Source organism: Lagenorhynchus albirostris, chromosome 10 (assembly GCF_949774975.1).
Source record: "Lagenorhynchus albirostris chromosome 10, mLagAlb1.1, whole genome shotgun sequence".
In the NCBI taxonomy this organism is placed as follows: domain Eukaryota; kingdom Metazoa; phylum Chordata; class Mammalia; order Artiodactyla; family Delphinidae; genus Lagenorhynchus; species Lagenorhynchus albirostris.
Window position 1 is genome coordinate 35794672 of NC_083104.1, and position 70994 is coordinate 35865665.

The window sequence follows — 70994 nt, forward strand, 5'->3', positions numbered from 1 at the left end:
TTGTGATGTCATACTATCATTTCACAAAATGTTACTACTGGGTAAAGGTGGGCAAAATGTACAAGGGATCTCTCTGTATTATTTCTTACAACTGCATGTGAATCTATAATTACCTCAATTTTTTAAAAGGATATGATAGATTATTAATGTTTCTGCTGGGTTTAGGAGAAAGAAGGGGCTGCCCTTGTGTTTCCACTGCAGAATTCCAAAGAGGAAGATTAAAAAATATTACTCTCAAAAAAAAAGAATTGGACTAGGGGAGTGGTCGAGGCTTCCTGGACAGTGGCACTTGTGACAGCTCCACCTGCCCCTAGAAGGTCACTTAGAAAATAGGTCTGGAGACCCAGCTGTGAGGAGCTGGCTCCGCTACCCTGGTCTCAGCTCCGATGTCACTCTGCAGAGGCCCTCCCTGACCACTCTGTTGAAGTAGGCCTCGGGATCGCATCACCCTACTTTTCTGACTTCAAAGCACTTTTCAGGATGTGGAATTATCTTATCAACTTGGCTATTGGTTTACAGTCTACCTTTCCACCCCTGGAGGAAAGCTTCTTGCAGCAGGGTCCTGGTCTGTATCTTAGAGACCAGTTTGATGTGTAGCTCTCAACAGGTACACAGTAAACATTTGCTGGATGAATGGACCACAGAGGCAGAAGGTGTGTCTTGGTGGAGGCACAAGAAGACCACTGGACAGAGAGGTGAAGGCCTGAGTCACAAGCCCAGCTCTGCCCCCACCAGCTGTGTGACCCTGGGCTCCAGTCTCCCCATATGTACCATGAAGTCTTTGGGGAGAGGGGCTCCAAGTCCCTTTGGTTTCTGACATTCTGTGCCTCTGAGAGGTCCACAGAGCAGCAACTCTAGGAAGTCTTATTGGCCCCCAGGTAACAGGGAGTCCCCATGACAAATGCAGCCGGGTCTATTCTGAAATATGTTCTTGAACTGTCTGTGTCTGGGCTTTGAGTGACTAAGCCCAGAGAATTCTACCTTCCCTTGGGGCCACCACCATTAGTAAGTGACCTGGGGCACCGACCACAAGCATGTGCATATGCACAAACCGGTCTGCAAGGCAGAAATAGAGACACAGATGTAGAGAACAAACGTATGGACACCAAGGGGGGAAAGTGGCGGGGGTGGTGGTGGTGGTGGGATGAATTGGGAGATTGGGATTGACGTGTATATGCTAATATGTATAAAATGGATAACTAATAAAAACCTGCTGTATAAAAAATAAATAAACAAAAACCCCATACACACAGACACCCTATCACACCTGCTTGTACACACTCACATATACTTGCTCACATGTTCACACCACACGACACAGGTGAACACTCATGCACGTGTACTCACATTTTCTCAGACACACTCACACACACAGATGCTTACACAATCACACATACACTCTGGTATGAACACATACAGGCAGTCACACACATTTGCACTCCTACACGCTCACACTCATTTGTACACTGTCATATGCACTCACTTGTACTCGCTCACACTTGCACGTAGACTTGCAATGCTAACATACTCACATATGTGCTTGCACGTGCTCACAGACTTCGCCTGAGACACAGATGCACTCAGACACTCAACCTGCATCCACACACTCACACACATTCACACATACCCACTCCCATACCCACGTTTACTATCACACATGCTCAGTCATGCTTAAAGTCAGTCACGCACACATGTACACACACACGCACACACACACGCGCACACACTCACACTCACGCACACACTCACACACATGCACACATACCATTCTGTTGTACAAGCCCAACCCCCACCCATCTGCAGCTTGCTCCTCCAGAACCGCCCAGGCCTGGCCCCATCTGATGGCTGCTCTTTGCTCTCTTTTCCCTCTTGGTTCGATTTATTTTCCTTAGCCACAATGAGCATATTTGGAGAAGGATCTATTTTCACCCTATCTGGAAACGTACTTCCTTTCAGCCATGAGCTCGGCAGACCAGTGAAAAGGCGCCTGGCTGCCGTGGCACGGGCTGGGAGGGGTGAGGCGAAGCCGGGATGGAGACCAGAAAGTCCCAGAGGCCAGACAGCTTCCTAGGATGGTCTGGCTGCCCCTCCTGGGGCTGCTGCCTCTGAAATTCTTTTTTGGGTACCCCTGAAATCAGGACAGCTCCTTCCCATAGAGGTAGCTGTGACTGGGAGAGTCTGGCCCGCCTCTTTGATCCTTTCATATGATGTGGGGGTTCCACTGGCTCCTTATCACCTCTCTTTTCTAGGAGGGAGTTGAGCATTTGTAGATCATCTCGTCCCTCTCAGTTTTCAGATGACAAAAAAGTAACATGAGTTATATCGCGTGAACATTTCCTCTGTCCCAACCTGTGTAAACCCCTTTGCATGCATTATTTCATTTCAGCTTCAGAAGCACCTCAAGAGATTGTGTTGTTAGTCTCCCATTTCACAGATGAGAAAACTGAGGTTCAGAGACATCAAGGGACATGCCTAAAGCACACAGCCGTGTGGGGCAGAGTAGGCTCCTTCTGTCTTCCTATTGCTCAGGCTCCAGCAGCCTCACTATCCCTACCACTCACCCTGCAGAGCTGCCTGGAGATGACCAGGGATTGCGTGGGGGCCCTGGCTGGGTGGCCATGGGTTTAAACTGGGATTCCCTGAGGGTGCTTACCCAGAGGGTACCTCCTCTGTTGGTGACCTGGGTGGCTGCCACGTATCAGTAACACCGGTGTCAGGTGTGGCAGGGCAGCCTGTGGGCAAGGCAGGCCCCTGGGAGGGTGCATGGCACAGCCTCTGAAACCCGAGGCTCCTGTCCAGTCTGTGCCTCCTCCCCTCTTGGATCAGAGTCCCTTCTATCACACACATGCTCCAGTGTGACAGCCCTGGGAGGCAGAGCAAGGCAAGCCTTCATGCCCCAAGCAGAGTCCATGGCTCTGTGTGCCCCTTCCCATCCCAGTAAGTCAGCACACAGGAGGTGCTCAGTAAATGTTAGCTAAAATAAAAAGAATTTTTAAATGGCAAAGGATTTGAAGAGACATGTTTCCAAAAAAGATATACAAATAACCAATAAGCACATGAAAAGATGCTCAACATCATTGGTCATTACGGAAATGCAAATCAAAACCACAATGAGATATCACTTCACACCCATGAGGATGGCTGTGATCAAAAACATGGACAATAATATGTATTGGTGAGGATGTGAAGAAATTGGAACCCTCATACACTGCCAGTGGGAATGTAAAATACTACAGCCACCGTGGAAAACAGGGTTGCCACAAGACCCCAGCAATCCCGCTCCTAGCTACATAACCAAGAGAACTGAAAACATGTCCACACAAATATCTGTACACAAATGTTCATAGCAGCATTACTCATAATAACCAAAAAGTGGAAACAACTCAAATGTTCATCAGCTAATGAATGGATAAACAAAATGTGATATACCCATAAAATGGAATATTATTCAGCCATAAAAAGGAATGAAGCAATGATACCTGCAACAACATAGATGACTCTACAAAACATTAATGTTAAGTGAAAGATTCTGGATGCAAAATACCCCATTCTGTATGATTCCATTTATAGGAAACGTCCAGAATAGGCAAATACAAAGAGACACAAAGTAGATTCGTCATTGCCAGGAGCTGAGGAGAAGGGGAAAAGGGGATTGTCTGCTAATGAGTATGGAGTTTCTTTTGGGAGTGATGAAAATGTTCTGGAATTAGATAGTGGTGATGGTTGGAGAACGCCATCCAAGCGTGAATATGCTAACACCCACTGAACTGTTCACCTTATTTTTAAATTTTTTAATATTATGATGTTTTATTTTGTTATTATTTTTAAAATTTGTATTGAAATAGAGTTCATTTACAATTAAATTGTACACTTTAAAAGGGGTGAATTTTATGGTACAGAATTATGAAAATAAGTTATATATTTTAAAACATTTAAATGAGCCTGGGACTTCCCTGGCAGTTCAGTGGTCAAGACTCCATGCTTCCACTGAAGGGGGCATGGGTTCAATCCCTGGTTGGGGAACTGAGATCTCACATGCTGTGCGACATGGGCCCCCCAAAAAATTAATTTAAAAAATGAGTGTAAGAAAAAAAGAGTCAAAATAATTTCTATGGGGGTGGAGGATGGAGGTCCAAATATTAAATGGTTTTCCAAGGTCACAGGGAGAAACGATGTCAGCTCTATTGATGCAAATACAATGAAAATAACACTAATAGCTCCTATTTGTTGAGCATGCTCAGTCTATGTGCCTGGCAGTATGGAAGCCTCTGCATGCATTATCTCATTTAACTCTCACCGTAACCCATGTGGCAGGTATTATTATTATCCCCATTTTACAGATGAGGAAACAGAGGCTTGGAGAAACGAAGTGTGTTACCTAAAAGACATTTGAACTTAGATCAGTCCATCTCCAAATGGTTGAGGAAAATGATTCTGTGAGACCTATTTTTTAAAAAATTGTTATTGCCTGTTTTGGTTTTTACATGACACTTGCGTCCTCAATGCAAGAAAAAACACACAAATGCAAGTTGGTGGTGCTGCTGCTGCTGACAGGCTGTCAGGTCCAGGAAGGACCTGCCCTGGTACCCGACTCTACTCTGGTCCCTAGGCTCGATCCCCACCTTCTTCAGGAGCAGGTGCTGGCAAGTAGCCTTCGAGAAAACAGGCCCGGGAAAGCCTGGGGGCAACTCTCCATGCTGGACTGTTTTTCCATAGGGCAGCAAACACACCATGTGCTCAGGCTTGTGGCCTCCACTGGCTCTGGCCCAAATTCTTTGGGGTTTTGGATAAACAAAGTCTGCCCCATTTCACCTCTATGTGACCTTTCTATGTGTGTAGCCCTGGGTCCCAAGAGCCAGGCCCCAGGGACAGCCCCTTCCTACCTCGCATGTGAGAAGAAGCCCTGGGTGTTTATGCCAGGTCCAGGCCAGGGGTGGGAATGTGCCAGGAGCAGGAATGTGCCAGGGGCGTTTCCTCCCTGGGAGCGTTGTGAATTGCTGAGAAGAAGCTTGCAGAAAATGGAAAAGGGGGGCCTTTGAGGTCTGACAGTCTGAGCTCAATCCCAGCTCTGCTACCTATTGGCTGGGTAACCCTGAGCAAGTCACTTTACTTTTCTAAGCTTCAGTTTCTTCATATGTAAAATAGGGATAACAACTCAGATGATTATTATATAACTATTATAAGCCCACCATGTAAAATTTTGTTTTAAAGAGATTTATTTACTTATTTATTTACTTTCGGTTGCGTTAGGTCTTCATTGCTGCATGCGGGCTTTCTCTAGTTGCGGCGAGTGGGGGCTACTCTCCACTGCAGTGCGTGGGCTTCTCATTGCAGTGGCTTCTCTTGTTGGGGAGCATGGGCTCTAGGCGTGCAGGCTTCAGTAGTTGTGGCGCACAGGCTTAGCTGCTCCGCGGCATGTGGGATCTCCCCAGACCAGGGCTGGAACCCATGTCCCCTGCATTGGCAGGCAGATTCTTAACCACTGCACCACCAGGGAAGTCCCCTCGCCATGTAAGATTGATGAGAGGATTAACTGAGGTGATGCATGAAAAGTGGAGGCCTGACTCACAATGTTAACCATTTTTACACTTATGGGGGCCATGGACCCAGAATCAGAAAGTCCAAAGGCTGACTCCCTGAAGTAGCCTACATATGTGTATACCTGCGTGCACACACACCTTCATGTCCCCACACGTTCACTGGCTGCGTGCACTGCACGTGACCTTACATTCACATTTTCACATCCGTGCTCATACATAAACTCACAAGCACGTATGCATTCACGTGCATGCTCACACACTCCCACACACAGACTTTGTCTGTCTGAAGGCAGATCCTCGCAAATAGACTGGCACACACATACAGATGCACGCTCACCTCCCCCATGCATGTGAACACATGTGCCTGAATTTGTATTCATTCACACATGCATGTCCACATCCATGAACTTGCTGTTCTTCTCAGGGCTGCCAGCCCGGCACTGGCCACAGACCAGTGAGGGAGGACCTCCTGCACTCCAGGGCAGTCAAAGGCACTTCCTGGGTCCTCCAATGGGCTCGGCAAGTTTCCTCCTCTGTGTTCTCTCTGCCTGCATGTTCCTGTGTCTGACCAAGCCTTCTTTCCCTTCAAGGTGCAGCTCAAAAACAGCCCCTGAGGGAAAGCTTCCCTGCTGCCCCCGCCAGAGAGCTCTGACCCCAGCCCTGAGCTTCCCTTGTCTGTTTTTTTCCACCTCAGCCTGCCTGGTATAACAGTCGTGTTCTCATGGAGAGGGACCCTGAGCTCTGAGAGGGCAGCGATTGTGACTCGTTCACCCTTATGTTCCTTCCTAATGCCCAGCACAGGGTGGTGGCTCTGGAATAGACATTGTGTTGATACGAACCAGGCTGATGAGTGGACATTGCAGTTTACTCTCTTATCTCTGCACAAATCAAAGCCCACAGGAGCCAACAAGGCCAGGGCCCTGTGGCTGCTCACCCCCAACCCCTGGGCAGACCCTGGGACCCAGGGGCTGCACTGTGCACCCTTCCTGATACGAAATTTCCCCAAGGCCCTCCCGCAGGCACCGCCTCCAGTCCCCGCTGCCCTGACCACTGAACTGTAGCCCAATCCTGAGAGCAAGACCCCTTGATGGGTGGATGGGCCTGGGGGCAGATCTCAGGACTCAGTTTGCTTGCTTTAAGCAGACAGAATTTTCCAGCCCACCGAAGGAGGCAGATTTTCCAAGGTGCCTGAAGATCTGCCCTCAGGCTGTGCTTCTCAGAGCTTGGTCCACTGTATCAGAACCACCCAGAGTGCAGGTTAATGCATATTCCTAGGCCCACCCCAGCCTTCCTGAATCAGAACTGCTGAAGTGGAGCCAAAAAATCAGCACTAACAATAAACAACCTGGTTTAGTCCTAGTTAAGGGTCTGAGAGTCACACCGCCCGGTGCAAATTCTGGCACCGTCATTTGCTAGCCCTTAGGCAAGTCCCTTAACCCCACTAAGCCTCAGTCTCCTGGTCTGTAAAATGGGGATAATAATGGTACCTACGTTGTGGGGCTGCTGTGGGAGTAAAATGAGATCATGAAAGTGAAGTGTGCAGCATAGTGCCTACACGGGCTCAGCAAATGTGGACTACTAATAGCACAGCCAAATTCTCATGCCCGGGGACTTCTGAGTAAGGGACAGAGTCTTGAGTTTCTCTTGCAGGGAAGGCATTGGTGGAGGTACTCTGGGCACCAGGAAGCCTTGGCAGGGCAGAGCTAGTGGCTGGTGTATAGGACCATGCCCAGTTCTTCTGCCTCCACCCAGCTGAGGTCCAACGTCCTGCTTCCCATATCTTCCATCCTGCCTCCCCACCCACCAGCCACCTCCCTCCCTGCCCTGATGCCCCAGGAGTCTAACTGTCTTGGCAACAGCCCTGGCACTCCCTCCAGCTTTGTAATAAAATAGCCAGCTCAGGTCAGCTTTCCCTGGCAGGGAGGCTACCTGCCATGAAGAGCAGGGGGCAGAGGGGGTGAAGCCCAGAGAAGCAGCTCCTTCAGTGACCACCAGTGATAGTCTAGTGTTCTCCCAGGGGTCACTTGCTCTCCAAACCAGGCAACCACCAGGAAAGAACTCTCTTATCATCATTATCATCATTAATCATTTTGTATCTTGCCATGGGCTAATAAAACTCTTCCACCCTTAAAAAATTTTTTAAACTGAACTTAAAATTTCATTTATGTATGCATTCATTCATTCAATATTGAAATGTCCACTGCTTGTCAGGCACCGGGGCTCAATGGTGATCACCAGGATTGGCAAACTTTTTCTTTAAAAGGCCAGACAGTAAATATTTTCAGTTTTCCAGGCTAAACTACTCTGCTGTTCTAGTAAGACAGTAGCTATAGACAACAAGTAAACAAATGGATGGATGTGGTTGTGTTCCAATAAAACTTTATTTGTGGGGAGGGGCAAGATAGGGGTAGAGATTAAGAGGTATAAACTACTATGTATAAAATAAATAAGCTACAAGGATATATTAGAAAACAGGGAATATAGCCAATATTTTTTAATAATTGTAAGTGGAATATAACTTTTAAAAATTGTGAATCTGGGCTTCCCTGGTGGCACAGTGGTTGTGGGTCCGCCTGCTGATGCAGGGGACGCGGGTTTGTGACCTGGTCCGGGAGGATCCCACATGCCGCGGAGCGGCTGGGCCCGTGAGCCATGGCCGCTGAGGCTGCGCGTCCGGAGCCTGTGCTCCGCGGCGGGAGAGGCCACGGCAGTGAGAGGCCCGCGTACCGCAAAAAAAAATAATAATAAAAAAAAATGGTGAATCACTATGTTGTACACCTGAAACTTACATAATATTGTACATCAACTGTACTTCAATTTAAAAAAATAATAATTTGAAAATACAGTGGAAATGTACAATATGATTCCAATTATCTTTTATAAAATCTATTTATTTAATTTATTTATTTTTGGCTGTGTTGGGTCTTTGCTGCGTGCAGGCTTTCTCTAGTTATGGTGAGCGGGGGCTACTCTCCACTGCAGTGCACGGGCTTCTCAGTGCGGTGGCTTCTCTTGTTGTGGACCGTGGGCTCTAGGCGCGTGGTCCTCCGTAGTTGTGGCATGCGGGCTCAGTAGTTGTGGCTCGCGGGCTCAGTTGCTCCACGACATGTGGGATCTTCCCAGACCAGGGCTCAAACCCATGTCCCCTGTATTGGCAGGTGGATTCTTAATCACTGCATCACCAGGGAAGCCGCGATTCCAATTTTCTAATTAAAAAAAGCCTTTACTGTGGACCCTGAAATCTGAATTTCATGTAATTTTCATGTGTCATGAAATAGACTTCTTTTGATTTTTTCCCCAACCTTTTAAAATTATAAAAATTATCCTTAGGGTTTCCCTGGTGGCGCAGTGGTTGAGGGTCCGCCTGCCGATGCGGGGGGCGCGGGTTCGTGCCCCGGTCTGGGGAGATCCCCCATGCCGCGGAGCAGCTGGGCCCGTGGGCCATGGCCGCTGGACCTGCAAGTCCGGAGCCTGTGCTCCGCAGCGGGAGAGGCCACAGCAGTGAGAGGCCCGCGTACAGCAAAAAAAAAAAAAAAAAAAAAAAAAATTATCCTTAGCTTGCAGGTGGTTTAAAACAAGCAATAGCCAATGGGTCACAGCTCACCAGCCCTGTGCTTAGCCCTCCACACAGGAGTGTGGCACACAGGAGTGTGCCAGGCCCTGTTGGTGTCAATACCTCTAACAGAGGCAAGGCCTTTGGAGAGGCTCAGCACAGAGGCGGGGGACAACTTCAAGCCCACTGCAGCTCAATCTCTGCAGCTCTCCTGGAGTCCTCATCTGTAATACCTACCTCATGAGTTGTTGAGAGGATGAAGAGGTTAGTACATGCATGTGCAGTGCTCACACGAGCACCTAACATGGAGTCAGTGGTCGGTGCTCACTGATTCTCATTACAGTTCCTTCTCTCCCACACACCCCTGCACCCAGCACGGCTCTGGGCACAAAGTGTCTGCTCAATCTCTCCTTGCTAAATCCTACCCTCCAGAATGAGAGAAAAGGGCCCCTGACTCCCTGCCCAGAAGCCCCTTAGGGTCTGTACCCTGGACTCCTGGGAGGCTTTGCACTTTGGACTTAGCTTGGAGCATTTCCCTTTGGCTTCTTTGCCCCCAGTGAAACGATTCCCTAGTCGCTCCCAGACCAGCTCACCTGGATGCCTAGGGTTAGAGTATGTTGACGTGAATAGCTCTTGGGGACTTCCCTGGTGGTCCAGTGGTTAAGACCCTGTGATTCCAATGCGGGAGCATGGGTTCGATCCCTGGTCAGGAAACTAAGACCCCACATGTCATGCAGAGCGGACAAAAAAAAAAAAAAGCTCTTGGTTGGTTGCGCTCCAAGGAGTAGCTGTGGAGGAGGCAGCTGCTTGGCTGGGATAAAGGGAGCCAGAGCCCACCTCACCTGCCAGCCCAAGGTCCATGGGGGCAGGCAGGCAGCCCAGGTCAAGGCCTTGGGCATCTCGGCCCACAGGCTGAATACCTCGACCCTCCAGCATTTTGCTCTCCTCTCCAAGTGGTTGCCTAATTTGCTCTGCCTTCTGGAACAGCACCCCTCCCTCCCCATCTAAAAGTCTCTATTACCTTATCTTATTTCATTCTTTCATAGCACTTATCCCTATGTAAAATTTTATTATTTATTTACTAGGGTTTTTTTTTTCAATCTTCCTCCCACTAGAATTTAAGCTCCTGAAGGGCCAGACTTTTGTCTACTATATTCCTTACGATTGCCATCACAGGGCAGATAATATCCCCTATTTAATAGCTGAGCGTATAGAGGTCACCTGGTTAGTGAGTAGCAGAATGAGGATTCAGGGCCAGGTCTGTCTGACAGTCAAAAGCTTACATTCTGAGCCCCTGCCATAAGACAGAGCTTGATTAATCTGGCAAGATGGGAGTGGGGGACGTGCATAGGCCTTGAACCCCATAGTCTGTTTTCAGCAGTAATAGCAGCAATAACAAGTCAGGAAGCATCCATGGGTGTCCTGGGGACTTTCTCTGCCACTGCTGCAGGAGGCAAAGCCAATGGACTTCATTCCTGCCTTATCAGAACTCATGGGATGTTTAGACATAGCCTAGTCTCTTCACTGCAAAGCAGACTGTGCTAAGAGCTATAAAGGGTTACAAAGTGCTTTACAGGTGCTGTCTTTTTTTTTAAAATAAATTTATTTATTTGTTTTTATTTTTGGCTCTGTTGGGTCTTCGTTGCTATGTGCAGGCTTTCTCCAGTTGCAGCGAGCAGGGGCTACTCTTCACTGCAGTGCGCAGGTCGCTCACTGTCATGGCTTCTCTTGTTGCAGAGCACAGGTTCTAGGCACATGGGCTTCAGTAGTTGTGGCAGGCGGGCTCAGTAGTTGTGGCTTAGTTGCTCCACGGCATGTGAGATCCTCCCAGGCCAGGGATCGAACCCGTGTCCCCTGCATTGGCAGGTGGATTCCTAACCACTGCACCACCAGGGAAGCCCTACAGGTGCTGCCTTAATTTGCTTAGGCTGCTGTAATAGAATACCATACGCTGGGTGGCTTAAACAACAGGAATTTATTTCTTGCAGTCCTGAAGGCTGGGAAGTCCAAGATAAAGTGGCCGATTCAGTTCTTGTTGAGAGCCTTCTTCCTGGTTTGCAGCCAGCTGCCTTCTTACTGTATCCTCACATGGCAGGGAGAGAGTTCATCTCTCTCGTCTCTTCTTGTAAGGTCACTAACCCCATTCTTGAGGGCTCCACTCTCGTGACCTAATTACCTCCCAAAGGTCCCAATTACCTCCAATTACCACCACATTGGAAATTAGGGCTTCAACATATGAATTTGGGGAGGACACAAACATTCAGTCCATAGCAGGTGCTGTTATACTCACAAGTCAGAACACTGGGGCCTGGGAGGGTAGGCAGTGCCATTTGGAAAGGAAGGCACTTTGGGCAGAGATGGCAGCAGAGCAAAGGCCAGTTTGGGCCTGTTTGAGGAAATGTAAGGGATCCAAATGGCGAGGGCCTAGAATGTGCTGTGAAAGGGCAGTGAGAGTGTGAAAGGTGGTTGAAAGGTAGGTTGGGGTCAAATCACCGAGTGCCTAAAAGAGACAGATGGGGCTTCCTATGGCCCGCATAGCAGATGATAGGAGCATGGACAGAACAACAGCTGACTGTGTTGGGCACTTTACATTTTATGAAGCTCTTTCCTACCATTCTTCTGCTCTGTCCTCACAATTGGTGGCATGCAGACAAGGGAGGCAAGTTTAGGATCAGGAGCCTGGGGTCCACTCCACCCAGGTACAAGTTATGTATACATGAACAAGTCACTTCACGTCTCCACGTCTCACTTTACTCATCTCTGACAACAGGTCCCAATTTTCAACGCTTGAGAAAGGATTACACAAAACCACACATATGAAGATGCTGTATTTAACTTCTGGTCCTCAGTTCTTTCGTTGTAAAATTGGGACAATCCTGTCTAGTCTAATTCTGGGGACCGTGTCCGTGATTTTGTAAGCGAAGGCCAAATGGCAAAAATCTTATTACGGAGGTCAGTGAATAGTTTGTTCCTTTAGACAGATGAGGCCAGGGAAGTGAGTGTTTCTTGGTTGGTGGCCTGGGTGCCTCAGAGAAGGGGCTTTGGCTACTTTAATAGAGCCTCTTAGTATGGTCGCAGTATTTAACTCATTTGGAACAGGGAGGCATAGGCACACAAACCACGCGTTCTCTCAAACGGGAAAGGCGATGCGGCGCAACCACGCTGACTCATCCGAACCCGGTCCACTTAAAGGGCCAGATCTTCCCGTGTCCCGCCTCCGCCCTACAAAATCGCCAATCAGCGAACGAGCCGCTCCGTGACGCTATCTTCTTGCGACAAAGCCGGCCATCTGAGGCGTTTACTGGAGACGGTCCCCGGGCGCTGAGGCTATGAGCCCCCGGGAGGTGCTGGGCCAGGCGGCTCGGCTGGCCTCCTCTGGTCTCCTCCTGCAGGTACTCTGCCGGGCCGTTCCCCAGCCGGGACTCACGGGGAGGTGGCCCTGGGGCCCTTGAGAGCCCATCCCGGGGCAGACCCAGCCCTGGCGTGGACCCCGCTACTTCTGAGGGCTTCCGCGAGAGGCGGTGGCGGCGGCGGCGGCCGAGAGGGGACACCTGGGCCCGGAGCTGGGAGCCTGCGTCCAGAATCCTGGCTGGAAGACTGCAAACAAACCACTTTCCTTTTGAGCATTATTTATCCCATATGGCAGTAGGGGAAGGTTAGATCAGGTGGCAGGGGTGCCTCTGGTGCTCTAGAATCTCACGTATTTTTAAGGCAAGGGTTTATTTTTTCCATGTCCCACTCCTTACCCTCAAACACTTTTTTCAAACTCTGACTCCCACTGAGTTCAGAGAGACAATATGGCATGGCGAAGAACAGGGACCTGGGCTCAGGCAGGCCTGGACTGGAATCTTGGTTCTACCATGTCCTTGTTGCATGACCCAGGACAAGTGACTTCACCTGCTAAGCCTCAGCTCCTCCTCAGAAAATGGGGGTAATAAGAGTACCTAGCTCATAAGGTTGCTGTGAAGCTAGGTTGGGGTTATTCGGATAATTGCACTTAACAGTAGTATGCTCTGGCTCTTAGTATGCACTCTTCCTTAAGGCAGTGTGACCTCGGACAAGTCACTTCCCTTCTTGGCCCAAATTTTCACGTCAGATATGGTGCATGCCAGTTGATCCAAATGGTATTGTAAAGATTCTTTTAACCCTAGAACCTGGTCATTCTAAGTCATGTGGCTCAGTTTCTCTGTGTCCCGCTCTTGACGCGTTCAACCTTTCCTCACAAAAGTCCTGAATCTACCTTTCCCCTTGTTTTAGAGAGGCAGCATTTCACATAGAGGTTAGGAGAAAGCACCAGGCAGACTAGGGCTCAAGTTTAGGCCTTGCCACTTGCTAGATGCCTGCACTTGGGGAAAATCTCTTGACTTCTACAATCATCAGTTTCCTCATCTTAAATGAGAACAATAATGCAATCTCATAATGTCATTAGGGAGATTAGGTGAAATGCCTAAGTGCCTGGCATAAGTACTTAATAAATGTTAGCTAGTTTTATTATGGTAATATGAATTTTGAAAATGGTCACTGTAGGGGTGAAATGAGCCAATCTATGTAAGGCATGTAGAAGAATTCCTTGCACAAGATATGCACTTAATAAACATTAGCTAGTCATCTAACGCTAAATTAGGTGAACCCTAAGTTACTTAATTGTGTTTTTTTTTCTATTTCACAACATTAATAACTTTGAATTTAGTGCTTTAGCCACAGTGTTGATTGTTCAACCTTTGATGATACCTTACTACTGAGATTAGCTTCATTAAAAGAAAACAAGTCATAGCAGAAAACACACTAGACTAGGAGTCGGGTGGCCTTACCCATAAGGTCATGCTGGGTCATTTGCTTGCCATGTGGGCAAATCCCTTTGCTCCGAGTTTACTTGCTTCCCATGCATTCACCAGGTTGCTTTTAGGGGTCAGGTAATTAACAGATGTGAAAGGGCTTTTTTTTTTTTAAACTGTTAAGTCCTTTACAAAGTTAAATGAAGACTGTGTTGCTAATAAGGGCCACTATACGGAGCAAATACTGGGGGGTGTGAGCAACCTCATAGCTTCATTAGCTCAAACCGTTATTCAAACCAATTAGGAGATATGGATATAGCCTAAGACATTAAGTTTCTTATTGATAACTTGGAAGTTAACATAAATGTGTGCATGTGGTTTTTTTTTTAAATAGCTATAATCTTTAGGTTTCTTGGAGTGTTTTAATTCAGTCTTGTGTGCTTTCTCAAATTACAATGCAGACACTTGAGGTAGCTTTGCAATTACATTGTGTTCTGAAAGAATTTAAGAGCTTATTCTCTGTAACTCTGAGCCAGCCATAGTGTATTAATGCCTTTCATTTGTATGCATTTTTCAAAAATGCTTTCACTTCCACGATGTTTTTTGATCCTTGTCATCAACTCTCTGTGATAGGTAGCCTCACTTGACAGGGATGAAAACTGAGGCTTACAGAATTTAGAAGATGATGGGTTTAGCTAAATGGTGAGTTGAGACTCTCAGCTGAGTACTTTTTCCGTTAAGAGCTGCATGAATTGGCTTCAAATCTCTAAAATTGAATACAGAATTTGGTGTCTACGTACCCGCATGTTTCTAAGGAGAGGCTACCAAGCTTTCATCAGACTTTGAAAAGATCACCTTTGACTCCATAAAGGTTAACACTGTGATACCTTGGCTTTGGAGACCTTGCTGCTCTGTGACACTTCAGGGACAGTGTTAGACTGCAATCTCCCTTTTTGGTCATACCTTCCCCCGGAAATTTTCAGACCACTGTGGTCCATTGGCATAGTTTGATTGAATTTTCCAGATTGCAACTGTTCACGTGTAACTCTGAGAGTGCTTGACACAGAAGTGATCTGTCATTTGCTCTGGAGTGCCCTTGAGTTACATCTGTGTTGCTGCCAGGATGCCGAGGGGGTGTCACTTAGTGAGGCTTGCACCCCAGCCATCATCCCCATTTGGCAGCCTCATTTAATTGCAACCTGTTTTTCTCTGTCTCATGGGAAGAATTCTTTGTTCAGGTGGTTTTCTTGAATTCACAGGCTTGAAAGTCTCAGGATATATCCTTTTCAAAAGGTGATAGCTGGACTCTGTTTTCCTTTCCCCTCTATTTTATAGTATCTTATTGCAGTTGTTTGAAAGGTATTTCAGTTCCTCTCTGGAAAGTGGCAAATATTCAGTAAATAAACATAGCCTTTTCTGTTTTCTAATTGAGAAACCGAAGTTCAAAGAGATTAAATGTCATTGTCGGATCCTTAGATATAACTAGGCAAAGAAGGAGAAGTTAGATTCCGTGATTCCTGGTAAATCTGCTATATTCTGCAGACTCCCACTTGCTAAGTGTGTGCTCTTTCTAAACAGGCTTGAGGGAGGGCCAGTGTGAAGCACTAACTAGAATTCCCTTTCTGCTCCCTAGAATTCCATTTCTGCTTTCTGCCTGACTGAACTTGAAGAAATTCAGTGAATCTGTCAGGGCCTCCCTCTTCTAATCAGTAAATTAGGGAGACTTCCACATGCCTTCTTGGGCTCTTTGACCATTGCATGAGAGTGCCGAGAGACCCCAAGGAATGAGATTTCAGAAGCAGTTAAAGAGAAACTCTCTGGCGAAGCTGCTGTGTGTCGTTACATTAAGAAGAGCAGCCATCTTGTGTTCTTTTCAGCAAAGTAAACCTTCCCAATATAATTTATTCTTATCTATTTTTTTTCTTTTTCTGTAGGTGTTGTTTCGATTGATCACCTTTGTCTTAAATGCATTTATTCTTCGCTTCCTGTCAAAGGAAATCGTTGGCATAGTGAATGTCAGGTAAGAAGGGGTGTACCCTGGCATTGTCCACAACGCACATCCCTAGTCGGGTTTTCTTCAAATTCTGTACCTGTGTGTCACCCTTGGATTTTAGAAGCATGGACCTTTACCAGAAGCAGAGTGTTTCAGCAGTGGGCTGAAGAGAAGCATTAGGCGATGTTGCTTTTAATGGACCCATGGTGTGTTTTCCATTAGCAGCCTCCAAATACACATTTCTCTGCCCGCTCTTCCGCTGTGCCTTAGAACCCAGGAGAGGAGTGGGAGTAATTCACTGCAAACTCCAACTCAGGTATAATCCTGTGTTCTCGTCCTGCTGACAGCAAAGGAAGCAGGAATTCTGCACATCGTGAGGATGTGCTTTGTAATTGCAGGGCTGGAACAGCCCCTTCCTTCCCTCCTCGGTGAATTTTATAATTGGAAAGTGGCAGTGGGATGAGAGCTGTGTCCTTGTCATTAGTTCCTTGGAAGCTCTTAGAAAGCCAACTTGCTTTGTCTTTTAGATTCTGTTTCTTCTACTCTCCTCCTGTCTGTTGAAGGACACCCACACATATTCTGTCTTCACAAATGACACAAAAGTATATGAAGTGATGTGAGTGCTCCGTATAGCTCAGCTTCCCAGGTGTGTCTTCATGTCCTAGTAAACAAGACATTATGTTCCAGACAGCATTTCACATCTAATATTTACCGAACATACGCTCTTGGCTCTGTTCTCAGAGCTTAGAGAAGGGTCTCAAACTTTGATGGGCAAAGGAATCATCTGGAGAGCTTTGCAATTGGTAGGACTGAGGAGGTGCCCGGGAATCTGCACTTTGACAAGTTTTTCAGGTGATTTTGAAATAGGGACCATACTTTAAGAAATGCTCTTTTTGGAACTTCCCCGGTGGCGCAGTGGTTAAGAATTCGCCTGCCAATGCAGGGGACACGGGTTCGATCCCTGGTCTGGGAAGATCCCACGTGCCACGGAGCAACAAAGCCCATGTGCCACAACTACTGAGCCTGCACTCTAGAGCCTGCAAGCCACAAGTACTGAGCCCACGTGCCACAACTACTGAAGCCCACCCGCCCTGGAGCCTGTGCTCCACAGCAAGAGAAGCCCCTGCAATGAGAAGCCTGCGCACCACAACGAAGAGTAGCCCCAGCTGCCGCAATTAGAGAAAGCCTGCACGCAGCAACGGAGACCCAACACAGCCAAAAATAAATAAATAAATAAATTTATTAAAAAAAAAAAAGAAACGTTCTTGTAAAAGCAGGAAGGAAGAGGGCCAAGGCCTCTTAGGTACTCAGACTTTAAAGCAGTTTGGGCCTCTCCCCACTGGCCTCTCCCAGATTTGCAGATCCCTGCATTGACAGCCCTTGTCTGGCCTGTCCACCTGCTTAACATATAGTTCAGTCTCATTGGGACAGAAGCACTGGGTCACAGAATGGTCCCTGGACAACCTCAGGTACCTTAGCCCTGGGCCATCCTCATTCTAGCTTCATCCAATCAACTGCCTGTTGAGGAAGGGGAACTGTAGCTACTCTTTGCTAAGGTGCAGGAGGGTCCACCTAGGTAAGCCCACAAGGAGGAATGTGGGCAAGTCTTGCCCATCTAGGTTGCAGCGGCCCCAGTAGTGGTTGCCAGCCTCATTGCCTGTGTTGAGATTCTCAATAGAGCCTCAGCTTCTTTCATAGGGGTCATTAGGTCACCAGTCTCAGGGTGGCCAAGAGGCCCTCTTGCTGTATGTGGTCATATCTTGTCCTTTTTTCCTCCTTATGGTCAGAGCCACACCTCTGTATAGGCACAAAGGCTGCAGTCTTTGGGGGCCTCTGTGGCAGTTTCTCTCCTAGGCATAACTCTTATAGGCACACACTCATATGTCCCTTGTTTGGTTCCTAACTCTCCTATTTGTATGGATCAGATTAGCTGGGGAGGGGGCTTCTGTAAGAAACCATTGCCCCCCACCAATCACCACCAGTGATTTATGACCAAGACTTTTCCTCCTCCCGATTGCTAGCAAAATCCCAGAAGTTGTCTCTGTGAAAAAACTAGACATCATGTTGATTGCTGCTTTTCCTTTACAGGCTAACACTGCTTTACTCTACCACCATCTTCCTGGCCAGAGAGGCCTTCCGCAGAGCATGTCTGAGTGGCAGCACCCAGCGGGACTGGAGCCAGACCCTCAACCTCCTGTGGCTAACGTGAGTTGTGCTTTGGCCAGAGACGGTTTCATGGAGGCAAGCGTGATAAGTGTGAGAAATTAAACAGCAACACTTGCCTAAAGCTGAATAGTTTCCAGCTTGGGTTTTGCAGTGGGCTTCTGGGCCCTTGGCATGGGACAGGAAGGGGAGAACATCTGTGTGAAGTAGCATCCCTGGCTGTTTTCTCTCCGGATGGCCAGGAGCCAGGAGGAAGCTCCGGGTAGGGGTTTCTGTGCCACGTTTCTAACCCCACTCCTACCCTCTTTGGAGGCTGTTTCTGCTATTTTGATTCCCACTGGGCCTGTGCCATCTTTTTTATTCCTAACCTTTTTCCTTAGAGTGTTTTCCGCACTTTTAACAGCCACTTATTATTTTTTGAAAGCCTTTTAAGGGTTTCTTTGTATCTCTCCTCAATTTTGTTATGTTGATTTCAGTTCTGAGCCTTTTAGAATATTCTTGAGGACCAAGTACATCAGCTAAAAATTGTAATGGCTTTTCTGCAGTTCGATCCCTGCCAGGAGGGCTAGTGATTAAAATGCTTTCCCAGTCCTGCCCTTGCATAACTCCTTATTACCTCATGGAGATGACTGTCATAAGGGGCGGTAGGTGTTTATTTTATTAGAGGAATGACTGTTAGCGACCCAGTCATATTGAAGTGCTCTCTGGTCACACCTAAAGGGATACTGTGCACTGGACTACCAGTTATTTGAGGTACAAGGACCAGCTGTATACCGTCCTTCAGTTATTCTAGTGCAAACAGCAGGCACTTCTGGGAGTTTTACTTACGAGTCATTGTAACACAGTGGATAGGAGTGCAGGCTTTGGAGTTAGATCAGGATTGGGTCCTACTTCTGCCCTGAATAGCTGTCTGTGACCTTGGCCAAATTACCCAATGCTTGTCAGCCTTAGTTTCCTCATCTTTTAAATGGGAGTAATGACAGAGTATCATTGTGAGGAGTCAGTGAGATAAAGGGGGTGAATCATATGCCTGGCATGTAGTAAGTGCCTGAATAAGTGGTAGCTATTTTTTTTTTTTGGTAGCTATTTTTATTATGACTATATTTCTTTTCTGTTCAATGTTACTATTTTAATATATTTTTATTTTTATATTTAGCATATTAAGAGACATTTTTTCCATTTTCTAGAGTCCCTTTGGGTGTGTTTTGGTCCGTGTTCCTGGGGTGGGCCTGGCTACAATTGCTCGCAGTGCCCGATCCTGACGTCATCCCCCACTATGGAACTGGAGTGGTGTTGTTTGGGTTCTCGGCAGTGGTGGAACTTCTGGGAGAGCCCTTCTGGGTCTTGGCACAAGCACATATGTTTGTCAAGCTTAAGGTCAGTGTGCCTTCTGCTGTGAATGAGAAATGAGAAGAATAGGAGAAAGAGTGGTGTTTAAAAAATGCTTTTATAGGAGAGAATGGTCTTTTCAGATTTGCATCTAAAAAAATATTTGGAAAAAGGTAACATGATCAGTTCAGTTCATTCACTTGAGATTTGTCAGATGAGTTTGGTTGAAGTTTACCTCTGCTACACTATTAATGAAGAACAGGTTTTGTTAATAGCGAAGTTATTAGTGTAAATAAGAATTTAAAAGGACGTTTTTCAGATTTTTCTAGTGATTCTATTTAGTTGTATACGGATATTAGCTTTTCATCTTTTAAAATATATTATTTGATACATACAAAAGAATGTAGTGTGTAACATATATGTAAATCTTAAAGCATGATAATATACTGAAGGTCCATGAACCTACCACCCAACCTAAGAAGTAGAATATTATTAATACTGTGTCCAACCATATGCCCCACCCCTACCACCAGGGTAACCACTATCCCAGATTTTCTGGGATTCCTTTGCATCTTTAGTTTTTAATAATGTTTGTAAAGTGTACCCTTTACCATGAGTTTGCAGGTGATTGCTGAGAGCCTGTCAGTAATCCTCAAGAGCGTCCTGACAGCTTTTCTCGTGGTGTGTTTGCCTCACTGGGGACTGTATATTTTCTCTTTGGCCCAGGTAAGAGTTATGACTTTTAACTTTTGTATAATCTGTTTCTCCATCTGTTTTTTATTTCTTGTTTCTGTTACTCAGTGATTTACATTTACAGTATTCATGCATGTGGAGAAGGCTGGAAGCTCTAGAAAGGTGGTCTTGGCACTGCTTCTCCTCTGGCTGCCATGTCCATCCTGCTGCATACACTGACACCACTGGTGTTTGTGGGGACCTGGTGAGGGCCACATCCGGCCTTGTTGTCAGACATAAAAACTCCTTTAGACATTCTGTGGGCAAGCCCAGCCCGTATCCAACTGATCTTTGATTGTCTGACAATCCTATGGAGGAGAGAAAAAGCAGTAAGGGGGTGGAGTGGGAATCAAATTACATGTGTGTTATTTTCCCTGGATTTCAATCAATTGTTTTCAGAATAGCAGGAAACTCTGCCAAGCCTGTTTTAAACTTAGATTGAAATCTCTCATAATTCAGAGGGTGTGAATCTAGTCATAGGAGGTACGTTTTCATTTTTAGCAATTTTGGCTTCAATTCCATCTCATTTTCTAGTTCTAGTTCATATTTCTAGTTCTATTAAAAATGTAACTACAGTACTAATGCTAATTTAAAAACTGAAAAAGATCATATAGTTATCAGACCATCTCATAGTACAAACTACTTTGTAATTTTTCTTAATGTATTGGAAGACAAGTTAAAATTCTTAGTAATGATTTATGTGAAAATGTTTCCCATGTCCTAGGCAAAAAGTACAAATATTTCTGCGAAACATAGAAGAGCTAGATTTAAAATTATAGATTAAGAATGAGGGGCTTCCCTGGTGGCGCAGTGGTTGAGAGTCCGCCTGCCAATGCAGGGGACACGGGTTCATGCCCCGGTCCGGGAAGATCCCACATGCCGTGGAGCGGCTGGGCCCGTGAGCCATGGCCGCTGAGCCCGCACGTCCGGAGCCTGTGCTCCGCAACGGGAGAGGCCACAACAGTGAGAGGCCCGCGTACCGCAAAAAAAAAAAAAAAAAGAATGAGAATTGCTTCCTAAAAGTTGCTTGCTACAATTGCATATTTTAGAGAAGTTATCTCTGATTATTTTTGCCATGTTTTATTAGATCTAGAACTACAGTTCTCAACATTCATCATTGTTTGTGATGGACTCTCCCTAATAGGATAGGAGGGCAGTAGAGATGCCCAGTTATTGGTTGACTCTTCTTGGGAAAGTTACTTGCATTATGACTTTCTCATTGTCATAGTTCCCACCCAGGATACGTCATAGATCATAGGTCAGCTAGGCCAATTCTGAGTTTATTGACATCCTTATTATAAGATTTCTGAGAGCACTTCTCTGGTATATTCTCTGTCAGTCTCTGTGGGAGAGGTCTAAGAGCCAACAGCACCTCATATCAGCAGGTGAGCCCCACCTATGGTGCTGGGATTCCCCTTTCTCCAACCTGCCTCCAGGTTCCTCCTTGAACTGGCCCCTCTCCCCATGGCATCATAGCTTAAATAAAAGAGTCACTGTAGAATATATAAAGAAATCTTACAACTCAACAACAAAAAGACAAACCATCCCAAAAGTGGGTCAAGGACTTGAATAGACATTTTTCCAAAGAAGATACACAAATAAATAGCCAATAAGCACATGAAAAGATGCTCAACATCATTAGTCATTAGGCAAATGTAAATCAAAACCGCAATGAAATACCACCTTACAGCAGTTAGGATGGCAAGTATCAAAAAGATAGAAAATAACAAACACTGGTGAAGATATGGAGAAATTGGAACACTCATACATTGCTGGTGGGAATGTAATATGGTGCAGCTGCTGTGGAAAACAATTTGGCAGTTCCTCAAAAAGTTAAATGTAGAAGTGCCATATGATCCAGCAATTCCACTCCTAGGTATATACCCAAAAGAACTGAAGATGGGTGTTCAAACAAAATTTTGTACATGGATGTTCATAGTAATACTATTCACAATAGCCAAAAGGTGGAAACAACCCAAATGTTCATCAGTTGATGAATGGATAAACACAATGTGGTATATCTATACAATAGAATATTATTCAGCATAAAAATGAAATACTGATACATGCTGCAACATGGATGAACCTTGAAAACATGATACTAAGTGAAAGAAGCCAGACACAAAAGGCCGCCTATTATATGTTTCCATTAATATGTAATGTCCAGAATAGGTGAGTCTGTAGAGACAGAAAGCAGATTAGTGGTTGCCAGGGGCTGGGGGAATGGAGAGGGACTGCTTAATGGGTCCAGAATTGCCTTTTGGAGTAATGAAAAATGTTCTGGAATTAGATAATGGTGGTTATTGTACAACATTGTGAATGTAGTAAAAACCACTGCCATTATATGCTTTAAAATGGTTAAAATGGTCAATTTATGTGAATATTTCCTCAATTAGAAAAAGGGGAAGGGATCATGTAGTTAGGATACTCTGTAAAGAAGTTGTTGCTCTTCCCCAGGCTCTGGTCAGCAGGAAGATGGAGAGAGGCAGGGAAGGGGGCTAGAAAAGGGTGCTTGTTACAGAGGATGTTGGCATCAGGTGGTGTGGCTCCCCACAGCGCTGCTTGTGTCTTAAAGGGTTTGAGGCGTGAAAGAAGGAGAGTAGATGGCGAGTCTGTCCTCAGGCATGGATGGGCGTGGAGAGCAGAGGAGCCTACACCTGCTAAACCCAGACTCCTCTTAATGCGTTTACTAAAGGAGCAGCCTTGGTGTTTCCAAATTGAAAGTGGGGCCTGGAGGTCCCAGTACTTCTTAAGCTAGTGTGCACTGTTCTCAGGGGCAGAGGGGATAAGGGAGCTTACGAAAAGGGGCTCTTTCATTTTTTTTTTTTTCCCTGCGATGCCACGCAGCTTGTGGCATCTTATTGTAGTTCCCTGACCAGGGGTCGAACCTGGGTGCCCGGCATTGGAAGTGCAGAGTCCTGACCACTGGACTGCTAGGGAATTCCTGAAAAGGGTCTCTTTGGATACTCCTCCCCAACCTGCAGACAAAACCCCAGGCTGCTGCTCATGGCCAGAAGACATCTTTTTGTCCTAGATGGGAAGAGGAAGGGGTGGAGCCTCTTAGCACCCTGTCCCTCCCCATCCTGTAGTAGCTCTTGCCCTACCCATGCACTAGGCAGAAAGGAGAGCCAGCAGCTCAATTCTGCTTTTTAATCATGGTGTCACAGGTTTCTGGGGTTCATGGAAAACCCCCAGCCCTAGATGATGGACAAGTCCCTGGATACTAGCACAGCCGGAACACATGGATTCTCAAGGTGTACTGTCTAGTTGGGAGAGCCATCCCTTTGTCCAAATACGAATCTTCGGAGAACGTATCTGACGTTGCTGTGGTGGTTGTCCTAGTGGATGTCTGTCACGGAACTTATGTTCTGCCTGCCTGGAAGAACTTCTGTTCTCCCAGTCAGGTGAAGTGTGACACTTTCCCTAGAGATGCTGCAGTGGAGCTGGGTCATACTCAGTAGTGCTGTTTTCCAGAGGGTGAGACATTGCTCCATAGAAAGTACAGTTAATTAAGACAGTTCTATTTCTTGACTGGCCTTTGAGGTCAGATCTATAGTTGTATCTTAATTATGCTTACATTAAAACAGTGTAATTTAAACCCATTATTTTCTTTTTTCAGCTTTTCTATACTGCAGTTCTGGTGCTCTGCTATGTTATTTATTTCACAAAGTTACTGGGCTCCCCAGAATCAGCCAAGCAACAAGTTCTTCCTGTCTCCAGAATGACAGATCTGTTACCCACTATTACGAGAAGTAGAGTAAGTAATGTATTTTGTCTGTTATCATTTTAATCACAGATGCTAGTTATCCTTGAGGGAAAGAAATGACAACTTTATTGCTTATTGTTAAAATAATAAAGATAATTTGATAACTCATGTCTATGGAGTGCTTGTTATGTGCTCAGCCAGGGTTTCTAAATCTTGTCACTATTGACAGTTTGGGCCAGATAATTTTTGTTGTGGGAGCTGTCCTTTGCATTGTAGGATGTTTAGCAGCGTTCTTGATCTTTACCCACTAGATACCAGGAGGTACCACCCCCAAGTTGTAACAACGAAAAATATCTCCAGACACTGTGGAGTGTCCCCTGGGGGACAGAATTGCCCCCAGTTGAAAATCACTCTGCCAGCCCCTGTGCTGGATGATTTACATACCTTATTTAATGCTTATAACAACTCTTTGGGGATGACATTATTACTTCTATTTTAGCGTTGAGGAACTGAGGCTTAGCAACTAAATTACCTGCCCAAGGTGAGGGTCAGAGTGAGGACAGGAGCTGGAGTGGCATGAATCCCAGCAGAGCACAGGGCTCTCACCACTGTGCTCACTCTCTCTGTTCTGCTGCGTCTCTTGGTTTTTCCCGGGACTGACCTCCAGCACAGATAGTCTGGAGGGTGCTGACAAAGCAGGGAGGGGCCCTGCAGAGTTCCTTCGCCTAGTGTCAGGCTGCTCTCTCAGGTGATCCGCTTCCCCACGTAGACCACTGAGGATTCCAGAGGCTGATGTGTGAGAGCAACTTTCAGTCCATTTGAGTTTTATCTCCTGACTCTGGTGGGGTCAGTGCTAGTGTCTCTAGCCCAGGAGCCGTGCATGTGATGTCTTACCACGTCGCCTCTGCACAGATGCTCTGTGACCTGCTCCATCTGGGCTGATGCACTTTCCCTTTTTCTCGTACTTATTTGCTTGCTGGATGTGGTGCACTTAGTTGAGGGAAGGCTTCAGCTGGACTTCTCCTTATAGCTCTTTTGTGATTACTTGAAAATGTAATAAAGTATTTGGGACTTAAGTCTCAGAACTTAAGGAATCTTGTTATGCAGCTTTTCAAGAAAAACGAGAAATTATGTAGCAAAGCCAGATATGTTCTTATTTGTTATATGAGAGTTCTCCATTCTGATCAACTAGATCTTACCTTTAACCTAAATCAACATGACAATTTTTGGATACCATGGTGCCTTATCTGCAGGCTTAACAGATCAGGACTCCAGATCACTTCTCTTGCCTGGAGCTTCTGCTCCCTGCCCACAGAGCGGGTCTGAGAGTGCAGAAAAGTCCCCCTCCCTGAGCACTCCCCAGGGCCCACCTGTACCAAGCCTGGCCAGCTTTTCATACTGGACCAGCGCCTACACCCAGCAGTATTTTGGAAAGGAGCGTTTTTACTGTTAATACAGGCAAAGAGAGAGAGGGTAAGGAAAAGAGTCTGACAAGTGTGTACTTAACCCTGTGACGGGCTCAGAACTCCAACCTTCAGTTTCCTTATCTGTCAAATGGGCATAATAAGAATACCTCCCTCCTAAGGTGGTTGTGAGAGCCAGATGAGATAGGGCATATAAGGTGCTTAACACTGTGGCCTGGCATGAGTGCACATCCATAAATGACAGCCCATACCATCATCAGCATCCCACTGCTGCTCTGAGAGCAGGAGTAACTCCACTCGAGCATCCTAGCCAGGCAGACGCTGATGACATTGCTGAGAGCTCAGCGGTTTTATCTGGCAATCTATCCCGAAAGTACCCATGCTCATGTTGTCAGGACAGAAGTCTTGACCTTAAGAAGGTTGGGTGTACCTGTCACACATGATGGTGGCAGCGTTCCTGCTGACAGAACACAGCCCCTGCTGGGTGTTCTCTGGGATACAGACACGTAGGAAGGTGACTGCTTAGCCTCAGGGAGCTTCCTGTGCATTTGGGAGGCAGTAGATACAGATCTGAAGCCTGCAGGACTCTCTCCAGACCTCAGGGTCCTCACTTTTAAGGTGAGATTGTTGGTCTACACAACCTCTGAGGCCCCTCTTAAAGACTTACAGAATTCTGTGAAAGTATTTGAACTTTGACAAAGAGCCGTTATAACTGCCATTGACTGCACACTTACTCTGTGCCCGGCCTTAGGCTATACTGTACTTGGACTTCTGTCCTTAATCCTCTTAGTAATCCTATGAGGTAAATACTATTGTCTCCCATTTTACAGGTGAGAAAACTGAGGTTCAGAGACATTAGGTGATGAACCCCAAATCACACAGCTGGCTTTGGACCCACTTCTCTCTAACTTCTGTCTATGGAAAAACTTTAGTCTGTGTGTTTAAATCTCTATGCTATGAAGTCTGCCAAAAGAAATTGGCTTATTGCCCAAAGTAATTATTTATTTACTTAAAGATTGGGAGATTCCAGGTAGAACAATTCATTATTCAAGTTTACTTTTTTAAAGAGAAAAGAAACGAGACAAATCTGAATGCAGTGGATGACTACACCAGCAACATGCCTAACTCGACTCTCCAGAGCAGCTTTCTGCCCTGGGGGCTCCCTTCTACGAAACTGGTCAAAAAATTGCATTCACAATCAACTTGACCAAATTGGGAGATTTCTTGCCTCCTCTTATAGAATTCCATCTTCTTTTTTTTTTAATTAATTAATTTTTGGCTGCATTGGGTCTTTGTTGTTGTGTGTGGGCTTTCTCTAGTTGCGGTTAGCGGGGGCTACTCTTCGTTGTGGTGCGTGGGCTTCTCATTGCGGTGGCTTCTCTTGTTGCGGAGCACGGGCTCTAGGCGCGCTTGCTTCATTAGTTGTGGCTCACAGGTTCTAGAGCACAGGCTCAGTAGTTGTGGCACATGGGCTTAGCTAATCTGCGACATGTGGGATCTTCCCGGACAAGGGCTCAAAACCGCGTCCCCTGCATTGGCAGGTGGATTCTTAACCACTGCGCTACCAGGGAAGTCCAGAATTCTATCTTCTTTAATGTTACTTATTTAGTCTTAAAATAATGACATCTTAAATAACGGCTGCCTTTTACATCTTTTCTATTCTTTGACACTTCTGAGGGATTTAATATGAGAGATCAGCTAGCATGCAAGTAAAGCTGAGGAATTTAACATAGCAAGCATGTACTAAGCAGTATCCTGTCTTAAGCACTGTACCAGGTGCCCTGAGTGAGGTCCCTGTGCTCATAACTTGCACTGTGGTGGGGAGGTAACATGTGTACTCTGCTAACTACACTGTGTGTCTAGTGTTAACAAGATAGAAGCACAGAGAAAGAACTGATGAATTCCATCTGCAAGCGTCAAGGAAGGCTTCATGGAGGAAGCTGCTTTTGAGCCAGGCCTTGACGCCTGAGCGGGCAGAGGTGAATGTGCACCTGTGGTAGAAATGAGCATTCGTGGCTGTAGGAAGGAAGAACATTTGCTCAGGGCCTGTTATGTACCCATCACCGTGTTGGAATTGGGATTGCAGAGATGACTGGGTCCTTAGGTTGGTTGGACAGCTGGGGAGGGGAGAGGTGAGGAAGCAAAAGGGGGAAGGAGGTGACAGCATGCTGGTCTAGAGCCGGGTAGTAATGGCCTCAGTGCTGCCAAGTGCAATTCAAGGGCAGTGGAGCCTAATGAAAGGTTTTTGAACAGTACCATGGTCTAATTGCTTGTGTTGAGAAACTTACCATCTGTTACAAATTTATCATGTCTAGTTTTCTCTCATTCAATGCTCATACCAGCTCCAGGAGATAGGACTTCTTATCCCACTTTGTAGGTGAGAAAACTGAGGCTTAGCAAAGTTAAGTATTTTGCCCATGGCCTTCGTAGTCCGTAAGTCAGGAGCTGTAGGGAATTCCCTGGAGGTCCAGTGGTTAGGACTCTGCGCTTCCACTGCAGGGGGGCACGGTTTGATCCCTGGTTGGGGAACTAAGATCCCACATGCTGCCGTGGCCCAGCCAAAAAGAAAAAAGAAAAAAAAGGGTAAGGAATGGGACTTCCCCAGTCTCACCCCTGGGTCCAGTGGGTGAGACTCCATGCTCCCAATGCAGGGGACCTGGGTTCAATCCCTGGTTGGGGAACTAGATCTCGCATGCATGCCGCAACTCAGAAGAAGCCCTCATGCCACAACGAAGATCCCTTGTGCTGCGGCTAAGACCCAGCGCAGCCAAAATAAACAACAACAAAAAGTCAGGAGCTGTAGTTTGAGCCCCAGTCTCTGAGCTTGAATCCAAAGCCTGAACCCTACCATGAGGAGAGAAAAGGTTGGAAGAGGCAGTGGCAATCATCTATCACTTTTCAAGTGATGAGGACAGTGGAGGGTGGGTGGAAGTGGGAGCATGGACGAAACCAGGGCAGTCGATAGCCCTGGAGCGAGAGGGAGAGGAAAGAGTGCTGTGTGGGGTGTGGAGGTGATGGAGGGCAGGGGACAGGACCGTGGCCCTGGTGACTCTTGTCAGTGTGGTAAAGATGCAGCTGGTTGGACCATTCTGAGTCAGAAGAGTTTGGGAAGTGGAAGAGTGACTCAGGTTAAAGCACAATGAGCCCCTGAGTTCTGATTCCAGACCTTCTCCAGAGGTACTGCACATCACCTTTCCCCACCTGTACCTCAGTTTCTCCATCAGTACCGGGAGGCAGTGGAATGGCTTGTTGGTCACGGGATTCTGGAGAAATTCACAGCCTGTAGACCAGCTCAGCAATACCAACCTAGCTCTTGGGGAAGAGGCCTCTTTTGACCTTCCGAAGTGGCAAATCCATTCAGAACAGAATGGTAAAAGCCCGAAGAGTGCTTCTTTTTTCCACCACTTAGGTGCCTCTGAGAAGAAACCCAATCTCTGATCAGACTTCCTGCCTCTGTGTTGTTAATGAGCATTTTGGAGTTAGTAAGCAGTGTGGCCGTTCCTTCCAAACCATGGGTCCATTTAAATTGAAGGCATTAGGAGAAAGGAATGCTCAAGTATAAGCTTGAAGATCAGATGCACTGTCATGATTTCACTCTCCTAAAGAACTTTTTATTTTTATTTTTTAAAGAGCTCAGCCACCTTTCCAAATCAATTCACAGCCTAACAGCAAGTAGGCTTCACAAAAGCCTCGTGGGCCCACTGTAACTGTTCATTTCCTTTGAAAAGAGCACAGTTACTGCTTTGCAGATCACACCCCTCGCCCCCTCCAGAGAACCACCTGGCATGGAGGGGGCAGAGTGTGAGAGAGAGAAGGTGCTGTACCCAGGCTCCCCTGAAGCCAACTATGGGCGGGATCAGTGTACGAGGATGACATGGTCCACAGTGTCCCCTAGTGGTGTAGGGCGGTCTGGCGCTCTTTGTTCTGGGGAAAGGAAATGCCTAGTTTCTTTCTCACTGAGGAAAATTTCCTCCTGGACTAGAGCTACCCCTGGCATTTGGCTCCAGGTCCAATGATGCACTGAAGTCAGTGTGGTTTGGCAGGATTCAGAACTGTCCTCCAAATATGGAAGAAAGGTTCTGAAACCAAAGGGTGAGGAGATTTGAGGACTGGAAATGACTCTTGCTTTCAAAGGGTACTCTAGACTTGCCCTGTCCTAAATGGTAATGTGGACAGGGCAGTGTGGCTACAGAGCATTTGGAATTGAGATGAGCTGTAAGTGCACTCAATACACACTGGATTTCAAAGAATTAATATAAAAAATATGAAATGCTTCTAGTATTTTCATGTTGCAATGATAATATTTGGGGTCAAATCAAATATATTAAAATGAATTTTACCTGTTTCTTTTTACTATTCACTGTAGGCTGCTAGAAAATTAAAAATCATATATATGGCATGCATTATATTTCTACACAGATGGGCTTTGTGCCAAGAGCAGGAACCCATGTGACTGGGACAGGTTCTACACCTGCCTTTGGGCCAGCTTCCATAGCTAAAATCGACCTTTTAGAGAGGTGGGGTGGGCTTGGCCTTGAGATTCATCCCTTTCCTCCTAAATAGCCCCCTGAAATCCCACCTTTCAAAAGTCATCAACTGAGTTAATAAGAACTTTCCAAAATGCAGGTACCCTGAGAATAAGAACCTAACACCTAAACTGAATATTCTGGAGTCCCAGGATGCCTTCATGTTTGAGGAGAGGCCCCTAGAAGGAACTGGGAGGAAGTAGAAAAAAAGAAGTCATGTCCAGCTAGCTTGCCCCTCTCCTGCATTTTGTGGTCAGCTGTCTGGATTTGAGGCTACCTGTCTCCTACAGGTTGACCTCTGCCCTTCCTAAGCATTTGCTTCCTTCTTACCCTCCTTGTCCCTAGGAAATGGGCAGTTTGTTGCTCCCCCTGAGAGTTTGAGAAGAGCCATATCAGAAGTTTGTTTTTTGTTTTTGTTTTCCTTTTCTCTGTCATTCCAATTCTATGTGGTTTAACTGACCTGGAAGGCCTTACTTTCTTTTGAAATATACAAGCCAAGCTCATATGCTTTCTGTAAAGGGACCCTGGCTGGCTAAATAAAGCACTAAGACATACATTGAGCAGAACTTGTCCTGCAGCTTGGCATGCTTCAGACATCTTTTAAGGGAAGAACTGACTGTGAGCTGTGTGTGTTCCATGTGGTCAGCTTACTCTCTGGGCAGCAGCAAGGGGACTGCACATTTCTTTAGGGGTCTCAGTGAATGAATCTTGGGCAGGGCCCACAGGGAGGCTTTTCCACCCAGAGACTTCGTCTTCACATTTAGGAATGTAAGTTCTTTACCAGGATTCGTTGGATGTTTTCTGTGTGCTTAGCAGTAAATGAAAAATTAGTGGGGACTATCCAAATTGGGATTTAGAGACCAAACTGAGTTTCAGTAGTATTACTGTATTCTTAGACTTGGAATACCTGGAGTTTTTGTTTTATTTTGTTTTTTCTTCTAGGCTTTTGTAAATTGGGAAGAGGCTAAATTGACTTGGAGTTTCTTCAAACAGTCTTTCTTGAAACAGATTTTGACAGAAGGTAAGTAAAAGGTCTCTCTGAGCAGTCAGGAAACCGAAGTATCAGCCAGGGGATTCTATAGAACTGATGATTGCCTAGATGCAGACCACCTGCTGCCTAGAGCTCCCAGGGCAGAGGACCCTCAGAAATGGGAGTTTTTTAAACAAGGAGAGGGAAACTAACATTTATTTAATTTGATACTTCAGTTGTCTAATTTAAATCTCCCCACAGCCTTGTAAGAAAGATATTGTCCCCATTTATTATGGATGAGGAAACTGAGGGTCAGTGAGGTTACATAACTTCTGCAAGAATGAGGAGCAATTTAATTTGAATCCAAGTCTAACTCCAGAACCCATGTTAACAGCGTTTAAACAAATGTATTATAAAAATATTGTATCAATTACAGAAAGTTTGGAAAATACAGAAAACTATCTGTAATCTCATTTTCCTAACTTTTTATACACTTCTTTTTCTGCACTTTTTAAGACCATGTTTTTCTCATTTTATTTTCTTTAACAATAAAATTCACCTGTGGGATAGTTTGGTCAGCCTTCCGACTTCTCGGGACTTTCCAGTTTAACAGTGACAGAGCTCTGAAGCAGAGGGCAAACCAGGAGCTGAAAGTATATGTAATTTTTCTATATATACGTATGGTTTATTTATACCCAGCTTTAGTTCAAAGAATGAGATTGGAGGCGGCTATAAGCTGCTGAAGGTAGTAGTTTCTCTCTATAAATTTCGTGTGTCTGTACATCTATATATCTATTACTGAACGTGTTTCTAAATATTTTCAAAAATTATCTTTTAATTATGAAAATAATATAACCCCATTACAAGAATTTTGGAAAATAGAAAAGTTTCCTATAATTCTAGCATTCTAATACAAACATCATTATTATTATCTTGTTGTTTTTCCTTTTCCACCTTCTTTATTTTATTCATTATGCTTCCAAAGGGAAGTAACCCCCCTAAGCCTCACTTTCCGCATCTGTGAGTTAAAGGATAGGACCAGGAGGTGCCTGAGGGCTCCCTGAACTTTGCGAATGGATGTTTCTAGCCTGAGCCCATAATGCTGCCATTACAGAAGTGAAACTGTTCATAGGGCTTCTGGAGGAAGTAAAGGTCAGAAGCCTTCGGAGAGCTGAGTGAAGGTGCCTTAACGCTAAGTTTCTTGAGAGCAGCGAGTGTGCTGTTCACCACTGTCTCCGTGGCACCCTGCCGGGCCTGAAACATAAGAGGTATTCAGCAAGTATTTTTTGATAAAGAAAGGTACTGTAGTGAAATTGTATATTGTGATAGTTCCCATTATTGTTAGAACAGGCAAAACAATGGAGGGAGTTTTGGGAAGGGGTGTTATTTAAATGCACTTTTTTTTCCTCCTGAAGTTTAAAGGACAGTTTGAATGAGTTGAGGAATGGTCCTGAGTTGGTTGCAAGAAGTGGCCCTAAGTTGGTTGTGTGGACTGCAGTGGCTAGATGTGTTTGCAGTGGCAGGTGTCAGCTACACACTCAAGCCTCCCAAGCTGGGCCTGTTCCATGGTTGGGCCGTCCTGACCTGGCTGTCAGAGGGCCCTTAGGGACTTTCCAGGGCCTCCCTCTCTGTGGCTGTGAAGTAAGGAAGGGACTTGACAAGGACACCCAGATTCTTCTTCTCTAAAAACTACAGCTCTAAAAAATTTGAAATCATTTATTGTTATAGCAAAAATGTGTGTGTGTATGTATGAGTATATATAGTATATGTGTGTGTGTGTGTGTGTGAGTGTATAGTATATGTGTATGTGTGTGTGAGTGTATATAGTATATGTATGTGTGAGTATATATAGTATATTTGTATGTGTGTGTGTATGTGTGAGTGTATATAGTGTATGTGTGTGTGTATGTGTGAGTGTATATAGTGTATGTGTATGTGTGTGTGTGTGAGTGTGTGTATGTGTGAGTGTATATAGTATACGTGTATGTGTGAGTGTATATAGTATATGTGTATGTGTGTGTGTATGTGTGAGTGTATATAGTATATGTGTATGTGTGTATGTGTGAGTGTATATAGTATATGTGTATGTGAGTGTATATAGTATATGTGTATGTGTGAGTGTATATAGTATATGTGTGTGTGTATGTATGTGTGAGTGTATATAGTATACGTGTATGTGTGTGTGTGTGTATGTGTGAGTGTATATAGTATATGTGTATGTGAGTGAGTGTATATAGTATATATGTGTGTGTATGTGTGTGTATATAGTATATGTGTGTGTATAGTATATGTGTATGTGTGTGTGTATGTGTATGTGTGTGTATATAAATGCTGTTACTTTCTGCCCCCACATTTCCTAAACACTGTGTGTCAGGTGCTGAGAATACACAGATGAATGAGGAACAGGCCGTAGCCTCAAGGAGCTCATTCTCTCCCCAGAGACTCTCCCCAGGCATTTGTATCATTAACTCTGATACAGGGCTGTGAGGGGCTGTACTTGGAAATGCCAGCTCATTCGCCAGACATCTCTTGAGTGCTGTTTCATTTCCTGGAGCTCTGCTAGGCAGCCAGGCGCACGGAGATGACTGAGACATGGTTCCTGCCCTCAGGGAGCTCACAGAACGTGGGAGGGAGAGGCCTTTTGTGCCAGAACCCAGGGAAGCCCCTGAAGAAAAGCCATTGCAGGTGGTGAGAATACCAACAGCTGAGGCTGGGAACACCAGCCCAGCCTGACTCGGGGCAGCTGGAGGGGCTAAATCCTCCGTGTAGGGTGTAGCAGAGGATGATGGTGTGATGGTGGGAGGTGGGGGTGAGGTTGGTGAAGGGAGGCCAAAAAGATAGCTCCGGGTAAGTTTATAAAAGGCCTCAAGGGCTTCTCTGGTGGCGCAGTGGTTAAGAATCCGCCTGCTAATGCAGGGGACACGGATTCAAGCCCTGGTCCGGGAAGATCCCACATACCACGGAGCAACTAAGCCCGTGCACCACAACTATTGAGCCTGCGCTCTAGAACCCACGAGCCACAACTGCTGAGCCTGTGAGCCACAACTACTGAAGCCCGCGCGCCTAGAGCCCATGCTCCACAATAAGAGAAGCCATTGCAATGAGAAGCCCGTGCACTGCAACAGAGTAGCCTCTGCTCGCCGCAACTAGGGAAAGCCCACGCGCAGAAACGAAGACTGAACGCAGCCAAAAATAAATAAATTTCTCAAAAATAATAATAATTAAATAATAAAAGACCTCAAATGCAGAATCAAGGCACTTGGACTTTTTGCAAACACTACAGAGCCATTTAAAATTGTGAAGACAGGGATTGACTTAAGATCTGTATTTGCAAAAGCTGGAACTGTTAGTGGTGAGGATGGATCAGAACAGAGCAGAGATACAGATGGGAACTAGTGCAGTGCCTGAGGAACCGTGCCTGGGAAGACTTGCAAAGATCCCTGCCACAAATGCAGTGGCTGGGAGATTGTAGGCAGGGAAGGGCTGAAGAGAGACTTGAGATCACATTGCTTCTCATCTCTTAATATTGCTTTCCTCTTTGAGCAAGTTGCTAGGAGGTGAGAGTTGGCCCTTCAGAGCTATGGACACTCTTCAGTGCTCCACCTCCATAGTGGTCAGTGCTTTCCACTCACAGATAATAAGAACATTCATGGAAGTTGAGGGTGGGGAATAGGGCTCTGGGCTGGTGTCTTCACCTTGAAAGCATTAGACTGTCTTGAATTGTGAACTTGGGCTCCAGGGAACTGCCAGCCTCCACGGAGCTTTATCCACCCAAAGAGGAAACTTTTGATGAGTCTGTGCACTTAATCATGGACCTTTCATTTCACAGAATTTACACTCAGATTATCTGACCTCCCTGAAAACTTGAGATAATCATTTTCATCATTAACATTTTAGTAACTCCTCATACTTTTTGAAAAACTTATCAGACTGGTTTTATTGATTTTTATTTTGTTTTTAATTTAACTGGTTTGGAAATTTGTTGTCAGTAAAGCCCCCTGCACTTTCCAAATTGTTATTATTTTGAGATTATTTGAAATCAACATTAGGACAAGGAACATGTCTTTAACTGATTACTTAATTTTTCTCCTTTGAGAGTATTTACCAACTGGAAGAGATGATAGACGATAAAAGAAAAGGAAAGAAGAAAATACTGTACATTTGAAATGCTAATTATTTTGCTTTTCCATTTACAGGCGAGCGATATGTGATGACATTTTTGAACGTGTTAAATTTTGGGGATCAGGGTAAGATGAAATTCTGTATTGTTTTAATTAAAGATGAACTATTAGTAGATACTTTCTCATATTTTTCTCTGCAGTTTGATACATTTAATGAAAAAATGAACCTGCAGGCTATTTTTTACAAAAAGATTATAAGAAATGAATCCTGAAGATTAAAAATTGTAGGTCTTTATAAATATATATTTGACTATCCCCTCTCATTGACATGGGTGGCAAGTTCTCTTTTGAGATTCTCTGCCCTTACCCTGCTTTCTGCAGAGCTCTGGTGCTCATTTTGGGGGCCAGAGTGTGCTAAGGGAAAAGGGAGCTCATTGCAGTCACAAAGATTTGCTCCATGTTTGTGTGGCTAGATAGGTCTTAATATTTTTTTCACATTTATTTTTGAATATAATCCCAAAGTAGTGCAAATAAAAATAGAAAAAAAAAATCAACTTGGCATTAATGACTTTTATAAAAAAATGCTGGTGATGGAAATGTTCTGTATCTTGACTGTATCCATGTCAGTTGTGATATTGTGCTATAGTTTTGCAAGAATATACTGTTTGGGGAACTGGGTAAAGGGTACATGGATCTCTCTTTTATTTCTTACAACTCCAAGTGAATCTATAATTATCTCAAAAAGTTTAATTTAAAAAATTAAATTAGAAAAAATTTTAATGGTGCTATAAAAATTCAAATAGAAAAACCAATACGATTGTTATTTCTTCCTTTTTGTTTTGTAGGCGTGTATGATATAGTGAATAATCTTGGCTCCCTTGTGGCCAGATTAATTTTCCAGCCAATAGAAGAGAGTTTTTATATATTCTTTGCTAAGGTGCTGGAGAGAGAAAAGGATGCTACACTTCAGAAGCAGGTAGTCCTGGTTCTTATGTCACCATCTCCCAAGTGAATTCTCTGTCTATGTGCAGGATAAACAGACAGAAACGTGGAGCTATCTGTTCCCCTCTGTTAGCTCTGAAATTTTCTTCTAGTTTTCATTCTTCTATCACATTCTGAATGATGGCGGGACGCTGAGCTCACTTCTTCTTTCACAGCTTCTCCTTTTTCCCCTGACCAGCCCTTCTTTTTCACCCTTTGTCCTTCTTTGTGACCTTATTCTTGTCCCAGCCCTCTCAGAACTCTCTGCGGCTGTCCCCAGTGCAGCGCAGACCTCCTTCCATGGTCTAGTCTTAGGTGTAAGAATGAGGTTGCCTCCCCCATCCTCAGATTCTCAGGAACAAAAGATGAGCTGAAGGATGCAGAGACGGGGTCAAGGCTAACTGAGGGTGCGGGGAGGAAAGCATGCGGACATTTGGTCTCGCTCACCACACCAGTTGTTTAGCTTCTTAAGGACTGTGACATGCCCAGAGCTCCATTCTGACTCTGAGAATTGAAATACTCCAGCCAGTAAAAACAGAAGAGATTTTAATCCAGGAGTATTTGGTTGTAGAAACTTCCCTTTTCCTAGAACCATTGAAAATGTCTGTCTTAGAATTAGAAGCAAGCTAAGTTGGCCTCTTACATCTCTTAGAAGACATTTTGCAAAATACAGTTTATGCACAGTGTTTCAAAACGAGCTAATCTGGTTCTCAGACTGATTTAGGAATGTTTTCCTAAGTGTAGATTCCAGGAACATCAGGGTTTGGAGTTGTTTGTCAGGAGAAGCACGGTGACAAAGCTAGCTAACAATGTAAAAACTCATCCATTTAAGAATAAATGTCAGAGGGGGAAGTGAGTGTTTCCTAGGCAACGTTTGAGATAGTTGATCCTAAATGAGTTAAAAACTAACCCTCCCCTGCACTGCCTAAGGAGGTACACTTTGTCTTTTTCCCTCCATTTGCTCATTGACATAGAAACAAACCCAGGCTACAGAAAAGCAGTGATGGCCCTCAGCAGTTGAAAGAGTGATCTGTAAAACAGCAAAGGGAGAAAGTCAGATGTGAAGTTTTTCTTTAGCTCATGATTCATCCCACTTCCTTCCCTCTCCCCCGGCCCAAGGAGGATGTTGCTGTGGCCGCCGCGGTTTTGGAGTCCCTGCTAAAGCTGGCCCTGCTCACTGGCCTGACCATCTCTGTTTTCGGCTTTGCCTATTCTCAACTGGCTTTGGACATCTATGGAGGGGCCATGCTTAGCTCAGGATCAGGTATGCACAAGAGGTTTTTCCAGATCTGTTCTAATTTCCAAGCCGAAATATTTAGAAGAGTCTTACAAAATTCAAACACACGACTGACATGTGTGTCAGTGTAGGGAAAATTGCCGGTAGCTGGGGCACCTAAGGTCAAACGAGCTCAGGGTGCAATTAGAGCTTTGGCACCAGGTCGATCAGTCCCGCAAGCTCACTTGGAGCAGTTGTTATGAATCCTTGGCTTTCCTCTCAGCCCTAAAATGTGTTTTGCCGATTGCTTCCCTCTGGGGTAAGCGAGGAAGGAAGAGAGCAGGCTCTGATGAGTCTCCGCTTGGTACTAAACACATCTGCAGATAGTAAATGCCACATAAATCTCACGGCCTGATGGACAAAAGCCTCCGAAGGATAACCCAGAGCCATTTGCAGAGAATGAAATTGATCTCGGCAAATAAAGTGGTATATTTAGTCCAGTGACTCTTGGGTTTTGAAGGAGAAAAGTATTGAATGTGTCTAACTTTGAAACACTTGGTGCCCAGGCCACTGGGCGTCTCACAGCATCGCTGGGCCCTGGGAACTTCACCAGTTTCAAAATGCGCTGGGTCGTGGGGTGGCAATCCATTTGGAGTGTTTCATCTTGGGTTTAGCAAAGATGTTTTTAATTCCTCAGGTCACTAGACAAGAACCCTGAAGACTTCTTTCTGCTGCCCTATCTCAAATGTAAAGGGCCTTCTCCAGTGCCATTTTACAACGTCACTGGCATGTTTTAGTCTCCACTATAATAGGCCCAAACTTTTAGTATTAGGGGAAGAAGGGCCGAGTTTCTGCTTGACAGCAAAGGTTGTTAAGTTTGGAGAAACACCTGCCATGAAACCAATGACGTGGTTTGTGGCTCCCTGGGTCAGGCAACTGCAGGGAGGCCCGCATTAAGAAGCCATTAGCAAGTCAGTGTGCAGAGATCAAGACAGGCTATTTCACAGCAGCTCTGCACCTTTGGAAAGGTAATCACCAAGGAGCAGCCTTTGTAATGCAACCACAGGACAGTGCCACGAGGAAAGGGCCGTCCCATCCATGTAATGTTCACTTGCTGGATTCGTTTATCATAGAAGATATATCAACAAACCATTGTCATTGTGTGGTCCTTTTACTCAAGTGAGATGCTGGTACCAGTCTTGAGAATTTAAAAGGGTCAGTGTTAGTTGATTTCTAAGGTAATAAATTCTATCTCTGATGGTTTATGTCAGAGTCATTAATAATTCTATTTATTTTTTATTTTTTATTAATTTATTATTTTTTATTTTTGGCTGCGTTGGGTCTTCGTTGCTGCACGCAGGCTTTCTCTAGTTGCAGCGTGTGGGGGCTACTCTTCATTGCAGTGCACGGGCTTCTCATTGCAGTGGCTTCTCTTGTTGCGGAGCACGGGCTCTAGGCACGTGGGCTTCAGTAGTTGTGGCTTGAGGGCTCAGTAGTTGTGGCTCACGGTCTCTGGAGCGCAGACTCAGTAGTTGTGGCACATGGACTTTGTTGCTTTGCAGCACATGGGATCTTCCCGGACCAGGGCTTGAACCCGTGTCCCCTGCATTGGCAGGCGGATTCTCAACCACTGCGCCACCAGGGAAGCCCCAGAGTCGTTAATAATTTTAGACTCAAAAAGATATCCCCTCTGTCTCATCTTCAGAAAGAGAAGAGTCTTGAGAGTGGTCTGGTTTCTCAGTCTCTGAGAAGGATGTGTGGTTTGGTGTAGCTGCTGCAGGATCTTTAGGACCCTTGTCGTCTCTTGCCTGGCCCAGGCCTCCATCAGCATCCCTGTCCTGGCAAGGTCTTCTAGCGTTTGTCTCCTCATTGCAACTGCTTCTCATTTTGACCAAACTTCCAGTTCTCTGTGCCTTCTGGGAGGGTCATTTTGTCTCCCCAGGGTACCTGTCGGCTTTCCTTCCCTCGTCTGCACTCCACCCATCTTCTCCTTGCCCTACTCCTGACTCTTCGGACTAGTGCTGCATATCCGAATGCCTTTCCTGTGCCAGAAAACATTAACACTACTGCTCTCTGCCCCACTCCGCCCCCCACCATAGTCTTTTTTGTTCCCTTAAAACTACCTCACAAAACTTGACTTTCTCCAGAAAGTCTTACTGAATCAGAAAAGAATGGGAACCACTTAGTTTTGAAAGTGGACCTTGCAATGCTGCTGTCCTCCGTTGCCCCAGTTGCGTGTTGCTCTTTGTCCTCACCTGTGAAGTGGACTCACCTATGACCTGAAGTGGCCTCTCAAGAGGCCTCTGTGCTGTTGTCTCCAAATGTAGGACTTGGACGCACCACAGGCAGGCTTTCGTGGGGCACTGTGGTTTTGCTTTGCATTACTTGGGCTTAGCCGGTATATAATTAGGAGCTTTGGAAGTGCTCTGAGACTTTTCTCAGAAGTCTTTCTCATACCTAGCTTTTCCATCCTAAAGAAAAATACATTCAGTGAACTTCCCTGAGATTTCTCACATTTATCTCTTAGGTGCTTCTCTCTTGCCCTTTCTTTTACTTTTTTTTGTCTGGAGAAGGAAGGATTTATTATTTGCAGCAAGTAAGGAGAACACTTGCTTTCCCAAAGCAGTGTCTTCTCTTTTATTTTTTAAAATCTTTTTTTCTTCTCAATCCCCTAATATTAGTTTCCTAGGGCTGCGATAACAATGTATCACAAACTGGGTGGCTTAATTTCAACAGAAATTGATTGTCTCACAGTTCTGGAGGGCAGAAGTCTGAAATCCAGGTGTCAGCAGGGCTGTGCTCTCTCTGACATCTCCAGAGTAGGCATCCTTCCTTGCCTCTTCTAGCTAAGGGTGTAGGCCGGCAGTCCTTGGCTTGGAAATGCATTAACTCCTCCTATCACGTGGCTGTCTTCTCCATGTGTGTCTTCACATTGTCTTCCCTCTGTCAGTGTCTGTTTCTGCATCCAAATTTCCCTTTTTTATAAGGACACCAGTCATAATGGATTAGGGCCCACCCTAATGACCTCATTTTAACTTGGTTATCTTTATAAAGACCTATTTCCAAATAGATCACACTCTAATAGATCCAGATCTATTAGACTTCAAATTACTTCAGATTACTTTTGAAGGGGATATATAATTCAAGCCATACTACCACTCACTTCAATCCATAGTTTACGGTTCCATCCACAAATTCCCCAATTCCAACCTCTTTCCCCAAAATTGACTCAAAGCGCTTCTACTTGAATCACCGTTTCATGCAGGAGTTTTGTGTCCTCCACATTGCAAAGCAGCTCACTATCCACCTTCAGATAGACTCACACATGCCGTCAGCTTTCAGTTACCAAGTGAGAGATGCAGGTTATGAGAGGAGCCCCACTCCTCTCTGCCAGAGAGAGGAGGATGGAGAGAAGCAGGAAGCACACTGAGCATAGCCTCGAGCCACCACAGGGCAGAACCTGGTCCCTGCGTTCTTTGCTGGAGTCATCCCACAGCTGGGGTGGGGGCCAGGCTACTTTCTGCAGCGACTTGGGGAATGAAATGCAACAGGATATGGTACAGTGTGTACCCAAGAGAGGGCCATCAGGGCTGCCTTGTTAGTAGTCCTTTTGTCCTTTTTGATGGCCATAAAACTATTTAGGGTCTCCATGATGCAGGGATGTTTCATATTAAGCAGCTTTCATAAACCATGAATAAGTTTCAGATTCTGAGACTCTGGAACTCCCCTCGCCTTTCCCTTTTCTTTTAGCAGTTAAGTTTTTTCTTTTTTTTTTTTTTTTTAAATAAATTTATTATTTATTTATTTATTTTTGGCTGCATTGGGTCTTTGTTGCTGTGTGGGCTTTCTCTAGTTGCAGAGAGTGGGGGCTACTCTTCGTTGTGGTATGCAGGCTTCTCATTGCGGTGGCTTCTCGTTGCGGAGCACAGGTTCTAGGCGTGTGGGCTTCAGTAGTTGTGGCTCGCGGGCTCTAGAGCACAGACTCAATAGTTGTGGCGCACGGGCTTAGTTGCTCCACGGCATGTGGGATCCTCCCGGACCAGGGATCGAACCCGCGTCCCCTGCATTGGCAGGCGGACTCCCAACCGCTGCACCACCAGGGAAGTCCCAAGTTTTTTCTTTTTTGAGGTCTAGTTTACATAAATTAAAATGCTGTCCTTTTTTTTTTTTTTTTTTTTTTTTTGCCGTACGCGGGCCTCTCACTGTTGTGGCCTCTCCCATTGCAGAGCACAGGTTCCGGACGCGCAGGCTCAGCGGCCACAGCTCCCGGGCCCAGCCGCTCCGCGGCATGTGGGATCTTCCCAGACCGAGACACGAACCCGTGTCCTCTGCATCGGCAGGCGGACTCTCAACCACTGCGCCACCAGGGAAGCCCTAAAATGCTGTCCTCTTAAGAGCACAGTTTGGGGGCTTCCCTGGTGGCGCAGTGGTTAAGAATCTGCCTGCCAATGCAAGGGACATAGGTTCGAGCCCTGGTCCGGGAAGATCCCACATACCGTGGAGCAACTAAGCCCATATGCCACACAACTACTGAGCCTGCGCTCTAGAAGCTGCGCACCACAGCTACTGAGCCCACGTGCCACAGCTACTGAAACCCGCGTGCCTAGAGCCTGTGCTCTTTAATAAGAGAAGCCACCGCAATGAGAAGCACGTGCACTGCAACGAAGAGTAGCCCCCGCTCGCCACAACTAGAGAAAGCCTACGTGCAGCAAAGAAGACCCAACGCAGGCAAAAATAAATAAATAAATAAATAATTTTAAAATGCTTTAAAAAAAAAAAAGAGCACAGTTTGATGAGTTTTGACAAATATCTACACCCATGTAACCAACATCCAGATTAAGATACAGAACACTTCTATTACCCCAGAAAGTTCTCTTAGGACCCTTTCCAGTCAACTGCCCCCCTCCAACTCAGAGACAAGCACTGCTCTGATTTCTGTTACCATAGATTAGTATTGCTTTTAAAAAGAATTTCGTATAAATGAAATCATATAGCATGGGCACTTTCATGTTTGGCTTCTTTCGCTCAATATAATGTTTTTGAGATTCATCCATGTTTTTACATGCATCAGTAGTTTTTTTCCTCCTTGATTGCTGAGAAGTATTTCTTTGTGCGGACGGCCCATAGTTTGTTTATCCCTTCTCCTGTCGATGGTCACTTTGGGCTGTTAGGAATAAAACTGCTATGGATGTTTTTGTGAACACATGCATTTGTTTCTGTTGGTTGTACACCTAGGAGTAGAATTGCTGGATCATAGGTTAAGTACATGTTTATTTTATTAGAAACTGCTTGGCTGCCTGTCAGTAATAGCCCTCTTAAAGGAGGGGATCAGGGAATTCCCTCGTGGTCCAGTGGTTAGGACTTGGCACTTTCACTGCTGAGGGCCCAGGTTCAGTCCCTGGTTGGGAACTAATGTCCTGCAAGCTGCGCAGCTTAGCCAGGGGGGGGAAAAAAAAGAGGGGATCAATTTCGTTTTAAGGCTCCCGATTTTTTGTTAGCAGATCTTCCCAAAGCTTGTTAGTTAGCTCTAGAATCACATCACTTTGTTTTAGGAGAAAATAACCTTGCAGGCTCTGATTCTCCCTGAAGAGTTATGGGTGTTCTATCTCTGTAGTTTCCTGCTGCTCCTGAACCCTGGGCTTCTTCAGGGCCTCCTCAACTGAGTTTCTCTCAGCATGCAGGGCCACTAGTGTCCCCAAGTGCTCAAACTAGCAGGCTTCTTCATGCTGATTTAAAAAGTGAGATTTGCTTGCTGGCCAGATAAGCTTTTAGTTGTTAAGCAAGAGATCTGTACATTTATTCCTAATTGTCCTTTTGTTTTTAGCTGTTTATTTTAGTTAGTACTGTAGAATGCTGGGAGTCCTTCCAGATAGTTAAGACCATAGGCTCAAGCATGCTTCTGCCCACTGATGACATCAGCAGGGCTCATGACCCAGCTCTGGTGTTCTCTGACCAACCTGCCAAAGTGAGGGTGCATGTGGGCCTCCCGTTTGGGCTCTGGAGTCTCGGTGGGTTGTTTCCTTACAGGTCCTGTCCTGCTGCGTGCCTATTGTCTTTACGTCCTCCTGCTTGCCATCAATGGAGTGACCGAATGTTTCACATTTGCTGCCATGAGCAAAGAGGAGGTTGACAGGTAGGTAACCTTAAAGATAAACCTCTAATTATGGCCTTCAGCCAAAATGAAGTAACTTCTTTCTTTTCATTCTGAACATGCATTTACAGAAGGCTCTTCTAGAACCAGGAGTGTGGTGCCTTCCTCAGGCACCATTCAGTAAGTCCTCCCCACAGTAGGGCTGGGGGCAGCCACTGCTCCTTGCCTCCCTTTGTGAAGGGAGAAGTCAGGACCCTGAAGGGTTTTGTTAGTCCAGGTTGGCAGAGGCAGGCACCAGACAAGATCCACTCCTCCACTCACCTCCTTGCCCAGTGCTCCGATGGGTTACCAAGGAGCTTCTTCAAGATGCAGATCTATAGAATCTGATTTGTAGGTCTTGCAGAATCTCGGGGATCTGTGACACCTCTCCTCAGAGAAAGGCCCAAGTGCACATACAATTTTTGCCACATTTTTTCCCATCATTGACCCCCAGGTCAGGACCTCTGCCCTGGAATTTCAAGCAGTAGTTTTTAACACTGGTTAAGAGTCACAGTGCCCCATGGAGCTTGTTAGAAATGCAGATTCCTGTCCACCCTACTCCCACCACTCTCTCTCCTACCACGCCTACAGAATCGGCAGGCCCTGAGCATGTGAATGTTTTTTAAAACTCCTCAATGATTCTGACGTGAACTCCTGGTAAGAGCCTCTGACCCACACCTAGGATAATTGATCTCTTGTGTCCCAGATGCCAAAATTAGCAAGGTGGTATCTGAAGACATCACTGCAGAGTGCAGTTGAGAAGGATAAAACTGATATGGACAAAGAAGAGAGACGAAGAAGAAGAGAGAAGGGGTGGGTGTAGGTAATGGGGCGAGTGGCCCTCTTTATCCCTTTGCCCCTTGAGGTCTGGGTCCCTCGGGGGTTTCATGCTGCCTCTGTAGTGCCCTGAGTGCCATTGAAATCCCTCAGAGTCCCAGTGTGGGGGTGGGATGGGAAAAAGGTACTCAGAGAGTTGGCGAACCCTTCCTCTCATTCAGAGCAGCCTCTGTCTGCTTCCCACTGGGGCCTGTCTCACAGAGGCTTGGTGACCTTGTATGCTACACCGTAGTTGAGAACTGGAGTCTAGGGCAGTGGTCCCAGCCCAGACTGCTCAGAAGTTCTGGCCCCCTCCCATACCAGCTGAACTGGAATTTTAGGAACTTAGGCCAAGGAGTCTTTTATTGCTCAGCTCCATGAGGTTGCTGATGATAGATAGCAAAGGCCTTAGGAACTGCTGGCTCAGACCAGCTTTCAGAGTGAAAACTGCATTGAACACTGTGACCCAGTGCATATTTGGGTGTGACTGAAAGGAAGCTTCCATGAAGCAACAAGTACCCCAGTTACGCACAGGACACACTGATGGTTTTTAATTCTGTTCTATTTCATTCTTTAAACTGCCATGTCATGACCCACTAAATTGATTTCCTAGCCTACTTTTAGGTCACAACCCATAGTTTTCAAATGGTGGTCTAGACATGGTTTTTACTTCAGACAGTTAAATTTATAGCTATAAACTGCTTTGAGTCTATCTTTTTTTTTTTTTTTAGTGGATAAAATGTTCTCTAAGTTTAATTTTGAAAGCACTGTGTTTTTACTTGAAAGGTGCTTCTAACATGAAATAATTTAAAAATATAATTTAAAGCATACTAAATGAGGCACTGAGGTGTAGTGGAAAGAGTGCTGGACTAAGAATCTATCTCTTTGAAGGGAATTTTGTTATAACAATTTCAGCATTAGTGTTGAGGGGGAGAATCAACACTAAGCCTGATTAAAACATTAAAAATATATATCTTGCAACAAATCATGAGGGAATATAGACAGTGGCCGGTTGCTTTGGTTTCTCTTACATTGCATTGACCCAAAGAAAGCAACTTTTTAAGTTATTTGTAGTAACGGGATCAGAACAGTATATTAAAATCTGGAAAATTATTTTCATGGTATTAGTAGTCAACATAGAGAAAAGACAGGGCCTTGTTCTCATCTGAAGTAACTCACTTCCCCTAAGAGTAAAATGTGTGTGCCTTTAAGCATGGTCTCCAGGTTTGTATTAAACATAGCAGCCCCCTTTCTGTCTGGGCCCCTGGCCCCAACCCTCAGTCCCGTCTGAACACAGGTAGCACCTGGGCTCATCACAGACCCCAGCAATTTTTCCCTTTCTATGAATTTAGCCAGACATAAAACGATAGTAAGAATTTTTATAGTAGAATTGAGCAGCTTAGTTAAGTGTTATGATTGATTTACCTCCTACATTTCAGATTCTGAATTGAAAAATATATACTGATGAAATCATGGCTTTTAGTTAACTACCTACAGGTTAATCAGTGTTTTTCTAAATAAAAATAGGGGATTTAGTTGGATGTGAAATATTAGAATGTCCATTGAACTGCAAGTTGCTTTTTTGTTAATAACCTCATAATATGTATAGCATAAAATTGATGGCTTTTACATTATGCTCCACTGAAGGATTTGTTGTGTTTTGTTAAGGATATCTCATTTTCTTTTGTCCATTTGACAAATACTTTTTGGGCATCTACTCTCTAACAGGCATTTCTTTAAGCTCCAGGAATTCAGCAATGAACAAAAGAGAAGAAAGAGATCCCTGCTCTCCTGGAGCTGACAGTAGGGAAGGCAGGTAGCAAACAAGTAAATAAGCAAGAAAATATTGTGCTTTGCAGAGAACTAAAACAGGGTTATGTAGTGAGAGTTGGGGCCTTTTTAGATTGGGGGGCCCCTCCAAGGAGGTGGCATTTAGGCTGAGGCCTGAATGACCAAGAAGAGTCTGCTATGCAAAGATGGGGCCGAACCTTCCAGGCAGAGGGGACAGTGGTGCAGAGGCCCAAGGCTGACAGCTCCTTTTTCTGACTTGTTGGCCCTTGAGTGCCCAATGTGGAGTGGGACTCCATAACTGTTGAATGCAGGACGAGTGCACACAAGACTGGCACCATACTTTGCATGGTTGCCAAGGCTACAACGTATAGCTGTGCCTTGATGTTTTCAACCAGCACCCACTGGGGAATGCTTCAGTTGCTGCTGTAGTCATCTATCTTTTGATAAGCCTGATTAAATAACTTCCTGTCTGTGTTAACCAAGCCTTAGAAAATAGTCATTGTCACTGACTAATTTTCCATTGACTCAAAAAGTGGCATTTTAATTTTATCTTTAAAATTCTCATTTTTTCCTGAAGTGGATAATGTCTTTAAGGCTATAGATTTATGAGTTCTGGAAAGTTCAATAGTTTCAGAGCCCTCTTCTAGTTAAAAACAGTGGACTCCGTCATCATCAGCACCTCCCAAATGGCTACGTTAAAGAAGCCACACCATGGAACTTGTCCCTGCTTGAATTAGCATGAATTGCCTACCAGTTTCATTCATTGTTTCCATTCTACTTGGAGCTGGGTGAGGATGACTTTGAAAGTTTGTGAACCTGTGGCCTAAACTCCAAGCATTGGTCTTAATAAACCTTTCTGAGATCGTTTCTGGAATAAAAACTGAACAGATTACACATCTCTGCTTCTTTTTGGAAAAGAGGTCAGAGTACTGGCCCAGCCTCAGTGGCCTGTTATAAAGTTGGCCATTCTGATCATCGATTAGCAGTTAGTGAAGAAACTTCCCCTTTGAAGATGTGGGCTCTTGTAGTTCCATTACTCATTAAAAGAAACTCTCTCAACTGAGAAGCAAATGAATTCCCTCTCTGGAATTCTGGATGAAAGCATACCTCCCCTGTTGGAGTACAGTGTGTGTGTGTGTGTGTGTGTGTGTGTGTGCGCGCACGCGCACACATGTGTGTTCTTGCTATCCTCTCTGATGAATTATATCTCCCATAGCACCTTGGGCTTGATCAGCCCAAGGACCAGAATCTGGGCATTTGGAGGCCACAGTGGCTTTCTTACCACCCCTCCCTTCTGTACAGAATCCGAGTGGTGGCCTCTGAGGTTTCCTAACCCAGCTGACACAGCTTGGGGATCTAAGGAGTTTGGTTCCCTCAACAACTACACACTTAGAATGCCGGCTGTGTGCTAGGCAGAAATGAGATGCTGGAGAATTTTGTTCATGGATGTACCACAAGCCTTTTGGAAGACTGTGGCAGCTATTTTATCTCTGCTGAGACTCAGTTGAGAACTGAAAACTGGAGATAACTAAGTGACGTGCTGCTCTGGAATCATAGAAGTGAAAGGAGCAGTATAATCCCTCAAGTCACAGAACCCACAGAGCTCTGGAGACGTAGAGAGCAGAGCAGGGATGTGTAAGAGTCTGGGAAACCCTGAAGGTGGTCCAGGCCTTGCTCCCTGTTTCCATTTCATTATGGAAGCTGGTCACTTGCTTTGAGTGAGATCCACTGGCCAAGGTTATGGGGCTTCTGCGTTTTGCAAGGGAAGCGGTATGAGGTGCTAAAGTTTAGGGGCGAGGGGTCAGGTTGGGGTGTAGGCTCATTCCTTAGGCAGATTATTTAGCCTCCCTCTGCCTGGTTTCCTCGTCCATAAAACGGATCCAAGCTCCACAGGGAAAGGGCCGTGTGTTCATCCACCAGTGCATCCCCAGCACCCCTCACAGTACCTGTCAGAGTGCCTGTTCACATGTAATTGTTACCCGTGTCATATTGTTGTGTCTCACATTAAAGACAGGCTGAAAAGGATTTTTATGTGTTTTGATCACAGTGTCACTTAAACTAACCAGTTATTATCCTTAAACACCATAAATATGTTGAGTTGTTCATTTTCTTACTCTTCTATTCAGGGGTGAAAGGGACAGTGACATTTCCATGTTGTCCACTTAGCATTCGATGTTGTGAAAATCAGCTGGATCGCGGGAACTTGAAGGTGCTTTCTGTGAATTCATGTTCACAGCCACTTTCTTTGCAGCAGCCCTGCCTTGGGACCAGGTACCCACTGCCCTGCATTGCTTGCCTCCCTCTTCCCAGGTACAATTTCACAATGCTGGGCCTCTCATCTTCGTTCCTGCTGTTATCCTATCTCCTGACCCATTGGTGTGGCAGCGTGGGCTTCATCTTGGCCAATTGCTTCAACATGGGCATTCGGATCACACAGAGCCTTTGCTTCATCCACCGCTACTACCGGAAGAGTCCCCACAAGCCCCTGGCTGGCCTGTTCCTGTCACCAGTCCTCCTCGGGGCATTTGCCCTCAGTGGTGGCATTACTGCTGTTTCCGAGGTGAGGCGCCCTGCAGCCTTCACACCACATGATTTTGCAGCATGTCCACTGTCCCTCGTTCCAGGCATCCCGTTCCTGCTCTGCCTGACCCAGCTGGACAAGTACTTGCTTCCTCTTACCCCTTCCCCTAAGCTTCTGGGACAGCATCTTATGATAGAAATGACTGATCAGTGGTACCCGTGGGAACAGAGTAAGACCCTAGTACATAGCTGTCATGCCTTTACCTGACTGGAAGCTGGAGCAGTAGGGCCTCCACTCCCCGTGGCTTGCCCCAGAGAAAGGAGGTACAGCTGGGGGCCCGGGGCAGTGACAGTGGTTTCTTTCTGCAGGTGTTCCTCTGCTGTGAGCGGGGCTGGCCAGCCATGCTGGTGCACGTCGCTGTGGGGGCCCTCTGTTTGGGAGTGACTCTTGGGACAGCATTCCTCACAGAGACCAAGCTGATCCACTTTCTTAGGACTCAGTTGGGTGTGTCCAGACTCACTGACAAAACGACGTGACCTCGCGGAAGCCCTGTGGCACCTGGACCAGCTGTGGGGCAGTTTTATGGTGGAACATGTTTTTTATGCAGAAGAGCCAAGTTAGGGGTCTGTAGTGGAGTGAGACCAACACACAGGTGAGTCATCGGAGCGAACCACCAGACCAAACCCTTAGTATCCGTTTGAGATTTCAGACAGCAAGGAGGAGTTCCATTTTTAAGGGAAGACCAAAAAGCTTTTAAAATAGATGCAATTATTTTTTTCACCATTTTGTTATAATCAGCATTTTTCTTTTTGAATAATGTGTTAATTCTTTTTGGTGGTGATTGACCTTCAGAACTACATGTTCCAACAAACTCTATCTTGGATGATAATAGTTAATAATCTTCTGGCCCAGAAGGAGAGATGTAGCCACTTTACCCTCCACAGGAATATTTAACATATTCCATAAAAGCCAGAAGGAGACTTGATGTTATGTGATATTGTGCACCAAACAAGAACAAGTTGGCCCTGGAGTTGTGGCTTTCCCCACGTCAACACTGTGGCCTGGTTGTTTAGCGAAGGAGAAATATTGCTCAACGAGAAATCTAAGAAATGAAGACACAGTCTTTCAGATCACATTTCCCACAGTTAGCCAGGCAGAGTCACGTCTCTCCCCTTCATGGCTGTCCCCCACTCCCACCCCCACCCCCAGGCCAGCACATGTCTTCCCATAGCAAGGGCAAGCCGGCTCACGACCTCTGGCCTGGCCACTTGAGAGAGGAGGGCTTTGAAGGACACTGTGATCCTTCGTGAGCTACTCTGAAGGGAACACCACTTTGCAGTTGGCTGTAACTTCTCATGAGGAGATTGCACAGATGACAACTAAAGTTGAATAGAGGTGTCTTTTTTTCCATCAGAATGAAATAGGGTAAATTCTATATGGCATGTGTCACTGAATCACACCCTTCTCCCGCTGACCTGTTACTTCCAGCACTGGTCAGTACACCGGAATTCCAGCCCCAGGACAAGACTGGCAGGCCTGCAGATCTGGTCCTTCAGGCTACAGTGTGAGCCCAGGCTAAGGCTTGCCTCCCTGCCCTGCACCCAGCAGGTGCTGTTCTCAGGCAGCAAAGCATTCTTCTTCTTTCATTAATGTGTTACTATATTAACTGATGTAATGTATTAATTAATTAGATGTGATTGACCTTCGGAGCTACATGCACAGACTATATCTTGGGTGGTAATAGCTAGTAATCATCTAGCCCCGACGTCCCCAAACTTTCTATGTTTACACCCAGAGAGCAGGATAGCTTGTATCAGATGGCAGTTTGGCTGAAATGCACACATTTAAATCCACTGGCCTAGAGCCAAAGCCAAGAGGCCAAGGATAAAGACCCACCCAGTGCACCAAGACTAGGACCCAGTCACCTGGACACCTTTCTATCTATTCAAGGAGAGAATGCTTCGTATTAATTGCAGGGAAAGTAGCTAAATGCAAGGTGTCACTGAACAATCAGAGGCCCTCCAGAATCATGGGCTTGGTCATGTTTTGTAAGGCAGGGTCAGCCTACCTCAGAAGAACTGATTGCCCCGTGGGGTAGGGTGGGTGGCACACACAGAAGGCAGCCCCCCACCCCCAAGTACTTTTTTTTTTTTTTTAATAAATTTATTTATTTATTTTTGGCTGAGTTGGGTCTTTGTTGCTGCGCATAGGCTTTCTCTAGTTGTGGCAAACGGGAGCTACTCTTTGTTGCGGTGTGCAGGCTTCTCATTGTGGTGGCTTCTCTTGTTGCGGAGCACGGGCTCTAGGCACACGGGCTTCAGTAGCTGTGGCACGTGGGCTTAGTAGTTGTGGCACACAGGCTCTAGAGTGCATGCTCCGTAGTTGTGGTGCACGGGCTTAGTTGTTCCGCGGCATGTGTGATCTTCCCGGACCAGGGCTCGAACCCATGTCCCCTGCATTGGCAGGCGGATTCTTAACCACTGCGCCATCAGGAAAGGCCCCCCAAGTACTTTTTTTGTCTTTTGAATGCACAGAAATGGGCCTCCAGCCCTCACAAGTTCCTTCTCTGCTGCCGTTGACCACCCCTCTCTCCCCTAGAACCCTGTCACCCAACCCCTGCCCACTTGACCCCAGACTCAAAGTGTGGTCCTCGCACTACCTGCCTCAGAATCACCTGGATTGCAAGTTAGAAATGTAGGTTTCCAGGATCCATTCCAGACCTTTTGCCTCTGCATCTCTGGGGCAGGACTTTGGGACCAGCTTTTTCGGCAAACAGGTTGGCACACCCCATTATCCTCACCGGCGGCAGTGCCTAGGGCCAGTCATGCTCGTGTTCACAGTGTCCATTCCCAGCTCCAGGAAGACAGCTGCCATTGTCTGAGCAGCAATGCTGACGCCCCACCTCCTCGGGAGCAGGAACACCACGGCTCCCACTCTGTTCTCCAGCTTGGGAAGTCTCTGTGTCTGACAGCAAGGGCTCACGCTCATCTCGTCGCCATGCAGCCGGGCTCTGCTATCAGCACAGGGCTGCCGCAGTCAGGGCCAGCGCCTTTTGAGAGATGGCCAGCTGGGACAGCCACCAGGGGCTGCTTCCTGTGGCCTGCTTCCCCGTTTATAGAAAGAGGAGTCCCCATGGCCCAGGGTTTTGGGAAGCGGGTGTTGTCCCATTACTAACACCTGCTTCCCGGGCTCCAGCACTTGGACAGCAGGCCCTGTGCAGCCCATGGCTTCTGGCTCTGTCCCCGCTGCTCCCTGGAGCACAGCTGGGCCCAACCACTCGCTCTGGGGCTTTCCCCCGTCTCCCTAGAGCCACACCTGTGCCTCAGGGTGCTTGCATACATGGGTGCTGAGCTGCCCCACGTTACCCAAGAAGGGTTTTTGGGGGGAATCACACTTGAGGCTTTAAGTGCCACTCAAAATATAGTGAGGCTACTTTTCCCATGGAAACAAGTCTCTAAAGCACATCCATTTATGAAACGAAGAAGCTTTTGTTGGTGAGGATAACAGCATTTCTTCTTTCTGTGCTGCTCTGGCCACGTGTGTGTTGGTGTCTTCAGGTTTGGCCTGTCAGGTCCCTCCGTGAGGGGATGCTGCTGTGCTACTTAACGCTTCCTCAGCTGTGACTTCTGGCTCAGGAGATGCTGTATACTCTGCCCCACTCCCTGCCACTTACCACCTAATTCACCAGGGCATCTCCTCCCTCCTGTCTGTTTTTAAAACCATGTATTCATATTGCTAGTTTCATGTCAATTTCCCCATTTTAAAATGAATAAATTATTTTCTTCACATCTCTGTGAAGATGTTTCATACTACTTCTCCTTGCAAAAAAGAAACAAAAACTCTTAAATTTCAAAAGGAAAGTGGGCAAGTACCTTGAGTATGTGAATCGTTTTTATTCCTCATCAGAACAGTTTTCCCTACGTTGACGTTACTGGACCATGATTCTGACTTTGAAAGAGAGGCTGGATTCCTGGCCCCTGCGATGGAGCTTTCTGTGTCCCAGACTGACAGGCCTGGCAGTTTATTCACTGCCTTTCCCTTCTGCCCAAAGTAGTGCTCCCCATTGTTGATAGCACTTTTCTCTTTCCTATCTTCTCTGTCTGGCCTGTCCTTGTCTTGGTCATGTTTTTTAAATATGCAGCCATTTTTGGCAGGTCAGAACTAATATCAGGGCAGGGTGGACAAGTGTGTGATTTTAGGCCTGTGGTTTTTAGGGAGTCCAGGGTACCCCTTCACCTTTATATCTTCCTCATTCGGTTGCTTGACTCGTGTATTTTATTTGGAAATGAGACTTCTGAGCCAATCACATGCAGGTGGAAAGTGATTTGTTTTACTGCTATTTACCTGAGTGAATGTCCTTAATGTTGTAAATATTTTATTGATATTTGTTAATTTCTTTTTTTTTAAACAGGGTTTTTAATTTTTATTTATTTTTGGCTGCGTTGGGTCTTCGTTGTTGCATGCAGGATTTCTCTAGTTGAGGTGAGCGGGGGCTACTCTTCATTGCGGTGCATGGGATTCTCATTGCGGTGTCTTCTCTTGTTGTGCAGCACAGGCTCTAGGTGCGAGGGCTTCAGTATTTGTGGTGCGCAGGCTCAGTAGTTGTGGCTCACGGCTCTAGAGCGTGGGCTCAGTAGTTGTGGCACATGGGCTTAGTTGCTCCGCGGCATGTGGGATCTTCCCAGGCCAGGGCTCGAACCCGTGTCCCCTGCATTGGCAGGCTGATTCTTAACCAGTGTACCACCAGGGAAGCCCAAATTTCTTTTTTTAAAAAATTCTATTTTATTTTACTTTATTTTATTTATTTATTTTTGGCCATGCTGTACGGCGTGTGGGATCATAGTTCCCCAACCAGGGATGAAACCCACGCCCCCTGCAGTGGAAGCACAGAGTCTTAACCACTGGGCCACTGGGGAAGTCCCTAATTAACTTTCAAGGGTAGCAAGAAAGGTGTTTTATTTGAAGAGTTTGGGGGGAAAGGAAGACTCATTGATTTGCATCATCAGTCCGACCCCAATTACTGTGGCAGAATTAGTCCCCCCACTTAGTGTCATTCCTTCTTAACCAGAACCATCTGGGTGTATCAGAGTGAAATAGGGAAAATGGGCTCCTAATGTAGTTCAGCCTCCTTTAGGGGCCTAATGAAGGAAGTCTTATAAATACTTCTTAATTATCCTCCAGATTAATTAGCCGAAGTTGCTAGGTGCCCCTGTCCCAAAGTGCAGTCAACTCTTGGTCTGTCAGCTTCTCCATCATTCTGGGATAGTATGGCTTAGACGGCAAGTGCTAGAGGTGAGCTGTAGGGAGTTAGGTCTTTCCCTTCACGAACGGGGTCCTCACCAGAGTAGGTGCACCCAGAACCCTGTCAAGGCTGCAGCACGCTCATGGAAACCCCTCCCCATGGCTTGTCAAAGCTGTTACAGTACACCCTGTCCCACACTGAGCATAACAGGTATGTAAGTATGCAGGAGTTGTGGTTGGCTAACTCTCCTGGTGATATGTGCTATAGACATTTGAACATCAGCTTTGAAGCTTTATGTTTGGATCCAGTAAATTTTTTTCCATCTCAGTCATTTCTGTAGGTTCCTGAAGAGTTGAAGGGCCCTGGATTCTGCGCCTATGAGACTGAATGAACAAAGGGCCCCAGGGGGCTTTAGAAGGAGGAGAGGGGGTGCCTGGACGGCTACCTCACCATGAGGCTAGCAGGTGCTGGGTGCTGGGGCAGCTCCTGGTTTCTGTGCTCCTCCTGGCTTCACACTGGGGTGATACCCACCTGTCCTGGGGCCCAGACGGTGGGCAGTCAGGCTGGTGGGCAATGAGAGGAGGAGTTCCCAGAAATAGGTGCTGCTCTCGGGTAGAGGTCCACGTTCTTCCAATGATGAGACAGTCTCTTTCTTTCTTTTTTTAATATTTATTTATTTATTTGGTTGCACTGGGTCTTACTTGCGGCTCACAGGCTCCTTAGTTGCGGCTTACTGGCTCCTTAGTTGTGGCATGTGAACTCTTAGTTGGAACATGCATGTGGGATCTAGTTCCCTGATCAGGGATCGAACCCAGGCCCCCTGCATTGGGAGCATGGAGTCTTAACCACTGCGCCACCAGGGAGGTCCTGAGACAGTCTCTTTCACCACCTTTTATCTCTTGCCTGCAGTCTCTCCTCTCGGGTTTAAGCTCTGTTCTGTACACAAAGCCCCTGAGGAGAAATGGAACTGGCCCAGGCTAGCTACTGTGGGCCATGGGTCATAAGGGAGCCAGTGGATGGGCCACCCTCGGGGCAGATGAGTGCCCAGTTCAGTCAGCTCTCACTGGGCAGGGGCTGGGCCAGGTGGCATAGTTCATCCGGAGTTGCCCCTTCAGCCTCAGAGGAGCTGCCCAAGGGCCTGTGATGTAACAACCGACTTGTGAGGGAATGTTCTAGTCCACCATTTACTTGTCTCATTACCTCCCTCCATCCAAAAATGTGTCCCTGTTGGCTCTACTGTCACAGTGCTGCCCTGGTCTGACCAAAGCACTTGGCAGAGGCCACCTGGGTTCAGAGTGCTCAGTGGGAAGGGGACCTGGAAACCTGGCAACTCTCAGTCCTTTAATCTCATCCGCATCACAAACTGGGGCCTTGGAACGGGGCTCTGATGCTGTCAGCGCAGGAAACAGTGACTAATTAAGACACGACTGCATTAGTCACGTTGGAGGTGACAATGAGCAGCATGTTTCTGGTTCGTGTCTGAGAGATCCTGACACACTTTTCAATTATGTGGAACTAATAGTGTGCGGCTTCCATGCAGCCGTGTCAGGCGGGAGAGAAAGGGAGTCTGAAATGAAAGCCTGACTCACTGTGGCTCTTCATTCACTTCTCTGCACTGCTTTTTGAAAATCACAAAAATTGACACCAGGGAGCGTGGCATCAGGGGGACCAGAGGACATCTTTCAGAAGGAGAGTTATGAGACAACTCTGGGTGACACAGGAGCCTCGGTCCTTTCGGGAGGTGTGTGTTGTGAACCCCAGCGTTGACTAGCCCCAGCTTCCCCTGGGCTCAGGGCACACTCTCGTCCAGCCCTCATCAGGGACTGGCACGGCCAGGCAGGGAGAACCACGAGGACCCAGGAGAACCAAAACCCTTAGCCGCGAGGGAAACGGGAATGTTTTCCCCCACACGTAATCCCAACCAAACTAGGGAATGTTGCTAAAATAGCTTTCCTTTTTGTTTCCCCCAGGGCATTAACACAACAGTTTTATGAACAAACCAGATTAGCACAGCGCATTTTTATGTTCTTGAGCTAGAGCTGGAGATTCCTTTCTTCCTCATGTGGCTTGTGAAATCCCTAAGTGGCATCTTTCCAATGACAAGAGGATGTTCTTGCAGGTGTGCAGATGTCCAGCTCTGGGGGGCAATAGAAGTGATAGAGCTACTTGCATTTTTTTTCTTTTTTCTTTAGTAAGTGGGAGTGACATCATGCGGGGCTGATGGCAAGATGCCCAAGCGCACTGGCCACTCATCCTCGGCTCTTTTCAACTGTCCCTGCAGCAACCCTACAAACACATGGCTGAGAGCCAGGCTCTGGGGGGAAGAACCCAGAGGTGTCCTGCCCACGGCGTTCCTTCCATGTGCACCACCACCAGGGAAGTCCGCTTGTGTCCATGTCTGCCTTCTGAAGTACACGAACAGAGTTTTGCTTTCTAAGCGGCCCATGGTGTCACATACATGGTTATACTCCAGCCTGGCTGCCCTTTTCTAACTCAATGGGTGACCTTGAACAAGCCTCCCTCACTCTACCAACTGTGGCGCACTGAGCACATGTCAGGTACCATCTACCTTTGGGCTCCGTTCCTCCCTCGGGTTAACAAGGGCTGGATCTGAGCTGTAGGGATAACATTGAGCCTGAGGAGATGGACGGGCCGTCCAGCTGCAACTCCAACTGAAGCAGCACCCTTTTTATCTGTTTTGAAAATTAGGGGTTAGTCTAAGAATTTGCTTGAAAAAAAGGTTCTTTTTGTTAAAAACAAAAACAAAAAAACCCAGCAAGTTTGAAATCCACGATTTTGAATGTTTTAAACCTCCTTGCTGACCTTCCATGACTTTTTCTCCCACAATTCCTCTCCCACCTCAGTCTTTATCTCATCTTAAAGAATTTAAGGTAATTGTTTTGCATAGGCATTAGCATGCATAAGAAGTATTTGGGGGCTTCCATGGTGGCGCAGTGGTTGAGAGTCCGCCTGCCGATGCAGGGGACTCGGGTTCGTGCCCCGGTCCGGGAGGATCCCACGTGCCGCGGAGCGGCTGGGCCCGTGAACCATGGCCGCTGAGGCTGCGCGTCCGGAGCCTGTGCTCCGCGATGGGAGAGGCCACAACAGTGAGAGGCCCGCTTACCGAAAAAAAAAAAAAAGTATTTGGGAGAAACAAATCTGGCCAAAAATTATGTTGCGTTACAAAGAAAAAGTTGTCTGTATCCCATGGTCCCCTGTCTGTTGGTGGCCTTGACCCCAGGTGACACCACCAAGGAGTGGGAAGGCAGCTAACTTTGGCCACTCCATCACTTTGTAATCATAGGCAGGAGGTCTTGCCTCTCTGTGCCTCAGTTTCCTCATCTGTCAGTAGCCCACCTTGCACAGCCCAGGGAGGATGGAAGGAGAACAGAGGTAGGACAGGCAAATGCAGCTCTGAAAGCCTTGGAGAAAACAACCCATAGCAAGACTCCCTACATGTCCTGTGTATGCACCTCCCTGCCCGCTTTTTCTTCTGCTCCTCACCCTCGGCCAGTCCTCTCCTGATGCTGTCCACCCCACCCCCTCCCCAGCCCAAGCTCTGTTCTCCCCACCCTCGCTCCTATTAACCCACTCAAGGCCTGTTTACGGCTGGACCAGCAAAGGAGCGAGAAGTGAGGACACTACAAATAATGGAGATTTAACCACTTTTCTTTAGCCCTGTCACCCCCAGAAGGCACTAAACCCCAGCACCACCTGCTATCCAGCCTCCAACCTCTCACCTCTCCACCCCCTGGGCCCTTGCCCCTGTCAGGTTCAGTTGCTCATGCTCTTGACCCCATCACACTCCTTTCCCTTTCTTCCAATAGCCCTATTTTCCTTCTCCCTTGAGAATTAGGAAGGCAGGTTGTGTGTGGGTTCCAGAGAGGGTCTTGGAGGCAGACCCATCCCCACTTCAACCTTGAGCAAGGTAGTTAATCTCATTGAGCCTCAGTTTATGCATCTAAAACTGGGCATTAGAGCAATTGCCTCATAGGATGTGGCAAGGATTCCATGAGAGGATGGAGGGGCACTGAGCAGGGGGTGCCCTGCACCAGCCTGTTTGCTCTGTGAGTGGAATTATAAATCTGCTGAACAGAGAGGAACTGTGGACCCTGGGAACATTTGTTTCACGCCTACCTGCTCCCTCCTTCCCAGCTAAACCCAGTCCACAAACATGCATGTGATTGAGTCTTTTTCCCTTCAGTGGCAACATTTCTTTCCCCTTTTCTTGGAGGCAGCGCTGCAGGTGAAGAGGAAACGAAAGATCCTTCTCAGCCCAGCTTGCCCGGAGGAGCTTAGAAAGTGAGGACATGGGTAACGGAGACTGCCGGAGGCCTTCTGACTCTTGGCCAACTCAGGTAGGCAAGCCTGGGGAAGCAAAGCCACAGCTTCCAGGGAGAGCCAGCAAATGACCTCTTTCAGGCTCAGCCTGAGTGGCCCCCCCAGAGCAAGAGGGGATGCTTCCAAAGCTTGTTAAATGATTTTCAGCAATTTCAGAAATTACCTCAACTGGTAGTTTAAATTTCCCTGTAGCCTTAGATTAAAGCAGAAAGAAAAAAGGTGACAGAAGAGAATGTGGCTTTGTCCAAGGAGGGCCAGCTGCTGTCGGCAGCTTCTGAAGAAAATGGAAGGGTCTGCGTTGGTCCCGCCATGTGGGTGGGCAGCCATGGGCACTGGCTCCCCTGACCTCAGCTTTAGGCCTGGGCCATGGTGGCTGTGAGGACACTCCCGAAACTCCCCCCGCCGCCAGCCTCGATCTCCAGTTTCCCAGTGTCCTCACCTTGAACCCACTCATCAAAGCTGATCTGAAACTTGTTGAGTTCTTCCTCCTCACCCTAAAAAAGACAACAAAAAACAACCATTGCCTCTGCCATCAGCCTCTCAGACTTAACCTCTATAAACTTCTATTTCGTTTGTTGTTTTTCCTTCTCTGGACTGGGATAAAGGATGCCAGGTTCAGACCAACCAGCTTTCCCCTTCCAGAAGCAGCTGGGAGGAAGAGAAAGGCCAGAACTTAGGGTGCCCAGAGGGCTCTGTCTTGAGTGCTACTATTAAGGTGGGATTTTCCTAAGAAGGGAAGCGTGTTCTGCCCACAGTTGGGACTCAAGGAGAGCAGGGAGACACCAGGCACGTCTGGGTCTGGCACCGCTCCTTGGGGGAGGAGTAAGGCTGTTGGCCTTTGGGGTCTGCGTGGTGGGGGTCCGTCAGGCCTGCCTCTTGCTCCTCCTCCTCCTCCTGCTCTCTTCAAAAGCCTGTGACCTGGGTGTGCCACAGAGCCCGGTGCTCCAGGCCTCCCCACTCCCATCAGCTTCTGTGGGCCTCTCCCCCAACTCTGCAAGCTTTCTGGTTGTCTTCGCAGCTTGGGAGATGATGTTTTGGCTCCAGGGACCAACTGTTGATACAGATAATCAACAGAGCCAGGGAGCCTGAAAATCACGCTCTAATTCCAGGCCTGCCGCTGTCCGTTCATAAGATCCTCTTCTCCATCTACAAAAGGTTCTAATCCCTACTCAACTGTTGCTCTAGGACCATGGTGGGGGCCAAGAAAAAGTCACCATGCAGCACTATTTGGGGCTGAGTGGAGAGTGGGAAAGCAGGTGGGCCTGTGTGCTCCGAGGCTGGAGCCTGGGCCTACGTTCAGACAGGGGAGCTAGACCAGAGCAGAAATCATCACAGAGTCTAAAATATCTCTGGGTATTGTTCTTCCTGGTAGCAAACGATCTTATCTCTGACAGCATTATGTATTTTAGGTATTTCTTGTATTAACTTATAAGTTGTAAATTATAAAGTATCCTGGGCAGCCAGTGCCCTGTAGACAGTTAGAAACGCCCCATCCTGTCCATGGCCTCTTTTTACTTTGCATGTGGTGCACACATCTTGCCATGTACACACTGCCCTCTACATTGTTCTTTTTTACTATACAGTGTACCAGTTAAGTTGTCCCCAGTTTTCCCTACATTGTAAACCACGTGGTAGAGAATATCTTGACACAGAGACCTGTTCTGCATTTTGCCCACTGATGGAGCCTGAGACCACTCTTGCTGTATCAGAGCAGGGCCCTGCCTCTCGGCCCCAGCTTCACCCCAGAGGAAGCCCCGGGATGGAAGGAAGCCTCTCCAGGTCACACTGTGTTAATGACCAGCCAGCCTGGAGCCCAGTCCCAGGACCTGCTAGCCAGTGGGCCATACCCCTCCTTTCACATGAAAGAGGCTTTGCGCAATGCCAGGCACCCAAGCCATGCTCAGCGGTAACTGTGAGATCATGGCAGCCTGTCACTGGGTCATTCAGCCGACTGTCTTTCCCGCTGCAGAAGCCGGGAAACTCCTGGAGGAGCAGTGGACTTTGGTGCCTCTGGTGAGCACAAGCCAGCAACGAGGACCCGACCCTCCAGGCTCCACTGCCTCCTTGGCTGCAGGTGGAGTGTGTCTGGCACAGGGAACTGCTTCCCAAGGTGTCAGGCAAGTCATTGATACCCCAGGCCTCCCCCCGGAGAATCTAACTAATCAGCCTGGCTGGATGGGGAACTTGGGAACTAAAGTTACCAGTAAACAGAAAGGAAATGAAACCACCCTCTGCTCCTGCTCCTCCCACGGGGTGACGTGATCTCCTCAGGGAAGTGGCTTTGGGCCTTATTTCCCTGCCCAGAGGCATAGGGTGCAGCCGGTTAGGCTCGAGGCCTTATTTGTGCAGCCTTCCTGGGTGCTTGGTGAGCCACCGGCCCATAGGTGGAGTCCATGGTCTTGACAAGGTCACTCCAAGCTCTCAGAGCTGCATGTGGATCCCTGCTAGGCTGTCTCCCAACTCTGCCACCCTGGACGAGTTACTCTACCTCTCCAGCCTCAGCCTGCTTTCTATCTAAACTCTACCTATTTTTATTTTCAGTTTTTCTTTTGATCAAAAACACACATGTACATAGTTTTAAAAGATAACCCTCAAAGGGCAGGTTCTGCCCCCCTCCAAGCTTCCTTCTCCTTGGCCCATTGTTTTAGTTCTTTTCATCATTCCTTCTTCTGTTTCCCTTCATATTTCTAAGTAATTTGCTTATAATGCTATTTCTTGATTGTTTCTGCTTTAGAATATTGACCTCCTCGTATGGAAAAATGAGCTCTGATGGCCACCTCCCTGCACACTTACCTTCCCATCCTCCCAGTGTTATGATTTGGGGTAAATTGATATTCATGTTCACATGGTTAAAACTATAGAAACATTGTTCTCTGCTAAACCAAGTAGTATCCTATTTCCTTTCTACTACAATCCTCAAGCTATTAATGGTCTCGTTATTTCATTTGCTTTTTTAAAAATACTTTATGCTGTCCCCTACAAAATTATAAAACTCTGAGCAAACACTATAAAGCTCTTGGCAACATGACTAACCTCAGCAAGTATCACGGAGTCTGTGTTTTCCCTGGAGACTTTGCTCAGGGAGCCCCTCCCCCTCCTCCACTCTCACGGTCCCATCTGTGGGCCCCTCCCTTCCCCAGAGGGAAAAGGCTCAGAGAAGTTAAGGAACTTTGCCCAACATCACAGCAGTAGTAAATGGGGGCAGAGATGTGGACCTAGCCCAGGAGATAGAGTTACGGTCAAGAGCCACCACCCCCTCATCGGAGGATGCTGCAGCCCTGTGGGGTGGCGACCATGTAAACAGGACCACGTGGTGGGTTTAACCTGCAGCAAGATTGCACGTGTGGGAATTCCCTGGCAGTCCAGTGGTTAGGACGCTCATGGCACTTTCACTTCCATTGGCCCTGGTTCAATCCCTGGTCGGGGAACTAAGATCACACAACCTGAGCAGTGCAGCAAAAAAAAGGAAAAAAAGGATTGAACGTGGGGCAGAGGCCTCAGCCCTGACTGCAGAGGGCAGAGGCAGATCTCCCTGCTCATCTTGAGTGACCCTTCCTGATAAGTTCCCCCGCATCCACGTCCATCCCTGTCCCAGGCAGATTTGAGAACAGGCTGAGCCACAAGTCTGCCTGACAGCCAGGTCCACACGTTTCTCTGACTGCCCATGGCTACCTCCCATTGAACAGGCTGAGCCAGCCCTCACGCAACTGCCAGGCTGACACGTGCCTTCCAGTGCCACTGGCAACCCCCTTATTACAGGCCACCCCAGGTCTCCTTCACTGGGGGACTGAGCTCTGACCCCAGCCACCATGCTCTGCACTGGAGGCGGCTCCTTTCCTTTACTGGTCACAGTCAGCTAAGGTGAGCTCCTGGGAAAGCGTGGTTCCGAGGGCCCCAGGGGGCCTGGTCATCCAGTTGTTCACACACAGGCAATTCCCAGCCAAGGCCACCGAGCCCCTAAAGGCAGCGCACACCCCTGAAGGGGACAAAGAGCCTTCTGAGTCCAGAGCTCTTGCTGGAAAGCCCTGTGCCTCACACGGAAGAGGACTGTGCATGGTCTGGGGCCTCTGATGACCACCATCCACCCGCCCCTGAAGCTGCACACCAGAGTGTTGTCAGACGGAGGCCAGACCGGCAGGGGATGCTGCCACTGGGCCAGGACTGCCCCTGGGACACAGGAGCTGGTACAGGACATGTCTCGCTGGCCTCAGCCATCAGGAAGCAAGGAGTGGGCATCAGAGATACTTGGGAAACGGAAGATGCATAGATGTCTCCAAGCAGCCACATGCCTTCTAAACAGACAGCTCACCACGATTTAATTGGCAGCTCAAATTCAGTCTGCTAAGTAGGGAAGAAGAAAGTGTGTGGTTGTCATGGCAACACCAAATTGCCCAGGACTGTTGGTCTCCCAGGTAGGAAAGGGAGGGGAGCAGAGCCCAGCCTCTGTTTCCCTGATGGGGATGTTCTGGGGAACAGGGGCCAGGCTGGACACACCTGCTTTCTTCCCACCACCCCAGCTTGCGGCTGAGGGCCTGAGCCGTGTGGTGTGGTGTAAAGGGGGCTGGCTGGCTCAGGGCCCTCACCCTGGGTTCTGGGGCCCAGGTTGTTCAGCCATGCGTGTTCCAGCCCCACCTTAGAGCAACTGGGACTTGGACCCCCCTTTTCCTCTTACCCCCCAAATCCTATGACTTCCTAGCGGTGCTGTGCCCGCAGGCTTGGTCACGGGCATGTGCACAGCTGGCCTTGCTGGCCTATCCTCTGAGTCCAGTCTGAATGACCAAGGGAACAACAGCCTCACCCAGAGAGTGCCAACCGGAGCCACACGAAGGAGGGTGTGGGGCTGATCCTTCCACTCACAAGCACACCGCACTGCCAGCCTGGCCTCCTTCTCTCCATAAGGAATGGGAAGAAGCCATCTGATGGTTGCCCCCTGTAATCTATGCCAAGTTGGGCCCAGGCCTGGGTGGGGGTGAGTGGTAGAGGAAGGGGCTGCTCAAGTGGGGGAGTTAAGCACTAGGAGCTTCGCCTGCCCTCATACCCACCTGCACGGCCCTGCTGATCAGCTTCATGTCTATCTCTGTGGTCCCAGGGCCCGGTCCTAGGAGGTCCATGGACACTTAATGCATGAATGAATGAGTGAATAAATGAATGAATGAGTGGATGACGTATGGAGTGAGGACTGGGAGCAGAGGAACTGGAGAGGCCAAGTTGGGATGAGGAGCTTGGGGGAAGGCCTCAAAGGAGGTGTTTGTCAGGCTCCCCATCCTCCAGTCTGCCCCAGCCCTGGGGCAGCTCCCATCTTCCAGAGGGACCACTGAGGTCCCTGGCAGATGTGGCCCTGTCACTTGATCCCCCTTCAGAGAAGCAGGGACCCCAGGGCCCTTCCCCCAAGGCCCTTCTCACCTGGTGCCTGATGGGGACTGCCTCCCTGGGACCCCACAGACCTGACTGCTTTTGCTACATGGTCTGTGGGTTCTCCTGCTGTCTAATTAGTGCTAATTGGGAGCAGGAAGTGTGTGCGTGAGTGGGGATTCGTGGGGGTGTGTGTGCCTGGAGCTCGTATGTCCTTGTCAGAACATAGAGGCTTCTTGGGATGGGCCCTTGCCCAGAGCCACGGGGTCTCCGTGGGGCCTGGGTGGGACTGACTGGGCATCGTGTGCGCTGAGTGCTTCTCTGCAGAGGCCTGTGCTGTCACTGGCCACCTCCTACCCTAGGTGCCAGCTGCCCCAGGGCCAGGCAGGCCCACTTTGTTCATGTGAATCTTCAGCGCCTGGCACAGAGCCACAACTCTTTGCATTTCAGACTCCAGGAATGAAGGGAAGAGGCCTCCAGGGCTGGCAGGAGAGACATGGAGGGCCTGGGGGAATGACCCGGTCCCAGGCTCAGCTCATGGTTCAGTAAAGGCAAGGAAAGACTTGTTTATCTGATGGGTTCACACTTGTGCCTCCCTTGAGGGAGAGAGGATGCAGAGGCCCTCCCTAGAGAGGCGTGACTTCCCCTTAGTTTTCCCTCCTTCCCCAGGTCCCCGCCTCCTTTCACTTGGGGCACAGACGGGGGTGTCCAGAAGCAAAGCAGCTTTTGTGTCAAGCCCTAGGCTAAGTTCTCAACTCCTGTGGTGCTCCCCCCATCCATAGGCACTGGTCATAGCCTGATGATAGGCTGCAATGGGGGAAGCAGGGGTGCGGGCGTGTGGGGAACCTGGGCAGAAGCATGTGCCCCATTCCAGAGCTAAGGCTCTCCCTGCTTCCTGTATTGCTTGTGTTGACCATGGTCCGTGAGTACCCTCATCCTGGGCACAGTCAGGCCTCCCTCTTAGTGGACACAGACCCTGTGACCCTAGGACCACCAAGAGCCCGGAAGCAGGGCCCTCAGGGCTCAAAGGTGCTCAGAGATTAAGATAGCTGAGCCGGCTGCTAGGACCAGCCTCAGTTTTAGCCACTGTAAAACAGACTTGTTACTGTGAAGCTGGCACTGGAAAAGGTAGAGTGGGCAGTGGGTTCCTCTGAGGCTTGGGATCCAAAAGGAGAGGCCTGACCGCCGGCGGCCACTAGAGGGCAGGACCCTCCCGTGTGTTTCTTCCAAAGGGCTGGCGAGCAGGGTGGTGGGAGACAATGGCAAGGCAGGCCCTGGACACAGTTGCCAAATGCTGAATGGCTGCTAGTCAGGTCCAGCAGAGGCTGGGGCACTGACCAGAAGTCCACCTGGGCCCTACACCCCACAAACCCTCGTTGAGCCTTTAGGCTTTCCCCTCCTGAGCCTGCTCAGCACCTCGCCTCCCTTCTTAGAATATCAGCGGCAGAGGAGCAATTAGCACTGGCTCTTCAGCCTCCTCTGGGGACACTGAGGCAGGCAGGAACTCAGCTGGCCACACCCCATGCGTTGGCTTGGAGTAGACCAAGGGCTGACCGTGACCCAGGCACTCACAAAGACTCCGTGGGGTCAGAGTTGTTGGGATCATGCTGCTTTGGCAGATGAGGAAACTGAGGCCCAGAGGGGCTTTTGTCTGCCCGAGGTACACCAGCAATGGTGGTACAGGGATTCCAGCCCGGGCAGAGGGACGGCAGAGCCTGTTTTTGAGCTACCACGCAGCGTTGCCATCACACATGCAGAGACACCCTCCCATGACCCTCCCAGACATGAATGCGTGTGTGCCCACAGGGCCCTGGTAGCTAGCTGCAGCAAGCACAGGGTGTCTCTGCACCCTGCCTCTCCCAGCCAGAGGCTTCTGCCTCATCCGGGCCTGGCCGGTAGTGAGGCCCAGGAGTACTGCCTCCCGGGTACAGGCTCCTTGAGGATGCCCACCCCACCCCTGGGCAGGAGGAGCTGTGTGAGAAGCTGTCCATGCTGTGACCACGCCTCCTTCATGGCCCCTTGGCGCTAGTGGGGAAGTGGGTGCCAATTAAGGGAGCAGATGGTGGCCCTGTCCACCTCATGAGGCTGTGCTTACAGCCACAGGAGTCAAGGACCTGCGTTTAAGCCCTTGTTTGGCCTTGTTCCTCCAACCAGGCTTGGAGCTCTTTGCCCAGGGCGGGGAGTGGGGAGTTCCTGACCCAGGCTGCCCTACTTCTGCCCTTTCCCAGAGAGGGCGAAGGCCATGGAGCTACTGGGCATCATATTTCCGGTGAGGGCCTGAGCAGTTAGAGGCTGAGTCCAGCTGTCCCAATACTGCCTTGGAGCAGTAGAGAATGAGGGTGTCTTTGGGGCCTGTTTCTGGAGCTCTGGTCTGAACTGAGCTATAGCTCATACAGCTGATTTGCATGGAGATCCCCCACTGGGCTGCTGGGCTGAAGTAGTGGGCCCTGTTAAGGGCTGGGGTCTGGTTGGGGAGGTAGCCCTGTTGCCAGATCTTTCTCTATGGCCCAGTTGGCCTCCTGGTGTGTTGAGACCTGTGAGCATCAGGCACGCCTGGGAGGGCAGCTCCACAGGCCAGCCCGAACAGGGTACTTGGGGGAGCCCTGTCTTCCAGCCAAGTATCTGGGGAACAAACCCCACAGACTTCAGAGTGCACCTCCAATAGTGCTAGGGTCCTCTCAACAGCTCCAGTGACCATAGGATTCAGTGCACCCATTTTACAGATGGGGACCCCCAGACTCCGGCCACACCACCCCTTCACCAATAGCTTCTTCACTGGTCTCCTTGACTTCAGTTCTCTCTCTTCCTTCCTTGTTCTCAATTAAAACAATTTTTTTAACTTTTAAAATTAGTTTTTATTACATAAGAAGTACATGAAAACATCCTCTTTTTTTTTTTGCAGTACGCGGGCCTATCACTGTTGTGGCCTCTCCCGTTGTGGAGCACAGGCTCCGGACGCGCAGGCTCAGGGACCATGGCTCACGGGCCCAGCTGCTCCGCGGCATGTGGGATCTTCCCGGACCGGGGCACGAACCCGCGTCCCCTGCAACAGCAAGCAGACTCTCAACCACTGCGCCACCAGGGAAGCCCAAAAAACATCCTCATTTTTAAAATGTAATACAGTAAGATTAAATTGAAAGGCTCCCTTGGCCTTGTTCTTCACAAGCTCAGGGTTCACAAGGGTTAGGAGTTTGATATTTCTCTATAAAATGAGAATAATTATACTTGTGCTACCCAAGCAACAGATTTATTGTATATAAAAAAAAGAAAGTGCTTTGGGAGAATGTGTGTTTAACACATATAGATGATTTATCAAATGTCCTGTGAATGTGAAATGGTTGTGTCCCAGTGGTGGTGCTCAGCTGTGCTAATGCCCTGGCCCTGCAGGCAGCCCATCCCATGATGACACTGCCACCAACGACCTGACTTCCTATCTCTGTCCCCTTATTTTGGCTTCAAGACTCAATCATTTTCTTTTAAAAGCTCACATCTCAAACTATTTTCAGAGTTTATTTTCTTTTTTCTCCCAACCCCCCACAATAAGATTTGGGGTGGGATGGGGACAGGTAGGGACGTGAGGGAAGCCAAGCAGGGCAGGAAATGTCTAGCAGAACACCCCTCCCAGACTGTAGACCCAGGTGCTCCTGCACAGCCTGTGCGTCTGGCAAAGCCTGTGCTCCTGTGGACACGCAGCACCCCGAAACCAGCCATGTCCCCCTCCCCCTCCTCAGTCATTGTAATTGCAGCAGAGGACATGCACTATATGGATATCCCATGGGCTTATCTGTTCCTCTGTTCCTGGATGTCTAGGCTGTTTCCAGTGGGGTGCTATTCCAGACTGCCACAACGGACACCCCTGTGCACGTCTCCTCTGGGGTCTTTCAGAGATGCTGAGAACTGAACTCGCTGAGCTGAGACGCAGGTGCTAAATCACCCTCCAGGGACTTCCCTGGCGGTCCAGTGGTTAAGATTCCGCACTCCCAATGCAGGAGGCACGGGTTCGATCCCTGGTTGGGGTACAAAGATTCAGCATGCCACACAGTGCAGCCTAAAAAAAAAGAAAAAAAAAATCACCCTCCAAACTCTTGAGCTCACACCCAGGATCAGAAGACTTTGTTGCACTAACAACACTTTGTTGCACTAACACTTTGCCAAAACATCTCCTTTCAATGTGAATTTCTTTCATTACTCATCTTATATGTTACTTATTAATTAATTAATTAATTTATATTGTATATATTTAAGATGTATAACTTTACATCTTAAAGGCAGGATCTGTCTGGTGAGGCCTCTCCTGAAGTAGAGCCCTGACCTCAGCTCCTTCTCCAAGGCCGGGAGACTTGGAGATTGAGGTCAGCGGCCTGCTGGGCCCTCTCCTCCAGGCTGGATCTGAACTACACCCTGGCCCCAGGTTTCTTCCTGACATCTGACAGCAGGGCTGGCTGGAGGTGTAGCTGACATGGTCTCTGCTCAGGCTCAATCTAACTAGGGGGAAACTGCCCCAAAGCAACTCACTTGGAAAAGATTGACCTTTCCTGGACTTCTCACTCTGAATTAACAAATCCCAATCTGTCTCGGCCTTCACTTTCTGCTTCTAGAAAATGGGGCGAAGGAGGACCCAGAATAGGAGATTAAGAAGCAACAGACAGGCAGGTGCTTTGGGCAGTGGGAAGATAGGGTTCGGGTCCTGGGAGCTCAGTGTGGATTCTAACATCCACCAGGCCAGGTGCTGGGAGAGGTTGAAGTGTCAAGTTTGGGGCTCTCCTGGGCCTGTCTCAGATGTTTTTCCCAGCCCTCCCTGAGCTCACCCTGCCTTTTCTATGCCCACTCCCCCCCCCCGCCCCCGCATCCCACCAAACAGCATTGAGGATCTGCTGGCCAGTAGCCACCAAGAGCTCCAGGGAAATAGAGAGCAAGCCCATTTGATGATGGAAATGGGCTTTCAAAAAAGCCCATTCTTGGGATGCCGTGGGCTTGCTTCCCTCTGACCAAAGGAGACCCCACCTTGGAGAGGGTAAGGAGAGGGTAGGGAGAGAGGAAGTGCAGGGGGCAGGGGCCGGACTGGGCTTTCTGCCTAGCTGCAGTGCTTTGGGGTTATGTTGAGTGTCTGGGTGGATGATCACAGGCAGGTGACTTTTCTCTGAGCTCCTGTGTCATCATCTTTAAAGTAGGCAGAATACTACCTGCCACACAGTGTTGTGGTGAGAATTGAATGAATCCACACATGGACAGACCACCTAGCCAAGGGCTGCACACATGTGAAGTGGACCACAAGCAATCGCTGATCAGACATTGCCCAGTGTTTAGTGGACACCCAATAAATGGTGACTGTTATCACGGCGGCAATAGTTTATGTGCCCATGGCCGTAGGCACCTGTGCACATCTATAAATCCACTCCTGTTGCCGAGGATCCTCCCGGGATGTGTGTGAATGAGTGTGTGTGTGGTATGTGTTTCCACATGTGGACAACCATGTCTTGCCACAGGTGTGGGTGTGGACCTCCTGGGGTCATTTCTTCTGCAGAACCAGTGCTCAGAAGGTAACAAGTAGGGGGCAGTCTGAGGAAGGGCTGGTGCTTGGATGGAAAAAGGAGTGGACAGGCTGAGCGTGGGCAGAAGACAGGGCAGGAAAAAACAAAGATGAGATTAGTCTATATTGGGTGCAGTGGCTAAGGTCTGTTAAGGTCAATCCCTGTCACCCTCTGCACCAGGGCTACCCCTTAGGAGAGGCTTGGGCTGGGCCCCTTCTTCCCAGCAAGGTTGGCTATAACTAACCTTATGCCTTGCCCCAGCCAGGCAGTCCTGGGGCCTCAGAAAAGCCAAGAGTCTAGTGGTGACAGGTGACCCAGCTGACTTGAGGGCATGATGTGGCCTGTCCGATTGTGATCTTCCTCCAAGCCCTCCATGCTGTAAACTGCCACTTACATGTGTATGATCTCATTCACCAGCCAGTGCACTCGACATTCGGTTGAGACAAGAACCAGGAAGATCAATTCCCAGCCAGGCTCCTGAAGGATGGGTTGGATGAAGGGAGCGCTAGTGCGCACACACAGGGCCTCTGCCTGCTTCTCTGCAGCACCCCTCCCCCAGAGGCTCCTCATTTCGGAGTGCATCCTGGAGGCTTATTTTTCCTATCGAGGAATAAGTTACAGTCAGTAAAAAGCACTAATCAGGACTGTACAACCCGATGACTCTCATGCAGATGGACACCCATGTAACCATGACCAGAGCAAGGTTCATCACCTCAGAAAATTTCCTGTGTGCCATCCCGGTCTCTAGCACCCACTCAAGAAGTAATTGCTACTCTGACCTCCATCATCAGAAATTAGTTTTGCTGTCCTAGAACATCAAGTAAATGTAATCATACAGCATGTTCTTTTTTACGTCCAGTTTCTTTTGGTCAGAATGATTTATTTTAGATTTGCCCATGTTGCTGTGTCTAACATTTGTTCATTCATTTTTATCACTGAGTAGTATTCCATTGTATAAATATACCACAATTTACCTATTCTTCTGTTGACGGGCCTCTGGGTTGTTTCCAGTTTTCAGCTATTATGAATAAAGCTGCTCTGAATATCTTGTGCAAGTTTCTGTGTGTGGGTGTGTTTTTACTTCTCTTGGGTAAATTTAACTGAAGAGTGGAGAAACTGGATCACAGGGTAAGTGTGTGTTTAATTTTATAGGAAACTGACAATAGCAATGAATGTGAATTCCAATTGTTCTTCATCCTTGGAAGTCCCTCTGTTCCAGACCCTTGGTTGCCTCAAAGAGCCCACCCCATTTCTCATCTAGAAGTGAGCCTGGCTGCTAGAGGGGGCAGGCATCCTCCAGGAACCCAGAGTCCTGCTACAATGGAGGATCTGGCTGATGTGGGAGACTACAAGTTGGGCACCACAGAAGACTTTTACTTGCATGCTTTTACTTAATCCTCTGGTTGCTGGGGTCCCACCAAGAACAGTGCACAAGACGTTTGCTGTCTGCAGAGAGCCTGCCCCCACCTGCCAAGGCTGCTTCTCCCCAGCAGTGCCTCCTGGCTGCCATAGTAAATCTATCAGAGGACCCAGCACAAAGGTGCTGGGAGGGTCTATAGAGCCTCTCCTCCTTCCCCACCTGCACAGAGGAAAAGCCAGGCCCTGGGAGAGAAGGGACAAGCAGACTCAGGTTTTCTGCTCCCAGCTCAGGAGAAGAAATCAGGCCTCCTTCCTTGGAGAGAGGCCCTTTCTAGGACCCCCTTTCTTTGAACCAACCCTCGGGAGGACTTTACTCAGCTGGGAGCACTTCTGGGCTGGCCATTTACTAGATCTGTCTGTGCACCTCAGTCCCACCTGTGCAGGCACACAGCTGGCATCAATGAGAGGAAGCATGCATGAATGATTTAGTCTGGCTCTGCTGCTTGGAAAACTCCTTATCTGAAATATTCACAATCGTGTTCACAGCCCAATCCCAAATCTTTGAGCTGAAAGAACCTCTAGACATCTTTGAGTGCACTGCTCTGCTTTCAACAGCCCAAATGTTACTAGCCACATTATAAGGATAAAATAATTGATATCAGGAAGTTAAAAGTGACTGTCTCAGGTTTTGTGCTCCAGAGCTGACTGAAGACGGTGGAGAACGGAAATTTGAGGATTTAGGAGCAAGACCCAACAGGAATGAAGATCACACATCTCAGGAATTATAAAGTAAGTAATGAGAAAATTAGAATTCAAATGGCTACACTTCATTTTGTACAAAGCTACCGGGTAAAGCAAGGTCCATTGGCATTATCTCTGATT

At 47.5% G+C, this 70994-nt stretch overlaps 1 protein-coding gene across 9 annotated transcripts; it reads left to right on the forward strand.

The window, feature by feature from the left end:
• The first annotated feature begins 12372 nt into the window (after window positions 1-12372).
• On the forward strand, window positions 12373-57886 carry RFT1 (RFT1 homolog). 9 transcript variants are annotated; one of them, XR_009542763.1, is made up of 16 exons: window positions 12373-12485; window positions 15803-15888; window positions 17950-18066; window positions 19212-19401; window positions 19978-20079; window positions 23705-23842; window positions 30684-30762; window positions 34908-34958; window positions 35678-35808; window positions 36933-37077; window positions 43057-43162; window positions 48077-48326; window positions 48656-48939; window positions 52699-52769; window positions 55500-55648; window positions 57768-57886. XR_009542763.1 is itself a non-coding variant. In XM_060161596.1 (14 exons), exons 2-14 carry the CDS (start codon window positions 14568-14570, stop codon window positions 48821-48823), a joined length of 1566 nt encoding a protein of 521 aa, XP_060017579.1. In that variant the 5' UTR covers window positions 12373-12485; window positions 14502-14567; the 3' UTR covers window positions 48824-49070. The 9 variants fall into 9 exon arrangements, 3 of the variants coding, with proteins under 3 accessions (XP_060017579.1, XP_060017580.1, XP_060017578.1); XR_009542762.1 differs by lacking the exon at window positions 52699-52769; XR_009542767.1 differs by lacking the exons at window positions 48656-48939; window positions 52699-52769 and adding an exon at window positions 55722-56087 and having other exon boundaries at window positions 57764-57862.
• The last annotated feature ends 13108 nt before the right edge of the window (window positions 57887-70994 follow it).

Coding starts and splice junctions, on each gene's coding strand:
- RFT1 (XM_060161595.1), top strand. CDS start 12,423: ATGAGCCCCCGGGAGGTGCTGGGCCAGGCGGCTCGGCTGGCCTCCTCT. Junction 18,067..19,211: donor CTCAACCTCCTGTGGCTAAC/GTGAGTTGTGCT, acceptor TCCATTTTCTAG/AGTCCCTTTGGGTGTGTTTT. Junction 19,402..19,977: donor ATATGTTTGTCAAGCTTAAG/GTCAGTGTGCCT, acceptor ATGAGTTTGCAG/GTGATTGCTGAGAGCCTGTC.